Source organism: Prunus persica, chromosome G6, assembly GCF_000346465.2.
Source record: "Prunus persica cultivar Lovell chromosome G6, Prunus_persica_NCBIv2, whole genome shotgun sequence".
NCBI lineage: Eukaryota > Viridiplantae > Streptophyta > Magnoliopsida > Rosales > Rosaceae > Prunus > Prunus persica.
In genome coordinates this window covers 14,739,057-14,809,248 of record NC_034014.1, presented here as the reverse complement: position 1 = coordinate 14,809,248, position 70,192 = coordinate 14,739,057, and the positions used below count along the sequence as shown (strand labels likewise).

At 36.0% G+C, this 70,192-nt stretch overlaps 2 protein-coding genes across 15 annotated transcripts; one reads left to right on the top strand and one right to left on the bottom strand.

Moving 5' to 3' along the window:
• LOC18774570 (abscisic stress-ripening protein 3) lies at positions 34,178-35,327 on the top strand. Its single transcript, XM_020565228.1, is given in 3 exon segments — positions 34,178-34,506; positions 34,933-34,945; positions 34,948-35,327. Coding segments are annotated over 3 exon segments (423 nt in total). The 5' UTR covers positions 34,178-34,263; the 3' UTR covers positions 35,115-35,327.
• On the bottom strand, positions 38,884-56,291 carry LOC18775398 (TMV resistance protein N). 14 transcript variants are annotated; one of them, XR_002272055.1, is made up of 9 exons: positions 56,014-56,290; positions 54,711-55,671; positions 48,590-48,650; positions 47,392-47,913; positions 46,189-47,287; positions 45,802-46,077; positions 44,620-45,678; positions 43,770-44,530; positions 38,884-39,136 (listed from the first exon to the last, which is right to left on the bottom strand). XR_002272055.1 is itself a non-coding variant. In XM_020566111.1 (9 exons), the coding sequence occupies exons 5-9, from the start codon at positions 47,898-47,900 to the stop codon at positions 43,967-43,969; spliced, it is 3,507 nt and encodes a 1,168-aa protein (XP_020421700.1). In that variant the 5' UTR covers positions 47,901-47,913; positions 48,590-48,650; positions 54,711-54,793; positions 55,280-55,671; positions 56,014-56,290; the 3' UTR covers positions 43,580-43,966. The 14 variants fall into 14 exon arrangements, 11 of the variants coding, with proteins under 11 accessions (XP_020421700.1, XP_020421701.1, XP_020421694.1 ...); XR_002272054.1 differs by lacking the exon at positions 38,884-39,136 and adding an exon at positions 40,732-41,332; XR_002272056.1 differs by lacking the exon at positions 38,884-39,136 and adding an exon at positions 41,339-43,628.

The following is a 70,192-nucleotide window of genomic DNA, read 5'->3' as shown; positions in this document are numbered from 1 at the left end:
ACAATTAACTAGATAACTAATGTCATACATTATAACAATCAATCAATCCATATATCTTCACACCCAGCTCTAATATTTTCATTCCCAAACTCACCCACTAGGTCATCAAATGTGTCAACATTTGGTATCCCTCTAGTAAATGGCTCACACTCAATTCTAGAATCACCTAGCACATCATCACCAATAACATCATTATATTCTCTATTAGGCATTGATAACACTACCGACCAACCACGATACATTGGGTCGTCAACATAAAATACTTGTTTGACTTGAGAAGCCATAATAAATTGGTCATTCCTATGTCCAATTTTACTCAGATCTACAAGGGTAAATCCAAGTTTGTCGACACTAAGGCCCGAAGTGTTATCTACCCAATCACACCTCAAGACTTGGATTCTAAACTTATGGTAGTCAAGGTCCCAAATTTCTTGAATAACACCATAAAAACCCATATTGGAGACAATAGGGTTTTTATCCTTGGCACTAACAACTTGCATAGTATGTGCAAGTAAATAAACTCCACTATTTTGGACAGTTCGCACATCATCTTGTGTCTTGGTGTTAAATTTAACATCATTAATAAGATAGCTCCTATATGATGGCACCACCGCACATTAGTAGTCCATTCCCATGGTTCTCCGTGCCATATCCAAATCTTATAGCTTTGGTCAATTCCATTAAAGTATACGTGGTCCCTTATAATTCCAACTCCAAACAATCGAATATTCCCACATTTAACACATGGACAACAAATATGAGTTGTATTTATAAGATTTTCTACAGCAAAAATAAAAAAATCTTTCCACACCTAACTCATATGCCTTCGATCTTCTATCCGCATGCATCCATGACTTATCCATCCCACACACTATAAAATCATACATATAATAAAGTGAAAAGACCAGCAATGAACACTACTATATTGACAGAGAAGAGAACAAAGTGGGAAAAAAGGAAAAAAAAATAACAATAATTAGACGACGGTTTTTACAAAATAATCGTCGCGTAACATAGATTAAGATGACGGCATGTCTATTTACCGTCACCTTTAAGCAAACAACAAGATATTTGTTTTCTTTTTGAAGAACAGGTCTGGGTTATGGTCGCCTAACAACAACGGCGGTAGTACATAAAAACCGACGTATAATAAAAATTTAGACGACGGTTGGTTTGGTGGAAACCAACCGTCGTCATGGTTTACAAAAAACGAAAGCCTAATTATTCCATCCCCATTCCATGTCGAAGAACACTTAATAGAATGCAAACATCAAAACATAAAAAGAACCCATATATAGCTCCCAATCAAGAACCCATAGCTCCCAAAACATAAAAGAACCCATATTAAGAAACCAAAGTTAAGAGAATATACAAACTAACAGAATATTTAGAGAGATCTAAGAGATTATACAAACTAAGAGAGTGTTGAGAGAATATATACAAACTAATAAGAGAATATTGAGAGAGAGCTAAGAGAATATACTTACATGGATATTGAGAGAGAGCTGAGAGAAAATATCAAATACTTGAGAGAGCTCAGAGAATATACCCAATGCTTTGAGAGAGAGCGAAAACTTTAAGATAAATTTACGTTGAAGAGAGAGAGGGAAATACTTTATGGTTAAAGCGAAATTCTGAAAAATTTAAATCCCCGTCAAAAATTTCAAAGGACCGCGTTTATTAAAGACGACGATAAATACAACACAATAGTCGTTTTATTTCAAATTTACAACGACGGTTATGTTACAATTACGCTGTTGTATAACGTTTTGACGTCGCTCATACAAAAACCGACGTCTAAAATATTACATAATTAGCTTTAATGTGCGTTTCCTGGGATTCGAACGCGCGTATTGACCAAAAAGAGCGAAAGCAAACCGGCGTCGTTTCAATAAAAACCAAAACCCTAAACCCTAAATTTTACAATAATTATAAAAAAAAACACGAGTATGAGAAAAATGAACCGAAAATTGCTACGGACTCCTTAGAACAATGCCTTCTATATTAGTATGCTAAAATCTATATTAAAGAATTTTCAATTTTATGACCACCAATGGATCACATAACCTTAGGGTTATGTTATGGAAAGTATAATGACTATTGTGCTTTGTCTCTAAATCTTTTTCACTTTTGTTATCACTTGTAATTTTGAAATCTAAAATTAAAATTTTCAGGCTTGTAAGGGGTAGATATTGTCTCCATGAGTGCATAGAATTTTTCGGTTTATTTTTCGGATTTTTTTAATATATTATGAATATTAGTAATTAAACAGAAATAAAAATATTTTTCACATTAAATTTTATAAAGATTTAGGGGAGATAAAAATTTTCAATGAGTGCATAGTAGTTGTCAGTTTATTTTGTGGAATTTATTTTGAAATTATTATGAATATTAGGAAAAAAAATATAAAAGTCATACAAAAAAATAAATGAAAAATGCAGATAACCGACGTTGCATCAGTTTGCAATGACGTTAAATAACACATAACGTCGTCCTAGAAATCATTAGACGTCGCAATGTAATCACCAACGTGGTAAGGGAGTTACAACGTCAATCTTATTTCAATAACCGATGTGGGTATAGTTTACACTGTCGATTATTTGTAAATAAACGACGTTGTTTATAAATGCAATGTCATATTTTAACCTGTAACGGCCGTTGTATGTCTCTACAACTGTTTTCGTAGATTACAGTTTTATAAATTAACCGACGTGTATATCAACCTTAAATGACGTTTTTGAGATATGCCGTCGATGTTTTCTTTCCCTCTATAATAAGACGGAGGTTTTCTGTATATATGAGATGTGTAAATAAAAATAAGACGTCGGTTTGTTTGGAACAATTTAAATTTTTTATGATTTATTTTCATATATGAATATTTGTAATTAAATACAAATAAAAATATTTTTAATATTAAATTTTTTAAAGATTTATAGGACATAAAATTTTTCAACGAGTGCATAGTAGTTGTCAATTTATTTTATGGAATTTGTTTTGAAATTATTATGAATATTAGGAAAAAAATATAAAAGTCATAAAAAAATTAAATGACAAATGTAGATAACCGACGTTGCATTAGTTTACAACGACGTTAAATAACACATAATGTCGTCCTAGAAATCATTAGACGTCGCAATGTAATCACCAAAGTGGTTAGGGAGTTACAACGTCAATCTTATTTCAATAACCGACGGGGGTATAGTTCACACCGTCGATTATTTGTAAATAAACGACGTTGTTTATAAATACAAGGTCATATTTTAACCTGTAACAGACGTTGTATGTCTCTACAACTGTTTTCGTAGACAGTTTTATAAATTAACCAACGTGTATATCAACCTTAAATGACTTTTTTGAGATATGCCATTGATGTTTTCTTTCCTGCTATAATAAGACGGCAGTTTTCTATATATATGAGACGTGTAAATAAAAATCAGACATCGGTTTTTTGGAACAATTAAAATTTTTATGATTTATTTTCATTATGAATATTTGTAATTAAATACAAATAAAAATATTTTTACCATTAAATTTTTTAAAGATTTATAGGACATAAAATTTTTCAATGAGTGCATAGTAGTTGTCAGTTTATTTTATGCAATTTTTTTTGAAATTATTAAAAATATTAGGAAAAAAAATATAAAAGTCATACAAAAATTAAATGACAAATATAGATAACCGACGTTGCATTAGTTTACAACGACGTTAAATAACACATGACGTCGTCCTAGACATCATTAGATGTCTCAATGTAATCACCACCGTGGTTAGGTAGTTACAACGTCAACCTTTTCTCAATAACCGCCGTGGGTATAATTTACACCGTCGATTATTATGTTGATAACGACGTTGTTTATAAATGCAACATCACATTTAAACTTGTAACGGACGTTGTATGTCTCTACAACTGTTTTCATAGATTTCAGTTTTATAAATTAACCGACGTGTATATCAATCTTAAATGACGTTTTTGAGAAATGTTGTCAATGTTTTCTTTCCCACTATAGTAAGACGGCGATTTCTATATATATGAGACGTATAAATTAGAATGAGACGTCGGTTTTTGGGAATTAATTTAAATTATTAAGATTTATTTTCATTTTATTTTATTCCACAACATAAATATTTGATACAAAAAAAACACTAGAAACAAAAGTTTATTTCATTTGATTTTTTTGATGAGTGTTTAATTAATTACCAAAAATATGTTTATATACATTATCAAAAATTTAAAATATCACTTATATATTGTTCTGTAATTGCTTGTTCACGAATTCTGCCCATTCCAGCCTGACTTCGTCAATATGTTCTTGAGTATACACAATTGGTTCCTTTTTCTTGTCAAACTGCAAATAAAGAACAAAAATCGACGTGTTACAAGTAATAAAACAACGGTTTTGAAAGAAAACGTCGTGGTATTAAAATAAAGAAATTATATGTTAAATTTTACCTTCTTCTCAAATGCTAGGCCTGCATCATGAATTATATCTCTCATGAAACGCATCACGTAATAGCCACACTCTACATTTGTTAGTTGTCTAGGAGTGCCTTGTAGATTTTTCCATATGGGTGATTTACGTGATGATTGTTTGCCTGTGTGAGAGTTATACATTTTGATTGAACTGTTTCAAGAAAACAAAAAGTGTTAATAACAAAACTAAAAATCAGCATAAAAAAACATTAACCGTCGTGGTAAAAAAGTGAAGACGACGGTTTTGTAAAACAAATGACGTCATATTTTATTTCAAATGTCAGAAAATAAGAACCGTCGTTGTGTATCATTCTAACGTCGGTGACGAAGAAAAACGATGTATAACCAAAGTTGTTTTTAAATGAAAGTTGAACAGAAAAAATTAAAACGTCCTAAAATGAAAAACACAAACGACGTGGTGTTTTCAATTAAGACGACGGTTTCAAGAAAATACTGACGTTGTAAATGATTTCAAACGTCGGTTATAATATATCGTCGTCTTGTTTTCACTACAACGTCGGTATTTGAAAAAGCCGTTGTATCATTCAAATGCAGAAATAAAAAATCTTAGATTTTTATAAATAAACTTACGCATTCACTATATTTCTCATGTCCTCGTCAACAGAGCGGTTTGGCAATGAATCTATGTAATAGACAATCTCCTTAGTTGGTCTCACAATTATTAACACCCAATGACCCCTACACAAAATGATCCATATAAATTAAATATACCACAAAAAAAAATATTACAAGGACCAAGTATAGAAGGGGACTAACCCTGGATTATAAGGCACCAAGTAAAATTGATCCCCATCTGCATTTTTCAGGCGGTTTGAGAGATATTTTGAACGGTGAGATAATGTTCTAGATTAAGAGCTGACTTGTCCAGGGTCCACGAGGCCAACAAGGTTTACCATATTTGCCATTTTTAAATAGTCAAATAGGTACCTAATTAAATATATGAAATTCAATTAAATGAGATTTTAATTTAAAAGAAAGGAAATGTAAAAAAAACAAAAATGGATTTCTAGAATTACCTCATGTATATTGCAATCACTGTGGATCCAATCTCAACCATGGAAGCAAACTATAAAATGTCTTCACACAAGAGCCAGGTATCATGCTCAGTGCCAAAAATTTCCTCTAGCATGTGAATTGTAATGGTCTCGTTAGCAGGCTTCAACTTGGTCTCGACATATTGGCATAGGGCTAACAGAGGAGCTGGCATGTCAAGCTTTAAGAGATCATGTAACAAGGAATATAAATAAAGAAATAAAAGTTAGTTTGTATATGAAGTAAAATAGACGACCCCACCAAATAAACAAAACCGACATGGTATATAATACGGTTTCTAGAACATACTGACGAGGTAAAGTTTGTAGACGACAGTAAATACATAACCGTTGTGGTGTAAATGTTATATTGTTGCTACACAATAGAAAGGTCGTCTAGGTTAAAATAGACAACGGATGGTAAATTTAAACCCAATGTCTATTTAAAATTAAAAAAAAAAAAAATCAAATGTTAGAGATTTTACCTTTTCATCTTGACGGTTTTCAGCAGCATCAGCATCAGCATCATTCGTGAGATTGTCTTCCTCCAATTGGACATTAGAGCAGCTTGCTTTGTCAGACATTGGATTTTTTGGGCTTTGCTCCAATTGAGGAATTGGAGGTATTGTAGTAATTGGAGTCATTGGTGTAGTTAGAGTTTTACCGAGCAAGTTGGGATCAAAGTTAGGAATTAGTTGACTGAATTGTTCCAACAAAAATTCCCTCTGTACACTGACTGCCTCCAAAACACTTTGCTTTGCCCTGGCCTCCATCTTTTCGGTTTCCTCTCTCACTGCTTCCATAACACTTTCCTTCAATTTGTCAGCAAATTTTACTCTCTGTTGTCTCAGCAAATTGAAGAATTGAGTTGGGGAAACCCCAACTCCAACACTTCTAACCTCCCACCATGCTTAGGGGTTCCCAAAGCCAAGGTCAAAACATCGTTGCTCCGAGAGACAGTTAGAGTGTCCTCGGAGACTTGTTTTTTCAAATCATCCTAAAATTGAGAGAGAGAGAGAGAGAGAGAGAGAGAAGGTTAGTGAGTGAACAGATTGTAAAACTGATTGAATAAATTAATTAATATCATCCTAAAAGTGAGAGAGAGAAGGTTACGACGACGGTTTATTTAACAAACAGACGCAGAAAATTATTTAATACGTCGGTCCAAAACTACCGTCGTTTTGTGTATATTAAAGCATCGGTCAATGAAATAACCATTGTTTATTTGACATCAGAGATAAAAACCCCACCAAAATATTCATTGATCCAAAAATAGTGTACAAACCAATTGTAGAGAAATAGAGAGGGAGAGAGAGAGTGTGTGTGCGTGTGAATATGAAGAAAGTTCAAAATTAAATTTAAAAAACCTAACACAAACACAAAACCGTCGTTGTAATTTAATACAGACGTCGGTTTTATAAAAATACTGATGTTATATCTTTTTTAAAAGGCGGTAAATAAAAACCGTCGTGGGGTTTCATTTATAACAACGGTTAATAAAAAGATCGACGTCTGAAAAAAAAATTAAAGCTTTGTTTTATAGGTTTAGAACAGAGTCAGTGAGACTTACGATTAATTTTACCTTCTCTGCAACCTTTGGATCAGGGATGTTTCCCTGTTTATCTTCTCTTGCCTTCTTCCATAAGAGAGATTTATCGATTTCTTCACCAAGCATGGTTTCTTCCAATTGGTCCTCCAAACCAACGTACCCTTGTCGAGACAACCTATGGTTGTACTCGCATTTCTCCCTTCTCTGTGACTGCTTAGAATGTACGGCCTCAAAATCTTGGGATGACCTTGAAGCTACAAAGGCATCCCATTGAGATTTCTCTATGAAGTTATAAAGCTGAAGGGGCTCTTTTAACTTCTCCTTCTCATTTGCGAATGGAAGGATAAACTGCCTAGTTAAGGTAGACTTAAAATCCTTCCATTTTTTGGCTGCAGATGACAGCACCATCTTCTTGCCCCCTTCCCCAGCAACATAAGCCATTTGAACAGCTTCCCAAATCTACTCCTTCAGGTCCTTGAGCAATTGAGTCCATTTCTTGTCCACAAGAGGGACTCTGGTGCGTGCCAAAACACCAATGTAACTCTGCATCTCAATAGCAGCCTTGTCATGTGGTATGCCACTTTTATTGTACTCAGCCACAAGCTTAATCTTCTGGATTTTCCTCTTCACAACACGGCTCATTGTGCTGATGCCGCGAGTTGATTTTGTCACTTCATCAAACGTCGCAGAGCTTGGGTCTTTCTCAGAAGATGAAGTAAATCTCATTTTCTTTGCGGGATTGCTTGGAACAGATTTGGATTCACCCATTTGTGCCTTTGAAACTGCAATGTCCTTGCCTTGAACTTTTGACGCTTGAGCCTCCTTACTTTAAGATTTCGAAACCATGTTTAGAGGGCAATACAAACTGCAAGGAAAACAACGACGGTTAGGTAAAATACAGACGTAAAATGAAAGTTCAGACGATAGCAAACAAAATAACCATCGTGCTAATCCATAGAAAAGTGGATGTGCTAATACGACGTGGTCGTTACCTTACCACGACGGTAATTAAATAAAACCGTCGTCGTATTATAAGTTCATAAATAAAAAAACCACCCAGTTTTCTCTCTCCCACGTTATCATACGATGGTTTTCTGTTCAAACGTCGTATTTATTAACACACAACGTCGGTTAGTATGAACAGTCATGCTATTGAAATAGCAAGAATTTAATTACCGTCGTGGTGTGTCAACAAAAATGTCAAATTCGAGAAAAACCTGTCATCCTCACATGACCTGTGAGTGATAATAGTGATTGGTTTGGCAATTTCAAACCACCTTCTTTCTCAAACATGAGTGTGACTCGTTCTTTTATTATAAAAAAAAAATCAACTAATAAGGAAAGTAAAGAAACAAAAAAATGAGTGAGAAAGTTTTCAAACCTTTGGCTTGCAAAGAAAGTTTTCTTCAGAATCAAATTTTGGAGATGAAGACGAGGAAGAATGTAAAAGTTGAGAATCAGAAACGCAGCTTTTCGGAAATGAGAGGGAGACTGAGAGAAAACTGAAAATTTTAGAGAGAACGTAAAAGTTTAGGTCAGGTGACCAAAAAGTTTATATAGTGTCCCAATGATAAATACAACGACGGTAGTCATTAAAACCGCCCTAGTAAGTATTTATTACGACAGTAAAATAACATTAACTGACGTGGATAGTAAAAAAGTTTTTTGACTTTTTGTATTCCGAAAATGACGTGGTTACACGACAAAAGTTTACTTTTGACAACGTGAAATTACAAGTTACCACGTCATTTTTTTATATGGACCGACGTTGTTTTCTGAAACCTCGTGGCCTATATATTAATGATCGATGTTGTTTGTATGTTTAATACGTCTTTCGTGTTTCACTAACTGACATTGATTCCTTCTATTAAACGTCTTTAGGGTTTATATAACTGACGTGGATATGAAATTTTTTTTTATAAATTGAGTTTTTTTCCACGATTTCTTTCAGTTTCAGTTTTCAATTAGGGTTTCAGTTTCAGTCTCACCTTTTAGGAGGCAATTGTTTGGATGTTGGTGTGTGTGTATGTTTGTGTATCTGATTCACAAACATACACACATCACCAACGTTCAAAAAAATTTCTCTCTTAATGAATATCTATTGTTGCCGTCGTCAAAATTTTAGAAGGCAATTGTTTGGATGTTGATGTGTGTGTGCGTTTTTATATCTGAAGGACACAAACACACACACATCATCAACTTCCAAAAAATTGTCTGTCTAACTTCAAATCTGAGGCTGCCGTCGTCAAATTTTAGAGGCAAATTTTTGGATGTTGATGTGTTTGTGCCTTTGCGTATCTCAAAGACACAAAGACACAAACATCATCAATTTCTAAAATATTGTCTTTCTGTGGTCTGATTATGATGAGGAACAGAGTTCCATCTAGTAAGATTTCGAAACTCTTGGAATCTCAGGAAAAATCTGATTCTATTGACGGTTTTCTATATAAACCGACGTGGTTATTCTCAATTCTTGTCATTAATTTGATCTACCAACGTAGGACACAAAAATACCAGAAATAAATAATAATAATAAATTACAATTAAGACGATGGTTTAGATATAAGTTGAGACATATAGATTGAATAAATACGCTGTCTCAGAAAATTGATTATGTCGGTGGTTTTCTATATAAACCGTCGTGGTTATTCTCAATTATTGTCATCAAGTTGGTCTACCGTCGTAGGATACCAAAATCCAATAAATAAATAGTAAAAAAATTATATTAATAAGACGACGGTTTATATATAAGGGTGGACGTATAAAGTTAATAAATACAACGGTAATTTTAACTTTACGACGTGGTAAATTTTATTATACAAGTTAATTGAACAAACCAACGTGGTTAGTATTAAAGATACCGTCGTACTACGCTTGAAGAAATAAGTCGATAAATTTATCTTTACCGTCGTTGTACATGCATTTAATACGGCGGTAGTTTGTAATTTACCGCCGTGGATTGTTTTGAAAATATACGGCGCCAGATATGAAAACTTGGACGTGTTTATTACGGAATAAAAACGGCGGCTGTTTTTTAACACCGTCGTCTTTACTTTCTACGTCCATGGATTCATACCTTCTGCCGTTGTTTGTTTTCTCCGAGTTTACTCTGAGGAAAAACTTTTTCAATAAGACGTCGCTTTTTTAATTAGGTGTGTCGTGTTTTAAAAATAGCAATTGGAATCTCCATTTTTAGATGTTTAAGTTAATCATACACGGCGGTGTTATAAAACCGTCGTCATCGTCATTTTTTTCTGGTCGTCTTTTTCACTTTTTGTAGTAGTGTATACATGTATATACTTGTATATATGTATATTATATATATTATAAAATACATATATACATATAATTGGACTCCTGTGGTCCAAGAGATCGGGGCTGTTATAATATATACATGGGTATAATATATATACATATATATATTATAATAGATAATATATATGGGTATGTTATAATAATAATATACATGTATATACGTGTATATATGTATATTATAATATATATACATATAGTATAAATATATAATGTATATGTGTATATGGGTATATTATAATAATAATATACGTGTATATATCTATATGTATTTATATATTATATCTGTATATATGTGTTTATATATATATATATACACATGTATATGTGTATATTCATGTATATATGTACATTATAGTATATGTGTATGTAATAATAATAATAATAATAATAATAATAATAATAATAATAATAATAATAATAATAATAATAATAATAATAATAATAATAATAATAATATATGTTATTAGTATTACAATATAACATATGGATCTTATACATTGGTGAACATAGGACTAGTTAATCCTCCCTTTCTACATGGGCTTAGTAGTCCCCTCCTGAGGAGGTGTTTTTGGTGGGCCCAGTATTAGCAATCCCATTTAAGACTAGAATTAAATGAAACAAACATGGTACTAAATTTAGTCCAAGTCAGTCCAAGCCAAGCTTGTGTACCAAACAACCCCTAAGGATTTAGGATTCATAAATTATCCTCAAGATTAAAATCCTTTTATAAATGGTTTTTTCATTTATAAATAATTTTAAAAAGAAAACCAAAATTTTATGAATTTTTAATTTAAAAACTTTAAAAAATTTGTAGGGACCATTTGTGAAAGGTGTGTGAACCTGAGGGATGTTTTGTGATTTATATATATGCCACATCAACAAATTAAAGGATTTTTTCATTGAACCTAACGGCATGGACAATTTGTGATCGCAAAAACTAACCTTGAGGACCACGAGTGACAAAAAAAAAACATTAAGGATGCAATCTGATTGTTTCATAAATCTTAGGGACATTTTCTGATAATAAGCCTTTTCTTTTCTTTGATAATAATCAACTGAAGACACAAGGACGGACCCAGAATGACAGGACCCGCCCCGAAATTTCCCGAAGACCGAAGCGGACCCCGTCTTTATTCTGACATCATCCCGATGCCAGGCCTACTTACTAAGAAATCAAGACTTTCTACCAAAATTTTGGCAGAGTCTCCCCTGTAATTTAAGAAATCCCAACAAAAATTAATCAACCTGCAAAACACATAAAATAAAAAAAAATAATCTCAACCAGCAGCAAGCTTTCACAAATCTACAAGTCATACTAAAGTGGCCTCTAGCCTCACAAGTAAAATCTATCATGGGCAATACAGAGCATCTACTGAATTTAGATTACAAGAACAGTTGAGTAGAAGAAATTACTCAGTTCCTAACTAGAAAGATGCACAGTTTCAGCTTCGTACACCACTTGCACGCTTCCTGGAGCGACTACTGGCTAGGGGGGCGCAAAACGGAAAACATGTGAGTGGAAAAAAACCAGATTTGCAGTTAAAAATAATATAGTAACCCCACCATGTAAAAATAATGCTCAAGTCATGCAGGTTCACAATTCAATAGTTAATTACTCAAAACATGCTTCATTAACTCTTCTAAAAACACCAGTTATCTCCTTCAAAAAGAAACCTCACTCTCTCAATCTTACAACTCCTGTCAAACTACTAAACAAACTCTAATTCCTTACACACTCAACTATACATACATATAAATATACCTATATATATAAATATAACTATAAATAGCTATACGATATACTCATCACACCACTTAGGTACCGGGGAAAACAATCCAATTAGGGGACCGTTTGACTAGTCCGCAGGATTTCCAGGTGCTATCCTGCGTCTAGGGATGAGCTGTCCAACCGGGGGACGAAACTCCAAAGCTCCCACACCGGAACATCCAACCCCATGTGTAGCTCCCAAACTATGTCCTACGCGCGCAGACTGGATCATCACACACTGGAACATCCAACGCCATGGTGATGACCCTAAACATTATACAAACTCTTTCCATACGCCGGAACATCCAACGCCGCATATGGAAAGTGTCTCACACGACGGAACATCCAACGCCGGGAGTGAGACTAGTAACTGGGGAAGGTACTTACACTACTACAAAAAAGAAAAAAGACGACGGTAAATCACCGTCGTGTATTCAGTTTTTCAATAGTCGTGGAATCCACCGTCATCTTTTCCCTCATAAACCACGACGCTAAATCACCGTCGTTGTTAAAATATACAACGTCATCAACAAATACAAAACGATGTCTTTGTACTGCAAAAAGATCTAAAAAAACAGTCGAGGATGAGAATAGACGACCAACTCTCTAAAAAAACGGTCGTTAAAAAGGAAAAATATGACACATATGAACAGAACAAGGCCGCAAGATAGACATACAACGACGAAAATTAAAACAAGACGCCGTTAAATATCATTTTCACGACAATAAAAAATATGACGTCTTTAAATACATTAGAAGACGACGTTATTGATACCTACTACGTCGCCTATATAAAAACAACCGTCGTAAAATAAATTTTCCACTTCGATTTTTCTATAAAAGATGACGTGGAAATAGTTGTCAGTGTCATTATTTACGACGTATGTATTTATAGAGTAGACGTTGAACAACGAAACAACGTCGGTTACAAATATATGAGAGTCGTATTACAAAATTTATACGTCCTATTTTCAGAAACAAACAACGACGATAAATATTAGACGTTGTTAAATAAAACAACGTCGAAAACAAATAAAAACAGACGTGTTTAGTCTGCTAAAGTTCTAAAAAATAGTCGAGGATGAGAATAGACGACCAACTCAAACAAATCACCGTTGTTAAAAGGGAAAAATATGACACATATTAAAACAACAAGGCCGCAAGATAGACATACAACGACGACAACTAAAACACTACGCCGTTAAATATAATTTTTACGACAAGAAAAAATATGACGTCTTTAAATACATGAGAAGACGACGTTATTGAAATCTACTACGTCTCTTATTTACAAACAACCGTCGTGAAATAAATTTTCCACTTCGATTTTTCTAAAAAAGATGACGTGGAAATAGTTATCAGTGTCATTATTTACGACGTATGTATTTATATAGTTGACGTTGAAATGCGAAACAACGTCGGTGGCATTTATATAGTCGACGTTGTATTTATATGTATTCATTACTCACGACGCACTTATTAATATAGACGACGTTGAACTTCTAAACAACGTCGGTTCCAAATAAATGAGAGCCATATTACAGAACATATAGACGGCGTTGATTATGATGAGAGCCGTGTTACAAATAACGTCGTTTAATTGATATTAGACGGCGGTTATAATGAATTACCGTCGGAATTCATTTCGTTCCTCTTCGTTTATAAAAGAACTTGCGACGTGGAAAATGTATGATGACGTCGTATTTTTTAACGTTCAGATTATATATCTCGTTTTTTAGACGTCGGTATTATGGGATTGGAGTCGTGTTATTTTGAATTACGTGGCGGTTCTTAATCCTTCCCCGACGTGATATCCTGAATAATTGCTTCACAATAGCGTCGTGGTTCTTCATTGTTACGTTGCTTTAAGACGTCGGTAAATATGCTGAATAACTGGTTCACAATAACGTCGTGTTTTATTTGAACGTAGAAAGTGAAGAAATCACATTACAATATATTACAAAATTAATGTCATACACTGCCAATTACATAAGCATCATTCAATCCATATATCTTCACACCCATCTCGAATATTTTGACCACCTAACTCACCCACCAGTTCATCAAATGTGTCAACATTTGGCATCCCTCTAGTAAATGGCTCACACTCAATTATCACATCACCTAAGACTTCATCACCAATAACATCATTATATTCTCTATTAGGCATTGATAACACTACCGACCAACCACGATGCATCGGGTCATCAACAAAAAATATTTGTTTGACTTGAGAAGCCAAAACAAATTGGTCATTCCTATGTCCAATTTTACTCAAATCTACAAGGGTAAATCCAAGTTCGTCGACAACAAGACCAGAACTATCTATCCAATCACACCTAAAGATTGGGATTGTAAATTTTTGGTAGTCAAGGTCCCAAATTTCTTGAATGACACCATAGAAACTCATATTTGAGAGAACTGGGTTTTTATCCTTGGCACTAGCAACTTGCATGGTATGTGCAAGTAAATAAACTCCACTATTTTGAGTTGTCCGCACATCATCTTGTGCCTTGATATTGAATTTAATACCTTTAATAAGATAGCTCCTATATAATGGCACTGCCATGTTTGGACCAGCTGCTAGCCACCTTAAATTTTCTGATACGCCATGATTGTCTTCCTCAAGTTCACTTTGAACCTGCAAATTAATCATATCTTAATTCAATCTAACATAGAAATAAGAAGAAAATTAAAAGAGAAATATGTTATTCAACAACATATACCTTGAAGCGTAGCCATTGAATGAAAGTGCTATTGTGCTTATCCTGCAGCCACTTTGTTCTCTTTCTAAATTTTGGATAAGCAGTCTTGATGTGGATCATATGTTGCCTACATGACACGAAAAATTCAAGCATTACGGTCCCAAATATAGAAGATAAACATAAGAAATAATTTAAAATAGAAACTTACAGAATAAAACTCATACGTACTCGATATAAGGTAGGACTTCCTCCGTATTCTCCAAGACATATAGATGTGCTTGATTCAACAGGTCCTGATCAACTACGCTCACTGTGCAACCTGATAATGGCTTTGAAAGTCCCATCTTTTGGCTTGAAGGCACTCCAACTGTACTAACATCAGATAAATGCTGAGTACAAAACTCTACCGCTTCTTCAGCCATATACCGCTCAGCAATGCAACCTTCGGGACGAGTACGATTCTGAACATACCCCTTCAGCACTTTCATATATCTTTCAAACGAATACATCCACCTAAAATATACTGGCCCACATAGACGAACTTCTCTGACAAGATGTACTACTAGATGAACCATGATATCAAAGAATGAAGGGGGAAAGTACTTCTCAAGCAAACACAGAGTAACTACTACATCTTCTTCCAACTTATCTAGCTTGGAAACATCAACAGTCTTTGCACATATAGCATTGAAGAAGAAGCACAAACGAGTTATTGCATACCTTGCAGGCTTCTCCAAAACAGAACGAATTGCCACAGGGAGCAATTGTTGCATTAAGGTATGACAATCATGTGATTTAAGGCCAAGAAGTCTTGAATCTTGTAAAAATACAAGATTTTTAATATTTGAAGAATAACCTTCAGGGACCTTCATACCATAGAAAGAATTGCAAACCTTTCTCTTCTCTGCTCTTGACAAATTCCAAGGCCCAGGAGGCAAACGAGTACGTCTTTCTCCATACTCGGGTTGCAAATCAGTTTTGACCCCCATGTTCAATAAATCTAATTGAGCAGCAATCCCATCTTTATTTTTTCCAGGGATCTCCAGCAATGTACCAATGATACTATCGCAAACATTCTTCTCAATGTGCATAACATCTAGGGCATGCCTCACAGGAAGTTATTTCCAATACTCGAGATCAAAGAATATTGATTTCTTCTTCCAACAAACTCTGTCACCATTTTCAACCATAGGCAGCACTTCTTCTCCGATTAATGGCTCGGGAGGTATGCCATATTCAGGTTTCCCATTAAAAGCTGCACGTTGCCTCCTATATGGATGATTGATTGGTAACCATTTTCTATGCCCAATGTAACAAATTTTGTGGCCATTTTTCAACCTGTGACTAGGTGTATCATCACCGCATATTGGACAAGCTTTATATCCTTTAACAACACAACCAGATAAGTTTCCATAGGCGGGGAAATCATTAATTGTCCACATTAATGCAGCTCTGAGTGTAAAGTATTCTCCATTATGTGCATCATACACTCCTCTAATCCCATCCCACAAAGATTTTAAATCATCAATCAAAGGCTCCAAGTAGACGTCTATATCATTTCCGGGTTGTTTAGGACCGGAAATCAATAAGGTTAGCATCATGAACTTTCGTTTCATGCACAGCCATGGAAGGAGATTATATGTAACTAAGATAACCGGCCAACAACTATATCTGCTACTTAGAGAACTGTGGGGATTGAATCCATCAGATGAAAGAGCCAATCTCAAGTTTCTCGGCTCATTACCAAACTCAGGCCATTTATCATCAAGAAGTTTCCAAGACGGGGAATCCGCCGGATGAGACATCTGACCGTCAATTGATTTTCTAGCAGCATGCCAAGTCAAACTCTTAGCTGTCTCATGTGATTGAAACATCCTTTTAAACCTTGGAATTGGAGGAAAATACCACACCACCTTCGCTGGCACACCCTCTTTCAAGATTGAATCTTTGCCTTCCTTCCACCTTGAGATACCACAAGTAGGACAATTAGTTGAATCCTCATACTCCTTCCTATACAAGATGCAATCATTGGGGCATGCGTGCATTTTCTCATAACTCAGCCCCAATGCACACAAAGTCTTTTTAGCCTCATACATAGAGGTTGGTATTGTATTTCCTTCTGGAAGCAAATCGCCTTGAAGTATCAATAATTCTGTAAAACAGATATCACTCATCCCATGTTTTGCCTTCAAATTATACAACTTCACTAATGCCGATAACTTCGTGTACTTTCTACAACCAGGGTACACTGGTAGATCTCCATCCCCAATCACATTGGCAAACTCATACGGATCGGAACCAAAATCACCAAAATCATTATCATCCATATCAATTTCTTCAGACACAAAACTGTACCTACTATGGCCATCATCTTCTTCAACATTTCTACTAGCATTAGTAGTTGCTTCCCAAGGTTCTCCGTGAAATGTCCAATTCTTATAGCTTTGGTCAATTCCATTAAAGTATAAGTGATCCCTTATAATTCCAACCCCAAACAACTTCAAATTAACACATTTAACACATGGACAACGGATATGTATTGTAGTTAGAAGATTTTCTACAGCAAAGTTCAAAAATGCTTCCACCCCAAACTCATATGCCTTCGATCTTCTATCCGAGTGCATCCATGACTTATCCATCTCCAACACTATAACCTATTATCTATAATAAAGTGAAAATACAGGCAATAACCATCACTATAGCAGATTATACAAAGATCTAATAGCAAGTAATATACAACAGAGACGACGGGTTTTAAACAAAAACAGACGTATTTGGCATATATAGACGACGGATTTTCAACAGACGTCGTTTAATATAAGTAATACAAACGACGGTTTATGAAAAACCCGTCGTGTATAAGTAATACAACGACGGTTTTTTCATAAACCGTCGTGTAATCGTCGCGTTTTTGGCATATATAGACGACGGATTTTCAACAGACGTCGTTTAATATAAGTAATACAAACGACGGTTTATGAAAAAACCGTCGTGTATAAGTAATACAACGACGGTTTTTTCATAAACCGTCGTGTAATCGTCGTCGTATGCCTAAAAAGGCGTCGTGTCTCAGTTTATTTTCAAGAACCCAAAACCCATTAAGAACACAACATATATATGAAACCAAGCAAGAAACCAACATATACATGAAACCAAGCATGAAAACAATAAATCCATTCCCAATTCAACATAACATAGGGTGATTAAAAGATCCGACAAAATTAAATCCATTCCCAATTCAACATAACAGATAATGTAATCCATGAACCCATTAAACAAAAAATCCATGAACCCATACCTATAAGCACATTATTAACAGATTGCAAAGCATATACCTAAAACCCTTTAACAAAACAACCTAATATCATTCAATGAATTTACAAGGGGAAGATAGGGTTTGTACTTACAGGTTGGACGAGCTCACAGATTCGACGGAGCCTGAAGAGTGCAACTTTTAATTAGAGCAGAAGTGAGAGAGCGAAATGTTATGTTGCGCGAAATCTGAAAATTTTAGGGTTGAGGGTTAGAAGTATAAGAATAAGAGCAAATCTAAAAAATTTCGGGCGCGCGAAAATTTTTAGAGAGCGCGCTCTTTAAAACGTCGAGAGAAAAACCATGGCGAAAGTTCTACAAGAACCGACGTAAATGTAATATTCCACGACGGAAACACTGAACGTAACGCCGTTTATTTTGACGCTTCATTTTTCGGATTAATTTTAAATTTATTTTGAATATTTTGATATAAAGACGACTGAAAAACCATGTCGGGGTTAAGAAATTGAAAACGTTGTAAATTATAATAGACGACTTACATATTAAAATGACGTCGTTTAAAGTATAAACCATGTCGGATATTTTACTGCACGACGTAACATATGTATTCCACGACTTAACCGCCGTCGTTAAAAATTAATACCCTAAACCCTTAAAACTAAATTATATAATTTTAAAAATTAAGTTTATAAAAGGGTTTATGGTTTTACAGCCTAATATATACCCTAGACTACCCAAAAATTATACTTTAAAAATAAACCCCAATAAATAACAACCCTAATCTCTAAACCCTAGACTCTAAACCCTAAACCATAAAACTAGAAGTGATTTTATGACTCATCAAAACAATTTTGTTTTGGATGGTCATTTTAAATTTTTGTTATCCAAAATGAATTTTTTCAAGGTTTAGGGGGAAGAAAATATATCAATGACTTCATAGGAGTTGACTTTGCATTTTTCTGATTTATTTTAAATTTATTTTGAATATTTTGATATAAAAATAATAAAATATTCTTATCACAACAACAAACCACGTCGGTGTTAATAAATTGTAGACGTTGTAAATTTTAATAGACGACTAAGTTGTTAAAATGACGTCGTTTAAATGAGAAACCATGGCGGATATTTAACTATCCGACGTAAAATATATATTCCACGACGTAACCGCTGTCGTTACAAAGTACTACCCTGAACCCTTAAGAAATTGAAGACGTTGTAAACCATAAAAGACTCAATTGTTCAAAGAACGTCGTCTAAATATCCTTTTACGTCGGATTTTTTTAAAACGAAAGAACAAAAAACAACGGTTTTTGACTTTATTAGGTCGTTGGAAATGTATTACACGTCGGTTACGCAATTTGTATGTTTGTTTTTTTTTAAATTTAAGAAAACCTCAACAAATTTTTACATTATATATTATAGACAAAATTTGTACATTATACATAAATATCAAGTGTTCAATAATTCACCTATTCCAGGTGAAGGCAAACAAACTCTGCCCATTCATTCCGGACTTCATTAATTGCTTCTTGGGGGTATGGCGCTTCCTGTTTTCCCTTGGCATACTGCATAAACAATGACTATTAGGGTTTATAAATAAAAAGAAATTCAATCACAGACGACGATATTTTTCATAACTGACGTAGTATATCTATTCAACGAAGGTAATTTTACATGACCGTCGTTGATAATACAAAAAACGACGTAAAATGTATGAAGGTAATTTCTTCTTACCTTCTTCTCAAACGCCAAGGAAGGATCCATGATGATGTCCCTCATGAAGCGCATCACATAATACCCGCATTCGACACTGCTGGGTTGCTTTGGTGTGCCTGACAGAGTTTTCCAAATTACTGCCTTACGGCCTGATCTGGCTATGTGAGCATTATAAATTTTTATAGCACTGTTCACGATGTTTTTGGTCTCTTCATCGACCACACGATTTCCTGGCAGAGGATCCAGAAAATAGACGGTTTCCCTCTTTGCTCTCACAATCAGCAAGATCCAATGACGGCTGCACAAAATTAATATAAAAACGACGGTTATTTACAAAAACGACGTATTATAATATTTCACACGACGAAATAAAGTAGCAATCGACGACTATATATTTATCACGACGATAAATAACTACCGACGTGGTTAGTAGTTTCAAACGACTCAATAAAATAAAACACCGACGTGGTTAGTTTATACGCTGTCATTTATTGAAAATCATAAAAATAAAATCCTGTTAAGGAGACTAACCCTGGATTGTAAGGCATCATGAAAATCTGTTCACCGTCAGTCCTCTGAAGTCGAGCTGCTACCAGTCGTGATCTGTCAGCTATTGTGCCAGAGTTGGCACTAACTGTAGCAGGGTCGATAAAGCCTACCATGCTGCACATATTTGCTTGTTTCAAAACATCGTGTAAGTACCTAAATATATAAAATAATATAAACAAGTCAGCACAAAAAAACACACGACGGTTATGTATAACAAAACGACGTATTATAAAATTTCACACGACGTACTGAAATAGACAACGACGTTATAATATATTTATCACGACGGTACATACTAACGACGTGGTTAGTTAGTTAAGACGACGCAATAACGACAGTACATACTAACGACGTGGTTATTTTAGAATGACAAACCTCATATATACAGCAATGACCGTAGCTCCTATTTCTTCCATGCCTGCAAATTGTGTAATATCTTCAGGCAGGAGGAAGGTATCGCGTTCTAGACCAAACACCTCCTTATCAATTGTAAAGTTCAGCGTCTTATCCTGAGGCACGAGTGTCGTTTCCACATAACGACAAAGGGATTTTAAAGAAGATGGCGCCTCCATATTTGAATAATCAACAACTTCAAAAACCTGTTTAAAGAAATAAAAAAAATGACGTGGTAATTCAATAAAAACGACGGTTTAAGGAATAAAACGTCGTCTGAAAAGAATTTAAACGACGGTGAAAAAACCGTCGTGGTGAATAATTTATTACGTCTTAAAAAAATTCCGCCGTCTAAGTTGTAAACAAACGACGGTTTAAAGAAAAATATCGACGTCTGAAATTTTGAAAAACAAATAAAAAAGGCAAAGTTATGTGAACATACCTGGTCGTTATGCTTTTCTTCATCTTCTTTCTCCTTTTCATCTTGTTTTTCTTCTTTCTTCTCTTCATCTATTACGTCGGGAATGACTAACCCCGTCGCCTAAAAACCACAAAGTTTTAAAAATAACGACGTTTAATGGCGTGTAAAACAAGTAAACTAAATACGACGTGGTATTGAAATACAAACGACGGTTTATTTTTAAAATCGTCGTGGTATGTATTTCAAACGACGCTATATTAATAATAACGACGTCTAATAGTTTTTAAAAAAATAGAGAATTCAAAGTTCAGATATGTTACCTTTTCTTCCTGATGTTTCCCATTTTTGGCAGTATCATCCTCAAAATGTAGGGATCTCACATCACCTCCAGAGCAGCTTGCTTTGTCAGACATTGGATTTTTGGGACTTTGGCTAATTCTTGGTTTAAGCATGCTTGGATCAAAATTGGGAATTAATTGGGAAAGCTGACTCAGGAAATGCTCCCTCTCAGCCTCTACCAATTGTTTGGTTCTAGCCTCCATCCTTAAAGCCTCTTCCCTTGCCTTAGCTTCCATCTTTTTATTCTCTTCTTGAAGGAGAACTCTTAAATAAAGTTTCTTTTTTGGATGACAGATTTAAATAAAATAAGAATATAAAAACAACGACTGTTTTTGTATTACTGTCGTCGTTTTTCGTCGTCTTAAGTAAGACTAAGACGACGTAATATATTTGTTGAGCGACGTTGATTTGTTTTTTAAACGTCGTTAGGTATAATATAACCGTCGTTGAAAATTGTCTCTCTGATTGCAAATTTGCAACGACGTTAGGTATAATATTTGTAGATACACAAACGCACACACATCATCAACTTCCAAAAAATTGTCTCTCTGATTGCAAATCTGTGTCATCTGTTAAGATTATGATGTGGAACAGAGTTCCATCTGGTAAGATTTCGTAACCCTTGGGATCTCAGACAAATCTGATTATGTCAGCGGTTTTCTATATAAACCGTCATGGTTATTTCAATTCTTGTCATTAAGTAGATCTACCGACGTAGGATAAGAAAATCAAAGAAAAAAATTGTTAACAAAAATTCTTATTAAGACGACGGTTTAAATTAAAGGTACGACGTATAAAATGAATAAATACGACGTTAAATTTTATTGTACGATTTAAAGATAACGTCGTAGAACTATACGAGAATGACGTCGATATATTTATATTTTCCGTCGTTGTACATTAATTTAATACGGCGATATTTTGTATTTTAAAGCCGTGGATTTGTTTGTAATTATACGGCGTCTTATACGAAAACCTCGTCGTGTTATTTTATGAGTAAAAACGGCGGTTTTTATTGAAATCGTCGTCTTTACTTTCTACGTCGGTCGATTCATAACTTCTGCCGTTCTTTGTTGACATTGATTTTACACTGCGAAAATCTGTTTCAAATAGACGTCGGTTGTTTAATTAGGTACGTCGTTGTTTTTGAACAGCCATTTGAATCTCCATTTTTTAGTTGTCTAAGGTTGTATTACACGACGGTGTTTTTAGAACCGTCGTCTTTTTAAAAACCACGACGGTTTTCACTTAGACCGTCGTTGTTTTCTGGTCGTCTTTTTCACTTTTTGTAGTAGTGTTACGTAGTGTAATCACACAACTTCTCTCAAAACTCACATTCTTCCACATCACCCTCCAACAACCCAAGTATCTCGTCTATCCCCACAATCCATATAAAATGCACTCTCAAAAACCCAAAATGCCAAACTCACAATATATTGCCAAGTGCTATACAACCATCAAAATCAACTCATGAATATAATATATATAATCCATAAGCCATTAAAACATTATGCAAAATCTTTCATCAATTAAAACCATGCATATCATTGAAAACAAAGTCCACTCACAAGTATTCCCTCGCTGCCTGACCACGTGAGGGTCCTGCTTGCTGCGTACGTGCAGTCGAAATACCTATTTCGAGATACGAACCGTTAATTAATATAAAATTACGTCAAAGCGGAAATCACAAATTAAATGCTTAACTCCCCAAATTTACCATACGTGCACGTTGAAGAAGGTATCCTAAGGTCCGATTACAGGTTTAGGAATCGTTCACGATTTTACGGTTATCGCTAACCCGCAAACTTTGCATTATTGAATCGGAACATCCGGGGCTCCGATTCATAATTCGTGAAGTCCCATACGGTCCTAGAAATACCTAGAACAACATATTCTCATTCGGAAAAGATCTAATAGTCGGAACCTATCGAACCCGGATAACGCACAATATGCGAAAATCCGTTCGATAGTCAAATGACATCCGAATTGAGATCCGCGAATTCCTATGCGCTCGTGACAACCTAAGGATCTCATTGGGTTAATTTACAGCTTCACCAGCCTCGCCCACGGGCCGCCACACGCACCGGCAGTGCGTGGGTGTGTAGAGTAATTCCGGCGACGGAAAAACTCCACACCCGAGCTCACCCTTCCTACCCTAGCTCCTACTCGAGGTCAGGATCATTTCATTCAACTACGGGAAGGCCCAATTCGGGCGGCAACTGGCCGAAATTTCATTTTGAAATTCGGCCAAAACCTAGATTTTTAAAATCCAATCCTACCCAGCAAATCAATCCAAACCTATACAACCATCAGCTAGAACTCGAAAAATAGATGAGAAACCATACCTCACTCATCGGGTTTGGGCGGCGGAGGCGGCGGCGCGACGGCGGGAAAGCTCCGGTTCAAAACCGTTGAGCTCGCAGCCGGATTTCGTAGTTTCCGACGGGGAAAACGGGCAGGTCTTGATCGGGACGACGAGGCGAGTCGATCGGGACCGGTCTCGTGTCCTGCCGTGGCCGAAGCTGAGAGAATCGAGGAGAGAGAGAGTCGGCGTCGGGGAGAGAGAGAGTGTCGAGCGCGCGCGAGGAGAGAGAGAGAGCTGAGATGAAAAATCTGATTTTTACCACATTTTTTTGAATTATTTACAGTTTTGCCACTGATAGTGTTTTGCCCGTAACTTTTCCGTTACAATTCCGATTCAAGCCTACCGCATGTCTACGAATTCGTCTCAGAACCACCTACTCAAAAATACCATCCACGGTCCCAAAATCCTTCCAAAGAAGAAAGTGACCAATTTACCCCTACACCCCAAGGGTAAATTTATAATTTTATTTAAATCGATTTAAAATAAACATTTAATTTGGAGTCGGGGTGTTACACAGAATTTGAAAATGACATGGGCTAAATTTGCCTTACGTGTAAACTTATTGAAAACTCGATGGTATAACTGAATTTCATTGATAACAAAAAAATACACGGGGGACATAATGAGCCTTACCCCTCAAAAACCCCGTATCCGATACCGCTATTAAAATAACATATATTTAAAATAATATATATTCAAAATAGTCATTTTCCAAATTAGCTTAATTGTTACTAGAATTTCCCAAAAAATAATAGCCCAATACAAAGGTGGAGGAAAAAGACCTCTATGGAGTTGAGAAGAAGCAGCCTTGGAACTGGTGCAGCTGATCGATAAGAGTGGTGGGTTTTTTTTTGGTTGGTCTGCCAGCCTAGTGGGGATTAGTTAATAAGATTTGGCTAGGCTAGGGTATTATTTTAGTTTTTAAAATAATAAGTCTCCTGGGCTATAGCCCAGGTTAGCTTGTTAGTAGTACCTTCCCTATGAAGACATCGATTTCAGGCATTATATGGAGCTTACAAAATCTAAGTTAACTCCATTGATTTAACCCAAAACGATAAAACCTAAACCTTTTATTCCTTTTTTTTTCCTATTTTTAAAGTTTAAGTCAAATTCCTCTGTTTATTTTTCTTATAAATTTAATATATAAGAGTGTAGTGGACTCAATAACAGTGGAGTCATTTGAGTTGGAGTTCTCAACAAAGTTAGCAAAAATTTAGTTCTCTTTTAAGAATAACAGTTTTTATTAAACTTTTTCAACAATAGCGAAAAATAGGAGGGCGCTGCAAGGCCTAAGAAGGAAATCAAAGTGGCACCCCCATGTGTTACCGTTGAAAGATTTCATAAAAACTGTAGTTGTTCAAAAGAGGGTGAAAATCTTTACAAGTTTGGGTTAATTACTCAAATGGTCCTCAAATTTGTACCCGATTTACATTTTGGTTCCTAAACTAAATTATTCGTTCAAATGATCCATCAACTCTATGTTATTCGGTCCATTAGACCCACCGTCTAATTTTCTGTTAGATTTAACCAAATTTTAGGGAAAATACAACTTTTCATAATTAACAAATAAAAATAAGGTTAAAATAAATACAAAATTAGAAAAAATTGAAGAAAAAGAGAAAAAAAAAATCATGAAACCCAAACCCAGTGCCCCTCCCTTCGATTTCTTCTCCCCTATTCCCCCATAGACCTCTCCCTCCTTTTTCCCCCCTCTCCTCTCTGCTCTCCACCTCTTTCTCTAGCATCCCCTCTCTCTCAATTACCAAAGCATCAATTAAAAAGCATTGAAAAAAAGTTAACCAGCCCCCTCTACCCCATCCCTGACCAGCTACCACCCCTTCCACCCCACCACCATACCAACCATGAAGACCCACCCCCTCTCTTTCAACTCATTTGGCAAACTATTACCGTCAACAAGATCAAAACTACAACATCAAGAAAAAATTTAAACAATAATGGGGGTGAGGATTTTTGGGTTTCTTAATAATTTTTGGTGGATGAAAGGTGGTTGTTGGGTAGGGAAGAGGGTAGTGGGTGGTTCTCTCAACAACGAAGGGAAATCAAGGGGGAGGGGGGGAGGGTCTGGGTGGCTGTTGAATTGGAGTTCTGGGTTCATTGGGAGGGGGCCTGTGGAATGACACGACCTGACCCGAATTCCTCTGGGAGTCCTTGTCAAATCTTGCTTCCCTTCTGACATCCATAGGATGCCGAGCCCATTTACTAAAAGTAACCCTTTTTCCTGCTACAAAAGCATAAAGAGTCAAGATTTTTACCGAAATTTCAGCAGAGTTTCCCCTGCAAAAAGAACATTCCCAAAATTTTACACCTGTAAGAAAATACAAATAAAGTACCCAAGCGCTAGCACACACACAATTTAAAACACACACAGTTTACAAATTGCCTTTGGCCACAAATCCTACCCTACATGGCCGTAATCAGAGCATACTAAGAATTTCATCAGTTTACAAGTCGAAAATAGAAGAAAAGTTACAAAAAGGAAATCCTACGATGGCGATGGTCGTGCGGAAAAGGAGTTTCTGGTCTTGGTTGTTAAGCTCCTTAAGTCACAGCCTGGGGCGCAAAACCATAAAATATGTGAGTTGATGAAAAGTAAGTTTAAACATAAGTAAAGCAAACATAATAATCCCGCCTTTTCGAAAATATTAGCTCGAAAGCCATGCATGTAAAACCTTTTAACTCATGCTTGATTTAAAAACCTGTTTGATCTCAAAAATCCCTTTCATACAAATAAACGCACGCACATCCATAGCTATGTACTAGGGGGAAACGATTCAACGCGGGGATTGTTTTATAGACCACATGGCAGAATCTTCAATACTTATATGGCTACGGAATGAGCAGTCCAACCGGGGGACTATTGCTCCCCAAACAAGCACGGTAGAATCCTCAATACACGTGATGCTAAAATAAGTCATACGCGCGCTGACAGTCCATCAAAGCCTTTGGCACACCTAGTCAGGGGTGTCCGATTCCCGACACGCTTATGAAGAGTTACTGCATGTCAAAAAAATAAATATCCAGAGTAACAATAATGGGGGAGGTACACACTATGGTAAGCATATATACAATTCAAACCACCATCAATATATATACATACACACACATCACATGCACAAATCATTACTAAAATTCCTTTTTTACTTCCAAATAGTGCCACAAAACCCCTTATAATTCCCGCATGCAAACATGTATCAATTTCCAATATTCCTATATCCAAGTAAAAACAAATATAAATTTTAAAAAATCCCTTTTTATGCATGAAATTCATACTTTAAAAAAAATGCTTATTTAAACAAAGTCCACTCACAGAAAATTCAAACTGGTATGGTAGGGTAGGGGTCTCTCCTGCTGGCTAGTCGGACCCTGAGCACCTATTGAGGAAATATCGAGATATGTTAAAAATAGTAATTTGAACACGAACTTTAAATTAGAAAGAAAACCCTAATTTCTCATATTTAAATGCGTAGTTCTTGTAAGATGGTTTCGATAGGTTTAAGGTCAATGGTTTCGTCAACTTCCCTTTTTGGTCTGGCCCATAGGGCCACTACCTCTGATTTCCAAACCAAGAGTTCCCAAAGGTCCAACTCAAAATAAACAACATGTCCTAAGGGTTTTGTCTCGATTGAGTGGTCCGAGTACTCTCGATCGCACAATCGGACGGTTATCGATTACCCGACCCTAAACTCCTTGAATCAAAGTATCCGGGACTCCAATTCCCGATCCGCAAATTGGTACTATATCCTAGAGTTACGGGAAACAACATGGAATTGGATTAGATCCAACGGTCCGAGCATATCGAACCCGGATATCGCTTAATAGGTGTAAATCCGTTCGACTGTCAAACGATAACCAAATTTGAATTCGAGCATACCGTCGCTCTTGGGACAATATGGGAATCAAAACATAATACAATGGGCCACCATACCATGGCCCACGAGCTGCCACACGCACAGGCAGCGCGTGGATGGCTTGAGAAATTTTCTTCGACGGAAATTTTTGAAATCACCCAACAATATCTACACCTACTTGATCAAGGCAACTAGGGGAGCAACTTATAAAACTGGGCTGACCTCCATTTTTTCGGGAAGTGGCAAGAAAACGCTGCCAAAGTGGGACAAAACCTAGGTTTCTAATCGAACACTCACGACTTAAAATCGATCCAAACCAACTATCAAAACAGCTAGAACACGAAAAATGAATGAAGAGCATACCTTACTCGACTGATTCCGTTGCCGAAATGACTGAAAAAGCTGTCTGAAACGGCGGTATAGACGGAGAAAGAGAGAGGAGAGAGAAAGTCGGGGTAGAGAGAGAGAGAGAGAAGACGCGTGAGGGAGAGAGAGAAGATTAGATTTTTAAAACCCAATTTCAAAAAATTAATGGTTGTGCCACTATACTTCCATTGACCACAACTTCTTCGTTAAAACTCCGATTTAGGCCCACTGTGTGTCTACGAACTCATGAGAGCGAGGCATAAGTAACGGAGCAATTCAATTCCCATAATCCTTTCCAAATTAAAAGTGACCAATTTACCCTTACCGTTGAAGGTAAAAATGTTATTCCACAATTAAATTTTAATATAATAATTATTTTAGGTTGGGATGTTACATGGAAGAATTTTTTTTTCTCTTTGTCTGTAGTTGCTGGCTCGAGTGGAAGGTGGGGAGGAGTTGGGGTTCTGGGTTTATGGGGCCTAGGGTGGAGGGTGGTTGTGGGATGGGTTTGGGGGTTGGAGCTTGAGGGTTATGGTCATGAGAGAGAGAGAGAGAGAGAGAGAGAGAGAGAGCTTTTTATTTCATTTTTCAGTATTTATTTATTTTTAACGTACGAAATGACCAATTTTCCCTCATATTTAACAGCAACATTGACAAAATGTAACGGTTGGACCAATGGACCGAATAATATAGAGTTGATGGACCATTTGAATGAATAATTTAATTGAGGTTCCAAAATATAAATCGGGTATAAGTTTGAGGACCATTTGAATAATTAACCCTTACAAGTTTTGTTAGAAACCACTTCCACTTGACAAAAATTTAGATTTGGTCCTAAAACAAAACAAGGAACAAAGCAAAATAAAAAATAACACAATAAGGTCAAAAAATTAAGAACAAGCAGTCGAACAAACAATAGTACGTCAAATCCCAAAAAAATATAAAGTAGAATCAGCAAAAGAAATTGAAACGCAGCAGCTGTGGGATTTGAAAGTGAGGAATCATAGGTCAGCCCTAATCACATCGATCTTTTTATCTTTTTACTGTGGTGAACTTCATCACCAACATCATCATCTGCTCCTTTGGAAAAACCATAGCTTTTGCAGCAGAGAGATTTTTGGTGAGAACTACCACTTCCACTTGGACCTCCATTGTCATCGTCACGTTGTTGACCTTCTGCATCTGCTGAATATGATTGGTTCATCATGATTTGGTTGAGTTCTTCCAGTCCTTGCCCTTGCACCAAACGCAACCCACCCTTCTTTACACCCGAGCAATATCTTCTTCTGTCTGTGGTCCCTACATGAGTTTCGAATAAAATCTTCATCTAACTGCATTGCCGATCATGTGAAGGAGCCTCACGCCACGTGCGCTGACGTCACTCCTTCCGATTGGTGCAAATCACGCAACGTGCGCTGACGTCATTCCTTCCGATCGGCATGTTTCGTGTCGATCGTGCAAAGGAGTCTCGCGCAACGTGAGCTGACGTCACTCCTTCTGATCGTGTGGAGACTTGCGCGACATGCTCTGACGTCACTCCTTCTGATCGGCATGTTTTGTGCTGATCGTGTGAAGGAGCCTCAAGCGACTTGCGCTGACGTCACTCCTTTCAATGGGAATGTTCCGTGCCGATTGTCCAAAGGAGTCTCACGCGACTTGCGCTGACGTCACTCCTTCCGATCGGCATGTTCCGTGGCGATAGTGAGAAGGAGCCTCGCACGACCTGCGTTGACGTCACTCCTTCCGATCAGCATGTTCCGTGCCGATCGTGCGAAGGAGTCTCGCACGACATGTGCTCACGTTACTCCTTCCGATCGGCAAGAGTGTCCAACTTTATGATATTTACTATTAGGGGAAAATTTTAGAAATGCCATTTGTACTTATATATTAATTTCAATTTTCCACTCAAATAAAATTTTAAGAGAGATGTTATTTTGATTTTTCAAAATTCCTAAGTTAGAATATGTGGCATGTACAACACACATGATAAATTTGAAAATTTTGAGATGTGATTTTTCTTAAATGTTTGTTTTACGATGATAAATTGTAGATGCGACATTGAAAAAGTTTTCCACTTCCTTAAAAAAAAATCAAACCATTTTTAACCTAAGGTTATATTTGAGCATGTGACAGGAGGGAGTGAAGAGCCGAGGAAGAGAAGTTGGGCACCAGCACACTTATAAATACTAGAAAAGTATATAGATCCAAATTCCTATTGAGAAGTTGAGTTTAATCCTCAGATTTGGTGACTTTGATCCAAGTCCTTTAACTTTTGTGCCACATGAATTACGTTCTTTTTTAAATATCTTTTGATGTAATATTTTTATTATTTTATTTTTAAAATCATTTTTTGTTCCAATGTTGCCCCTTATGACTTGAATCGGGTAATAATCATTTATGTCATATTTTCTATTGCATATGTATATATGTTGTTTCATATTTTCGACAATGTGTAATAGTATTTATGTACCTTTTTTTTATAGGTAAAATACAATTTTATTTTGTCTATTTTTGTATTTGACTTATAAGTAGTCTTCTAATTTTTGTTCATAACTTATAGGTAACATGATTTATCACTAAGTATTTTTCATTGCTAATAATAACACTATTTACCTGTATGTCAGGTACATAATTTAATATGGGTGCTTGTCTGATCGATTGGTATAATATGTTGGTCTTTACTTTTTATTGATTAAATTGTATTTTATCCATATATTAGGAATATTATCCATGAAATAATTCAAAATTTAAATTATGGAATTCAATTACAAGGAAATAATACATTAAATTTAGATTTTCAATGTGTTTTCCTTATTTACCTCAAAGCGTAAAATCGACACAATAAAAAATAATAATAAATGTCAAAGGACCTGTTAATGTGCAAAATGGTAAACTGATTTAGTATGTAATTGTTGGTTTAGTGTTATACTTAGCTCATAGGCTAAGCTGTCTATAATACTCAAAACAGGTTTGTTAAGTCTCATAGGACTTGACTGGACAGGTGTCATAATCTTACCCATAGTGTAGTTGGATGGTTGAGATTGAAGCTAGGATTTGTCTAGCTCTCTCTCTCTCTTTTAACTGTAATATGAGCTGAGTGATACAGCTGGAGATACACAACAACAGAATACGAAAGTTTTACAGAGTATTATTATTCCCTTCACTCTCTTCTTCAGCATACTCAGTTTTCCTCCATTTTTATCAGTAGCTTATTAAACACTAACATGGCCTCAGAGCCAGGTTGGGTCTGAATTTCTGGGCGTTGTGACTGTGAGGTTGGGTTTGAATCTCTGAGCAAAAGCTTGTTGTGTGATTCTTGAGCTCAAATCAGTAATCTAGACTAACATGTCTGGATCTGGAGGAGGAGAACTCAGGGCACCCATTTTTAATGGTGAAAATTTTGATTTCTGGCAAATCAAAATGAAAACCATCTTCCGTTCGCACGAGCTGTGGGATCTTGTGGAGAATGGGTACAAAACTCCGACGAAGGAGGCGGAGGAGCTCACGGAGGCAGAGAGGAAGCTGATGCGTGAGAACTTGGTGAAGGAGGCTAGAGCTCTGGGTATCATCCAAGGGGCTGTATCAGATCAAATTTTTCCACGAATTGCAACTCAGGAATCTGCAAAGGCTGCGTGGGATATTCTGAAACAAGAATTTGTGGGTGATAAGCAGGTAAGATCTGTGAAACTTCAGGGTCTTAGGCGTGATTTTGAATATACTCGGATGAGTGATAATGAATCTTTGTCTGGATATATTGCTAAGTTGTTTGATCTGATCAACCAAATGAGGAGCTATGGTGAGGATCTGAGCAATCAACGAATTGTTCAGAAACTACTTATTAGTCTGCCTAAGTCCTATGATAGTATTGCAGCTGTGATAGAGAATACAAAAGATTTAGACAATATTGATGCTCAGGATGTTGTTGCCATTTTAAAAGGATATGAACAGAGGCTTGATAGGCATGGTGACAATAGTGCAGAGAAGGCTTTTGCTAGCTTCAACGTTGGATCACAGGCAACACGGTCTAATGGTCACACCAGTAAGTCTCAGAAGAATGCCAAACCACAGGGGCAGCAATGGGGCAACAAGGGTGATGGAGGTAATAAGTCTAATTCCTCTGTGAAAAATGAGACAGACAACACTGGAAATAAATGCAAATTCTGTGATAAATTGCACTATGGAGAGTGTTGGTTTAAGAACAAGGTCAAGTGTCACAAGTGTAACAAAATTGGGCATATTGCAAAATATTGTCATACAAACAAGGCTGTGCAGCAGGTGAACTTTGCTAATCAGGTTGAAGAAACCGGAAACTTATTCTTTGCTAATCATTCTGGAGAAGTAAAGAAGATGTGAAATCAGCCTTTCTGAATGGAGTGCTTCAAGAGGAGGTGTATGTAGAGCAGCCCGATGGTTTTATTGTGCAAGGTGAAGAGGATAAAGTGTATAAATTGCACAAAGCCTTGTATGGCTTGAAACAGGCTCCTAGAGCCTGGTATGGAGAAATAGACTCTTATCTCGTGCAATGTGGTTTTAAAAGGAGCACAAGTGAGGCAACATTATATGTTAAAGGCAGGGAAACCTCGGATCTGGTCATAGTATCTATCTATGTGGATGATATAGTTTATACAGGGAATTCTCAAGAACTAATGCAAGATTTCAAGACTGATATGATGCAGAGGTATGAGATGACAGATTTGGGTTTGCTACATCACTTTCTAGGAATGGGAATTATCCAAAGTGAAGACTACATTTTCATACACCAGAAGAAATATGCTTCCACACTTTTGAAAAGGTTTGGTCTGCAGGATTGTAAACCGGTTGGTATTCCTCTTGTACCAGCTGACAAATTGAAGAGAGATGATGAAAGTGGAGCTTCAAATGAAGCTGAATACAGAAAACTAGTGGGAAGTCTACTCTACCTCACTGCAACTAGACCGGATATAATGTATGCTGCTTGTCTGTTGGCTAGATTTATGCATTCCCCCACAAATAAACATTATGGAACTGCCAAGAGGGTACTAAGGTATGTTCAGGGTACACTTGACTTTGGTTTGGAATATAAGAAAGGAGAAGGATCGGTTTTGGTAGGCTTCTGTGACAGTGACTGGTCTGGATCAGAAGATGATATGAAGAGTACATCGGGATATGCTTTTACATTCGGTAGTGGAGTATTCTCTTGGGCATCTGTGAAGCAACAATGTGTTGCTCTATCCACAGCTGAAGCAGAATATGTGAGTGCATCAGAGGCAACTGCACAAGCTACTTGGTTACGGTTTGTGTTAGAAGATTTTGGTGAAATGCAGACTGTGGCAACACCCCTAAACTGTGATAACACCTCAGCCATTGCTATCACCAAGAATCCGATCTTTCATCAGAAAACCAAACACATAAACCGGAGGTATCACTACATCAAAGAAGCTCTACAACAGGGTGTAATCAACTTGATTTATTGTCCTACAAAGGAGCAAGTAGCTGACATCTTCACTAAGGCTTTGGCAAGGGAACAATTCTCTTATCTCAGAGAATTGCTTGGGGTGAAATCAGTTCACAATTTGAAGGGGAGTGTTAATGTGCAAAATGGTAAACTGATTTAGTATGTAATTGTTGGTTTAGTGTTATACTTAGCTCATAGGCTAAGCTGTCTATAATACTCAAAACAGGTTTGTTAAGTCTCATAGGACTTGACTGGACAGGTGTCATAATCTTACCCATAGTGTAGTTGGATGGTTGAGATTGAAGCTAGGATTTGTCTAGCTCTCTCTCTCTCTTTTAACTGTAATATGAGCTGAGTGATACAGCTGGAGATACACAACAACAGAATACGAAAGTTTTACAGAGTATTATTATTCCCTTCACTCTCTTCTTCAGCATACTCAGTTTTCCTCCATTTTTATCAGTAGCTTATTAAACACTAACAGGACCTACATCTAAAACCAAAAAAGCAAAGACTAAACCAAATAACAGCTAATTGTTTTGGACCTAGATCTAAGAAGCCCTATAAATACCCACCACCATGCATCTAACTGCCTACACCATCACAAAACCTCTTCTTCTCATAATAATCTTGCTTTCCATCGTCCCATTTTCCATATAATTCCCGAAATACCCCGTCATGTCTGAAGAGAGGCACCACCGTGGCCTCTTCCACCACAAGAAGGATGAAGACAGACCCATTGAAACCTCAGACTACCCTCAGTCTGGTTACTCTGATGAAGGACGTCCCGGCGGCGTTGGTGGCTATGGCGTCACTGCCACTCATGAATCTGAAATTGACTACAAGAAGGAGGAGAAGCACCACAAGCATCTTGAGCACCTAGGCGAGGCCGGGGTTGCTGCTGGTGGTGTTTTTGCCCTGGTATGAAACCACCTTTTATATATCAATCTTCTAATTTTATTCATGATCTTAGCTATAGTTATTTATTATTTATAAATTCAGTACTTGTGCAGTGTGATCGTTCTTAAAAGTGAAGGATCACAACCACAAATTCTTACATTTTCAAGGCATCTATCAATAACTAATTATTATGCCTCGGAAGCAGATCATTGTATACAACGGTTGTATGTAAGGATTATGTTATGTGAGGCCACCAAATGTTTGTTAATTTCCAGGTCTTTTCTGAGACTAATGTAATTAAGATCTGTCCCAAAAATAATTTCACAAAATTATAAAGATATTTTCATTTAACAATGGTCCAGCTGAGACATATAATACAATTAAAATACCAGACCCTAATTAATTAACTCTTATTTAATTTAATAATGATCATGATCTGATGTGCAGCATGAGAAGCACAAGGAAAGAAAGACCCAGAGCATGCCCACAGGCACAAGATAGAGGAGGAGATTGCTGCAGCAGCTGCAGTTGGGTCTGGTGGGTTTGCCTTCCATGAGCATCATGAGAAGAAAGAGACAAAGGAAGAAGTGGAAGAGTCTCATGGAAAGAAGCACCACCATCTCATCTAAATCTACAAATAAATACTATATTTTATAGTTATCCATTGTGTTTTTACTTATCTGCGATGAGTGATGTTTGATCTCAACGATGTTATAATTGTTGAGTGCTAATGTGTGTTTGTTATAAGAGTGCGCCATCTGGTTTCCTTTTAGCACGCTATGTATCTATCTGTTTCTCATTGTTAATAATAAATAATATCGTTTACTTGGTGTTAATTTCTATATTATTGTTCTTTATTTTTCTATCACAGAAAATAAATTTTTTTTTTTTTTTTGTGCTATGTGTTAACTTCTTAATTTCCATCATGGGGTCATGGTTCATTTTGTCAATCCCATCTTTAGTATAAATTGACTTAGCAAGTATCTGGTCCTATTAGAGAACAGTCTACATTGGCTTTTCAATGGTGAGACCATCATATTCATAATAATGCCATTTAATATAAATATAAACTAATTAATTAATTTTTATGCAAGAGATATTGGGAGATGGGGAAACGTAGGATCTCGAATGCATAAAAATTAATTAACTTTTTCCCAATATCTCTGGTATAAAAATTAATTAATATGGTTGTGTGTTAAATGCATATTTTTGTTGGGATGAATTTCTGCTTCTATTTGTTGTTGTTGGAGCATCCACAATGGGCTCCCTAAACCACCTCATTAGAAATTTTTTAGGGAAAAATTGGAAAAATACAACTCCAACTATGCTCTCTATTCACCTCCTAAAATAGAGAGATCTCTAGGAGGAGCTCCTAAATTTGAAGAAAAAGAGGACTCCTAGTGACTCCCTATAATTTAATGCTCCTTTATTTATTCAGTATTTTAAACCTTTAATTAATGCTAACTATTTTTATATTATTTTTTAATAGAGATGGACCAATTAAAAAAGAGTTATAGCATGATTGGAGTTTAAATTTTATGGAGAGCTCCTAAGATAACTTTTATATATTTTTAATTAAAATTTAACTAAAAAATAGAGAGTATGATTACGAATACTCTTAATTGAGAAAGCAAAGGAAAAAGGCTTTCCTTGAGTTCTGAATTTTGCTATTCATCTCTCTCTCTGTAGCCATTGTCTCTTTGAGACTCTAGCCTGCCTCCGAAACTAGTTATTTTAGGTGAATCATTTAAGAAAATGGCTGATATTTGTCTAGATATGGGATTTTTATATTAGCTTTGGAAATGTATAAACTAGCATAGCATGAATTGCTTTGTTGAGGCTAATTGACATATAGGTAATAAGTTTGTTTGCTAGTCGGTCACAATTACATATAGCATAGCATTGATATGATTGTGCTTATATCTTTATAGATGTTTTGGTTGTAGCAAGATGGAAGTGGAGATTGTCTAAATGACATCGAAGATGAAGAGATTGGGACGTAGGTTATGCATAACAAGAACATGGTCAACAAGAATAAGAAATGGAGGCATTGAGAAATAATATAACCGCAAGTTTAATGAGTTTATTCACAGAGAAATTGTATATGATTATGTGTTTATAATTAGTTTAATTTTTGTTATTGATCATATTATTGACATTATATTAATTATGAATGAAATATGTTGGGTTTAACTTCCAAATATTAACTTTCAATATGGTACTTTATTTATTTCTTGATTGAAATAATTTTGAAGCTGTGATGGTTAAGAAACATAAACAAAAGAATTGTATAACGATGAAAAGTGAAAGTGCTTTTTATTTTACCAAACAGTTAAATAAATAAAGAATCATTTTAACATCATGTCTTTTTTAGTCATTATACACATCTCACAATACATTTACATAAAAATTTACCAGACACTCATAAACTAATTTATGTACTAACATCACTTTTATTATAAAGTTTACCAAACACCAAATTGCTTTCCTTCATAACTGATTTCTCATGCAGCAAATTTAAAAGAGATTATTTTCACAGCACAACAATGCCAAACTGACCCTAATACTCCTAACCACTTGAACTAAAAGTCCCTTGCAAATACAAAATAATTAGTTTAAGTTTGAGGCTTCATCTCAATTAATTGAATATGATATTTTTTTTCTTTTGCTCTGGTATTAGAGTTCATATAATTCATATTATAATAAATATTTTATTTATTAATTTTTATATCATATAGTATAAATCCATCTTCTAGTCTCTTTCATGTGTGTAACGGGTTCCGGGGCATTCAATTAGTACAAACCTCTCCATTTAACAATGATGAAAGGAGTAGTAACAAATTAACAATGATGAAAGGAGTAGTTTAACTAATAGAGTGAGCACACTTGGAGGAAATTACAAGTGAATAATGAGGGGTTGACTCTAATAACCCTACCTTTTTCCTCCAAATAATAATTTTGAGTGAATATGTAAGTGAAGTTTTAACTCTCTTTAACATTCTTATCACGAATCATTCATTACAAAAATCATCATTATAGTCCAAAATTATACTATAATTTTGAGGGATTTATATATATTATTGCGTACATCTTCAGTTTTGTGCAAATGTTAAATCGATCTAGTTTTCAATGACCAAATGTGGTATTAATTTCCACACCGCTGATTTTTTGGTTAAAATCTTATCCGAAAGAGAAAGTTTACCTATTTGATAGCTGTTTTTATACAATCTTCATTCAGGTGAAGAACGGTAAATCAACTTTTATTTTTCTTTCTGATATCAACTGGGGAGGGGTGGGAAGAGACTACTGTCATCCGTTGACAAGAAATAGAAATATATGCAGTTTTCAAGGTGTAATAAGTAAGTGAAAAGGTCTTTGTTGAAGAAATGTCTTCCATACCGGCCGAGAGAGAGAGAGAGAGAGAGCACCAAACAATCCAGACCGTCCACCAAGGTTCGCATAACTAGCCATGCATGTGATCTGGCAAGAGCGAGACAGCTCCACTTCGGGAGAGAGAGAGATCCAAACGAATCCAGACCGTCCACCAAGGCATGGATAGGTAGCCATGCATGTGTCAAAAGCAAGAGAGCCCACTTTAGGTGGATATTTTACGCAGTGGTGGATTAAGACTTTCGTTCATCTGGAGGCTTAGAAAAAAAAATTTAATCAATATATAGCCAAACAAAAAATATTAGGCTTAAAGTGAACTTTGTGGCTGAGTTCTCCACAAAATTACAGAATGAGTGGACTTAGTGAGATCTCTATTCTTTTTTTATAATATAGAATTTTTCTTTTTTAATATAAATTTTGGGCTTAAAGTGTTTGTAGTGGTTGGGCAATATCAGGGCTCAACTTAAGAATGACCTAAAAAAAATTAAAAAATGTGAGTTTAGGTAGGATTATATGGCTGGAACTTTTTTGTAAGTGTGGACAAGTGCCCGCAGTAGTTCTTCATTGGATCCGCCAATGATTTTAGGTACGAGCTTGTGATAGAGAAGAGCCACAAATTAAAGCCAGAAAGAGAGTTTGGGATACCCAACGCAACGCTTATATAAGCCACCTCATCACCATGCACACCAACACAACCCCCTTACCTCATAATCTTCCTTCATCCTCGCATTTTTTTCAAAATACCCCTCAACATGGCCAACCAATAGCAGCACCGTCGCCACCTCTTCAACCAGGACAGAGACTAAGACAAATCCTCATCTTTCTCTTAGTCTGGTTATGGAGATCAAGGCTGAACTGATGGTTACATCGGTGGGGGCGATGGTGGTTATAGGGACAATTACTCTAGTGAAAGACGTACTGAAATATCGGTGGATACGAACATGGACAGATCCAGGAATTTTCCTTATAGGGGTCAATCTAAATGGGTAAAAAAATTCTATAAAAAAATAAACCCATAAAAATGAAATAATAATTCATAATTCATAATTAATTGAAACACCACATTACAATTGTCCACAACAACTTCTCATATTCTGAAAACGTTGCATTATTGTATCATTATCAATACAAGCAAACACATCTTTCTCAATATAAACAAGTAAGCTATCACTCAACTATTGATCTCTCATTCAGTTGCGAAATGGACCCTTCACAACATTCATAACAGAAAATGCTCTCTCTCCATTTGAGCAGTTGCAACCTGTAAAGTTAAGGCTAATGTCAGAAGCAAATAGACATAACTAAATGTTCTATGCAACCATTACTTCACCAATTTCTTGCAAGGCCATCGATCCTTTTCAATTGAGAAAAATCGCTCCTCATATGCATATGATGAATATAAATCCCAAGTTGATCTTCAAGTGCCAAGAGGTCTTAGGAAGTAAATTCTTAAGGATAAAATTCAACAAAACGAAGTAGTTTTTGTTTGTCAAAAGCTATGAATGAATCATTCAAACTTAAACATGTCAAACAAAGAAGCAACTCAGTATTTACCTCATTGAAGCGATGATTTGATTTCATAAGTTGCCACTTAATTATTTAAATAAAGATGTCCACACGATAATGATGAATTTGTGTTATTCTAGGAGCTCTACAATGTGATCTCTATGGAACTACATATGCATCATCCATGTTTGAAACCTCTATATCATGTTTGCCACAAAAGAAAGATACTTGATCAAACAAGGCTTCAAATCCATTATCTCTCATGTTTTGTGGTTCGTCCTTGCAATATTTAACTAAAGACATTACATTCTCAATATCTTGGTCTTTTCTTTGTAATGCTTGTGACAAATCATTTATGGCTCTCAATAAAGATCTCATAAAAAAAAGGTGAAATACAAAATCAAAATATTGTATTTCTCTCAATGACTATTTGTTTCACCTATATTATCAGTGGAGTCGTCCTCAATAATCAATTAAAGCACTTTCACTATAGAGTTTAACATGGAAATGATACTAAGTAATGTACCATAATATGAGTTCCAACGTGTATTACCGGCACGCTTGAGACAAGTTTCTTGATTTAAGCCTCGCACTGTTGGAAGATTATCATTTTCAAGAGTTTCCATTATATCTTTTTGTAGTTGATCTCTAAGCATGTCATGTCGTCTACACGATATTCCAACAATATTAACCAAGCTATTGCAAGATGTGAAGAAAGTGACAACATCAACATTTCCCTTTGCCACGGCCACAAGATGTGCGAAACAATTATATTCATTAATGTACAAAACAATCGGCACAAAGATTTTCTCTCAAAATCTATGTTTTAAGACCATTGAACTAACCATTCATATTATTAGCTCCATCATATCATTGTCCTCTTAGCATGGAAACGCTCAATTCTTCTATTGAAAACAATATGTCAATAACTTCCTTTAGTGAGTTTGATTTAGTGTCGCAAACATGTTAAATACCCACAAACCTTTCAATTACATCTCTTTTGTCCACATAACGAAACACCGTCACCATTTTATTTTATTTTACTAATACACCACACGATTCATCCACTTATAAAGAGAAGAAGGCATCATCCATATCCTTAATGATGTTCCAAATAGTTTCAGTTGCACAAGAATTCACAAGAATTTTTTGAATTGTTGGAGTTATTAGCTTCAGATTTCCTCGAGCATTTTCCAACACAATGACCTTAACTTTCTCATTATGATCAGCAAGAAATTGCAAGAGTTCTACATAATTCCCCCTATTGTTTGAAGTGTCATCACGGCCACAAAAAGGAAGACTCTTGCTTCAACAAAAATCTCACGCAATCAAGAGAAACTATCAAGCAAATACGATAATCAATACGAGTTTGGTCTGATTGCTTTATCAAAACTATTTGGATGTGTTGCTTCTAATTCATAAGATCAACACAATATTGTCTAGATTGATTATGAACATTACCAATACCTCCAACATGTTGCCTAATTTTATCTTTTTTCTTCTACTTTCTAAAACACATTTCTGTGAAGACGTCACTACACCCTTGACCAATTTTGAAATTGAATTGAAGAGATAACAATAAAGGCAAAATGCAGTATCTTTACTAATATTGTACTCCAAACTAGTCAAACTTATTAAACTACTTGACATTAAAGCGTTGATCATACTCTGAAAGATCAGTTTGTGAAAATGTGTGATTCTTAGGTTAATATGGACCCTTTTGTAGATATGCTCATCTAAGTTCGACTCGAATGTTAGGATCATAATCCAACATTTGAGGACGAAGTCCAAGGTCTGTAGGAAGATTAGCTGAGACATCTTGCAACTCACTCTCTTTCGGATTACCTACCACATCTCTTGAAATACCCACATCTCTCGAACTCGAACTACCCACATTATCCAAACTAGAAGTAGTTGATGAGAACTTTCTCTTAAAGTATCGTTCCATAAACTGCATTTGGTAAAAATAATCAATAAAGCATGAACCAATCTAACAATTGAATGGACAAAAATTAATCCAATTTGCCAATAAGATACAAGCATACAAACTAACAAACACAATCTATTAAAAAAATTACAATATGTTTTATTTATGAGTGATTGGAATAACAACACAAGATTTACAACACAGCAAAATGTGAATTGCAACAGACATCCTGCTTATTTGTATTTTTCAATGGAAAAAACAAACAAAATGTAGCAAGAGATTTGTTCTCCTCTCTCCTACCTAATAGAGAACAAATTGAAACATGTTGAATGCCACCACTCTGATGCGGACATCATTAGTTAGTTTCCTAATTTATTAGTTTCTTAGATTCTCTAGTTTACATGATTTTACTAGGATTTTAGTTTCCAGATTTTAGTAGGATTTGATTTAAGTTTCCTAGTTTATTTGAATTAGTTCCTTGGTGGATTAGGATTTCTGTTCTAGTAAGGGATTTTTATCTTATTGTCTCTAGGTTTTAGTTTGCTATAAATACCCCCTATGTAGTTCTTTAAAATTCAGTTGTTGAGATATAAAGAAAAGTTTATTTTCTAGAGATTGGAGACTACTTGGTATGAAGCCAAACCCCAAGAGTGATTCCAGACCTATCCCTTTTGTTCTATTTTCTGTTTTCCAGTGTTTTCGCTTCTGCTAACTACCTAAATACTAAACTCACCCATATCCTACATCAAATTTGGCATCAGAACCTGGTTTTCGTTTTCCTTGGGTTCAAAATTTTCGAGTGTTTCTTGTTCTTCATGTCGTGTGTCAAGTGATGGCTCCAACTATGCCTAGAAATACAGACGAGCCAAAGACAGACTTTAAACGTCTTGTTCAGATGATGGAAAACCTATCAAAGTAAGTGGCAGATTCGAACACTAGATCCAGACTCATGGAACGTCGCCTTGCAGACTTAGAAGCAGCTAACCAACATGATGAAGCAAGTGTGAATGGAGAAGAGAGGAATCATGATCGACAACGTCATGATAGAAGGAATGATCAAGACGCAGAGAGACAATTTTCATCGTGGTTATGAGCAAGACCTTGATGAAAGGGTGATGAGATCAGTGAAAATTGACGCTCCTAATTTTGATGGTGAACTAAATCCTAAAGCACTCCAGACTGGTTAGCTACCATGGATCGCTATTTTGAGTGGCATGACATGTCTAAAGCTTGAAGGGTGAGATTTGCTAAGATAAAATTGGTGGGTCAAGCTGGATTGTTTTGGACAAATGTTGAAACACAACTAGAGAGAGCTGGTGAAGAACCAATCATCCATTGGGGTGACATGAAAGAAAGGCTGAAGTAGAAATATCTACCATTATCCTATCAATAGAGTTTATTGGACGATTGGCAAACTCTTCGTCAAGACAAAGTTGCTAAATATATTGCAAAATTCGAGGAATTCATGCTGCGATGTGACATAAGGAAAGATCGACGGATGACTCTTTCTCGGTTTAGATCAGGACTTCATCCAGAGCTTGGAAGAGAATTAATTCCTCACAACGTGAATACTTTAGAGAGGGTTTTTCAGATGGTACAAGAATTAGAGAAGTATTTAAAGTCGTCCAATGTAGACAATCAAACTGATTCTCCAACATCTATGACTAATTTAGTAAAAATTGCCAAAGGAAAAGGAGTGCTAGTTGGTACACGTGGTGGTGGAACGCAAAGATGTTACAGATGCCAAGGTTTTGGACACTTTGCTGTCCAATGCCCAACGAAGGAGGCAACAAGAAATCTGTGTGCACGCATTAACGAACAAGCTGACAATCAAGGCGAATTCGAGGAAGATATTTATGAACCCCAACAACCCGATGAAGATTGTGGAATCGACTTTGAAGTCCCTCATCCAACATTAGCAGTAGTAAGGTGCCTCACACAATTAAATGCAATGTATTAGAAAAGAACCTTGTAAAACTGGTGCGGCCAAACAGATCCTTATAACAAAGTGATGAATTGTAATCAAACAATAATAAGAGATGAATCTAATGAGAAATGCTGGGAGACAGATGGCGGTAACTTACTACTATCAATTGTGAGACATTTGATAGAGTGCTGGGAGCGTTTTTCGCATCTCAAGTCTTATGTGCAGACATTTAAGGACTTTTTTTTTTAAACAAAGTTAATAAAAATTTAGCTCCTCTTTTAAGAATAACAGTTTTTATTGAACTTTTCAACAATAGCGAAAAATAAGAGGACGTAAGGCCTAAGTAGGAAATCAAAGTGGTTACCTTCCAAATAAAAAAATTCAGATTTGCTCCTAAAACAAAACAAGGAACAGAAAAAAAAAAAAAATACAGCAACATAAGGCCAGTAGAATGAGGCACAAGCAGTGGAACAAACAACAGTACATCAAATCCAAAAACAATAAAAAGTAGAATCAGCAAGAGAAGCAACTCACATTGAAATGCAGCAGATGTGACGCCTCTAGCTTCAAAAGCGAGGAATAATCATAGGTTAGCCCCAATCACATCAATATTCTTTCTTTTTCTGGGTCTAGCTTCATCACCAACATCATCATAATCATCATTTAGTTCATCTTGATCTGCTCCTCTGGAATGAGCATAGTTTTTGCAACAGAGAGATTTTTGGTGAGGACTACCACTTTGGATCTGCCCCATCATCGACGTCGCGCTGTTGACCTTGTGTATCTGCTGAATTGGAAGGAGAAGTAGTAGTGCTGGTGATGATGGATTTGTCCATCATGATTTGGTTGAGTTCTTCCACATCTTGCTCCAGCACCAAACGCAAACCACACTTCTTCACACTCGAGCAATATTTTCTGGGTGACCATTCTGAATATTGGCTATAATAAGTTTCTAACAAAACCTTTATCTGACCACATTTCCTCTTCAGTTTTTCACGGGATACATAAATTACCCAGAGGTGATCTGACACAACATTGCCTCTTTTAAAAGTATCACTACGCGCAAGGAATTCTCCTCCTGCGGAACAATCAATTCGAAAACAAGGAAATTCAGAAAGGTCATCAGCTGGATTTGTCTGATTTTCTCTAAACACAGCACAAAAAGCAATCCCTATCCACGTGCTACATGAATCCGGAGGTAGCTCCACAGTTAATGAGTCACCCACACTTTGATTACTGAACCACTCTGGAATTTTCTTTCCAGGAATTACAATTTTTAATTGGCCAACAAACCCCTGTGACCACATATAGGTTAGTAAGTCATTATTGAGAGAGAGAGAGAGAGAGAGAGAGAGAGAGAGAGAGAGAGAGAGAGAGAGAGAACCTGAAGGAATCTCCGTAGCATTCGAAGTGTTAAACTATCACAGCCTTCATTGTTGACCAATCCAAAACAATTGGCAGAACGCAAAGTAAAAGTATACATTTCTATTTCTCCGTTTCTGCTCCACTTTAGCAGACCTGATAGCATTTTTAAGGAAGTGCAATTGTCTGTGTTTATATCTAGTGTGCTATTTGATGGAAGATGGGGCAATTGTTGAAGCCTTTGGCACATGTTCACGCGAAATAACCTAAGCTTAGAAAGACATCTAATGCTCGCAGGAAGGCTAACAAAATTGTTTCCACTAAGCTTTAATTCTACTAAAGAGGACAAGCAGCCAATATCACCCGGAATATCCCCTTCACAAAGACCACAATCACTCAGATCCAATCTCGTCAAAGACAATAAACCATCTAGCGAATCCAACACAAAACCATTTCTTTGATATTTGAGCTGTGATCCACATCCACCAAAATCTAGATATTTGAGGTTTTTCAAACGAACAATGGACCATGGCACCTGTCTTATAGCAGTTCCACCTAGAAAAAGCCACTCTATACACTCCATCTCCCCCAAGCTTTCTGGGAGTTTGTCAATGTTTGAGCATCCATTCGCATTGAGCCATTCAAGAGACTTCAAATTACAAATTGCACTTGGAAGACCCAAAAGATTTTTGCAATCCCTTATATTCAGAGAAGTAAGGCCAACCAAACGTCCAATCGATGAAGGTAATTTCTCAATGGACGTCTCATTTAAATTAAGTGATGACAAATTCTTCATTTGTCCAGAAAATTCTGGAATCGTTTTCACTTTTGAGCAACTCTCAAGACTGAAATATGCAAGAGAATCCATTTCTACTTCCCTTGGAAGACTCTTAACATTTTTGCATCCATTCAGATTTAAATATTTAAGCCATTTGAGAAATGCAATTGACGGATGAATCTCAACTAAATTCTCACATCTTTCAAATTTCAACTGCTCAAGTTTCGGAATGCCAGTGAAATCTGGGGTTGCGGTCAAGTTTTCGGAGTAACAAAGGTCCATTTTTTTCAAGTTGGGCAAGTCCTGTTTGATCAATAATAATAAAAAAATTGGCAGAATATACAATCAGCTACCAAAAAACTTAAAACTTATTTTTTTAAAATTTAAAAATTAATTAGTAAAATGGAATATGGTCAATAATCTTACCTTTCTCCCATCCCATAGCCGAACAAGTTTGTTGTCACGCATCTCAAGTGAAATAAGGAAATTCGGTTGAAAACCTGGTGGGAGAAATCTGGAAGGATAACCACTCCATTTGATAATTCTTAAGGAATTAGGAAGTCTTCTCGGGCTTGAAGAAATGATCACATTATAAAATTCAAGATACTTCAGGTTATACATCCTGGAGAAGGCTTCACAATTCCAATCTGCCTTTTCAAGTCTCCCCATGCGTAAGGCAATGCCTTGAATTTTGTTTGTTGCCTGTAATTAGGAATAGTAAAGGAAAAGTTAATTCCACATTTAAGTCTAATATTGTGCTTAAAAGAAATCATATTTCTTCTAAAACGTTGTATCATCTACATAATTTCTTACCGTATTGTTTATGAATACATGAGAGATATCATCATGATTGCACAATCGACTGCGTCTACCAGGCTCTTCAGGACACTCTCGATGAACAATTTCAAATGCCATTTCTTGTATCAAATCATGCATCCCAACAATGTTGTCTGAAATATTAGTTAAGAGTGATTTCTGAACAAGAGCATCTATCCCAATACAACCGCATAGGCCACATCTGTCTAGTATTTCAATTACTTGCTTCTTATCTTTCCCCTTATGGAAAAATGCAACATCAAGAAATATATTCTTGTTCATCTCATCTAGTCCATCATAACTTAGTTTGAGCAAATCGAAAACTTTTGGCTCAAGATTTTTCCGTAGCTTCTCCAATTCACTTTTCCATTCATCTTGATCTCTCTTATACACCAAGCATCCCAAAAGTTTAAGAGCTAGTGGAAGGCCTCTGGCATAGTTTACAAAACTCTTAGACAATTCCCAAAAACCTTCGTCTGGAATTTTTTTTTTGAAGGCATTCTGACTGAAGAGCTCAAGAGCATCATCATCACCTAATGCCTCTACCTTATATGATATATGTATATCATGCTTGACTAGCAAACGTTCATCTCTAGTTGTAATGATGATTATACTCCCCTTCCCAAACCAATCCTTTTCTCCAACCAATTTTTCTAGTTGGCATGAATCATTCACATCATCAAGAATGAGAAGAACCTTTTTATTGCATAAGCAATTCTTAATGAAATAGGTTCCTGACTGTTCATCCCAAACATGAGTAATTTGTTGCTTCAAGATCGGAAAAAGGAGCTTTCTTTGTAGATCAACAAGATTACCCCGTTCAGAAACCTCTCTAATATTAGCAAGAAAGCAGCTAACTTCAAAATGAATACCAACGCTATCATGAACTAGCTTGGCAATGGTTGTCTTGCCAATGCCCCCCATCCCCCATATCCCTATAAAGCGAACATCATCTGCATCAGGAGCTAGAAGCAAATCTACTTGTTTACTCACAAACTTAAGTCCCACCAACTCCGTGGAATCTAACAATTTCAATGTGTGATGCACTTTCCTCCACACCCATTCAACAATCTTTTCAATAAGCTTTCTTTCACACCTACAATACAAGGAAGAAAAGTAAAAAAATATAAGCCATAAACATAACAAGGTAAATGTTACATCCAAACCTTGTTAAGACATAGGTTGTTCACTCATGCTTACTCATTCTTTGAATCTAACCCAGATAAATTGGCCACTTCTGTTAAAGCAGCTCTCCATCGCTTCACCTTTTCTATGTCTTTCCTAAACCTTTCCTCATACTCAGTGAACGCGCACCCAAAATTACCCCTCTGTGTTCTTACATCGGCCGGATCCACATTATAAAACACTGGCAGAATTGTGCCCTTGGATTTCATGCATTGTAGAATCTTTGTAAGTTCATCCAAGCACCAGGAAGAAGAAGCATAGTTTGGCGAGAGAACAATGATTGCAAGCCTTGATTCTTCAATTGCATTGAAGAGCTCTGAAGAAATGGTTGTCCCTCTTTCAAGCTTTGGATCATCCTTGAATGTTTTAATTCCCCTGTGCTGCAATTCGTGGTATAAATGGGATACAAAGCTATTTCTAGTGTCTACACCCCTGAAACTCAAAAACACATCGTGGTTCTGTTGAGGACCCAACTGAGCAGCTGAAGAAAGAAAGGCAGAGGCTCTTTGGGTGCTCAATGCCATTGGCAATCTGCTGCTGCAGCAAACACTACTCAATGAAACAAGAACTTTGCTAGCTAAATATTCAAAAATGCAGACACTCAACTGAATAGATACAAAGATGATGATAAATGGCTTGAAAAAAGAAAAAAAAATTGAAATTTGAAGAGGTCTTTTTTTGGTGTAAATAAAAATCTAAGAAACCAGATTAAGAATACGAAGTTGGGACAACTAGGGAAATCTAGAGAGTCGAACAAGTTAATTTGGATCATCTTAGCAAAACATGTCAATTTGGACTCAGATTATCTTTCTGAGCCCGTTGTTGTATATTTTATATCGGACTTTGTAGAATCAATATGCATTAGTTTGATAAGAACAGAACTCTTATCAACAACTATGCAATAATACAAAACTCAATAGATAATAATAACAAATATGAATACAAAGAAGGAAATAGATGATTTTTTATCAAACAAAAGATATTAAATATCTAACAAAGAACATTACCCTGTCCTTCCAATTCAGCAGAGAGAAACAGAGGAATTCAACATATAAGCAATTATGTTATTCACATATTAGCACAGCTCAGAAGAAACAAAAATACCAATTACAACACTTAAAACAAAAATATAATGACATTTCAAATAATGGGTTGGCTTCAATAAGCCTACACCAGTGAACTAAAAACTGCATATACTTCATGTTAATGTTACCTGAACAAAGCAATTATGGAAATGGAGACGAATCAAGGCAGCTGCTTTAGCTTAATGTTACCTGAACAAAAAAAATTTATAAAGCCGGAGAATTGGTAAGACAACAACCACAAGACCAGCAAGCTAACCAGAAACTCGCCCAAAAATAAATACAACTCACGATCAGCCAAGAAACCAAGAAGAAGCAAAGCAAACAGCCTTAGAAAAGGGAGAGAGAAGTTGGAAACCGTGTAGTGTGTGAGCACACGGTTTCTCTCTTCGGTCAATGAGTGATTTGTTTTGCTTTTCAATGAAGAGAGAGCCTAGTTGTGCTTTTTAATGTCATGTGTCATTTTTAAATTTTTTTTTTTTTTTTTGCTGCTGGACTTTTGCCCTCTAAAATTAAATTTAAAAACCAAAAAACACCAAAGACGCTGGAAACCCAATCTTCTTCCCTACCTTGCCCTCCCGATGGAATTTTTGTGAGTCTTTTAAAATACAAAATTTATTTTATGTTTCCAGATTTTAAGTGGAACCAATTATAAAAAGCCTTAGGGCTAGTTGGATGATATGTGGAGCAATATTGGAGCAGCATGTTTCGAGCAACCTTTCTTCATTTCTCTCTCCACATTCTTTGAGTGTGTGTATCTTTGTGTTCCAATTTTTTTTTAGCTTTTATCAAGGGAAAGATTCGAGTTGTTCATCCGACCTAAATATTGCGAGTGTACACTTATGAGGGTCATAGGTTGCAGGGTAACCTTGCTACACCGAGACATTGTCTTCAAAGGGCGAAATTTACTCTTAAAAACAGTGAATGAAACGCCTCAACCTAAAGCTATTATTCTACTTAAGTATGAAGGGAGAATGATCTTCTATTCCCCAAAAGATAAGTATTTAACAGTACTTTTATTAATTTTATTTAATTTACTATGTAAATGAAAATTATAATTTTACTAATAATTATTTTATGTGATGTTGTGCAGAAAAAGTAGCATCCATCATCAAATTTTTCCAACAATCTTAAGAGTAGATTTGGGTGCTACTCAAATTATTCATATAACTAAAACTCCATTTCAGTAGCTACTATGTTTTATAAAATTTTAGTGGAAGCTTAAGAGTCTTAGACTCTGACAAATAATGAAAAGTGAAAGAGGCGAAATTCCAAAAGAACCTTTGAGAGGGGTGTCACGAGAATGATTGACATTGTCAGATAAGTGTTTCCATTTGTTTGATTTGAGAATTGGGTTATCAAGGCAGCGTGTCTCATGCATAATATTACAGTAAATTTAGGTTTTAGCCACAAAAAAACTTTCATTTTTGGAAAAAGCCAAATTTTTTCGGAAAAAGACAGAAAAACTCCTCAACTTTCAAATCAAATACATACAAATGTAAAATATTCCTTTGGAAGTCCAAAAATAATAAGGGCATTTTTGTCCATTTTGGCTTCTTTTCAAAATATTTCTCTCTCCTTTAATGTCCCTAATATTATTTTGTTGACGTATCTGGTGACAAAATTGCATATACATATTACTAATTTATTGATTTAGTTTTCCAGCAGTACATTACTTTGATTTGCATATAGAACTTAGGGCCTTAATAATATATGTTACTACTTATTGTCGATTTGGTATCTCACCATATTTGTTTAAAGCATATTTATTTCATGTCATTTGTAATATGATGTTGAGAGCTCTTCAATTCTTCCTATTATTTACTTTGGTTTTACAAGATTCTATTGTTTTCTAATTTTGTTGATACATTGAAGGAATTGATGGATTTTACTAGGTTTCTCTCTATCAATTCATTCAGGCCCATTAAACACTAACGTTTGGCAGTGGACTTGTTTTGATAGAGAGGGAACTACAGCAAAGTCTTGACAAAATCTACATTGAGTCAATTGTCATGAAGTGTGTATAGGAAAGACTCAAAATGATAATAATTATATCATTGTAAATGGCGTTTAATTTTGAATTTTAGTGTAAGGATTTCGACCCTTAAATACTTTTGAAGCATTATTGGCCTATCAAGTACATGAATCATGTAGTATTTTGCAGCTAATGTTGGACACTAATTATCTATTTAAGCTAATTCAAATAGTTTTGAACTCTTGGCAAAATTTGTGAAATTTGTATGTTTTTTAATACTACAATGTCTTAATATATTTTGAGACTTTCCCTAATTTGTGGGGGTTGGGAATTTCATTAACTTGTAGGGGTTGTTGTTTGAGCAAATTTCTCACAGGAGAATATTCACGAGAGATTCTTCCACCCTTTGAGCGGAGTCAACGGACTACACCCGGAAGTGTTGGCCAAAGGCCCTCCGATGCCTAAGTCAGTAAAATGATCTTGAAAAAGATGCGAAAATAATGGAAATGATGAAGGTCTTCTCTTACTGAGAGATCTGGGTAGCTGGAGTTGTGTGTGAAGGTGGCCGAAGCCGTGTGAAGGAGAGAGAGAGAGTGGCGTGAGGAGAAAGAGAAGTTCTCTAGTGTTTCAGAATTACCTTATATGTGTTGTGTACCCATGTATTTATAGATTCCTTGTAGGCTAGGGTTTGAAAAATAATCTTTATTTAATTAGGATTATTCTTAATCAAAAATAGGAGCTTGGAATTAATCTAGGAGATTTAGTGGAAATATCATCCTTGATTGAGGGAGATATTTCCATCTTAAATCAAATCATTATCTCCCTAATTAAATGAGATTTAATTGGGATAATTATTTGACTAAGGGAATTTCTCTTTTCTACGTGTCACCGTTCATTGGTCACCGAAATATTTGCTCCCGTAAATGCCCCTCAGCTTATGCATGCGCTTATGAGGCATGGAGGAGATAATAAATATTTATCAAGCTTTCCAACTGCATCTTGGCATCCTTTGAAGGTTGAGCTCCTTTTGTGAGTTGGGCTCCTGACTAAAGGAGGCTTTTGACTCATTATTAGAGTTGGGCCCAACTGCGGGATTGGCCGGGCAATTATGCTATGTTGAGACCAGCTTGACTGGGTAGCTATTGAGCTGGCCGACTAGTACAATGTCTTGCTATAGTATGTCTCGAACTGCTAATATCCTTTACTCACATATTCAAAGTTTTATCATATATGAGTTCTTGTGACCAACTGACTTTTGTCTTTTGCTTGCAGTTGACAAGATCAATAAAAGGTTTAATCTCGAGCCAGTCATGGCCTAAGTTAGTCAAGCCATAAGAGCAGGAAGGTGGTCTGCTCCTAGCTAGAGATGTTGAAAGATGGATACATCATGGTCTCGACTAGGATGAGTCCTTAACTAGCATTTCTAGAAATAGAAAGTATATTCCCTTTTAGTGATGGAAAGGTTGAGTTGTTTTTTTTCGGGATAAGTATTCTGCTTGAGGTGAGCAAGATACTTTCATGAACACATATATGGCCAAGGACCAGATAGCTAGTGAGATAGTGGCTGATGAGCCTACAATCGAGGAGGATGAAGCAAAGAAGGGCGCAATTGATAAGGCAAAGGCTAGTGTTGTGGAGCAGATAGTCAAAGCTGATGATCAGGTAGCCAAGGCTGATGAGCAGGTAGCCGAAGCTAATGAACAGGCAGTCGATGAGACAGGAGTCAAAGAGAAATGCAGCTAATGAGACTGGAGCTGAAGAGGACTATAGTTATGTTAACTCGCAATTTTACGGGCCAATTAGTAGTATAGCATGACAAGTACGACGTCGTACCCATGAGGACTGAGAAGTTCAGATTAATTATGTACTTAGATTACCCAATTCTAGAAAAAAGAATTTAAGCCTAAAACAGATTTTAAAGTGAGATTGAGTTTGAAAACAAATGAAGCAAAATCAAATTGGAATTTCAAGTGAGAGTGCTTGTGATTGTGAAAACAAATGAACAAAATGAAATTGCAAACCAAAGCAAGTAAACAAGTGTAACAAAGAGTGGTCTTAAGGGTTAGGAAACATATTTGAAGACTAGGCAATTCGATTCACCATAACAATCCAATTATAGGTTATAAGGAATCAAGTGACAAGTCTAATTCAAATTCAAAGATTGTTTCTCTCTAATGTATAATCTAGCCATGGTGTCTGGTTTAAACCATGTATTCCTAATTCCCTAATTAGATCCTTGTTGTCGAACCTAAATTAAGCATTAGAAATCCATTAAGCATAGGAGAACATTTTAAACAACCAAGCATGTATCTAATCCTTGTTGTCGAATGTCCATACATACTCTTCTTATTCATAGTTCAATTCGAATTAAAACATATGGTGTCTACTCTTAACTCCAGCCAAGATAGCTAACATACAAGTTTAAATGGTGATCAAACATTCAAACAAGCATATCAACTGATAAGCGTAATGAATAAGAACCAGAATCTTGAATCAAACTTAAAACTTGAAACTTATAAACCTAGAATATTCATGTTATGTTACATTGAAACCCTAGATATGGATTTCGCTACTCATAATATCAAAATAACATGAACAGAATTAAGAAAACATAACGAATACAATAGGAGTAGAAAACCCTTTTATGAAGTTCTTGTGGTGTCCAACGCTTCTCCAAGAGCTTCTCCACGTGTAATGCTTCTCCAAGAGATTCCCCACATCTAGAAGGATGTATGAAGGTTAAGGAGGTGATTTGGGATAAGTTTGGGTGAGTGGTGATGACTAAGAAAGAGGAAATTCGTAAGGAAATGGAAGAAAGGCTTGCTGGGACAGTTTTGGCAATTTGGAGCTATTTAGAGCTTTGAGTTGATTGCTGAGTGTTTGGGGTTGTGGGAGTGTTTGAGGGTGATTTATGAATGTGTTTGAGGAATGATGGGAGTGTGGATGATGGAATGAAGGATGGATGAGTTGTGTGAGTGTGAATCCCAAGATGTGGTTGATTTATGGTGTGGAATGGAAGTGGTATTTATAGGGAGAATGAAAGGAGAATTCTAAATTGATTTATGCCTCCACCAACAACACTCACTTTACCAATCTCACCTAGCACACTAATGTAATAGAATTCTGAATTGATTTGGTTGTTGCACTTCACCAACAAATCCCACTAGAAACACTAGCTCATGCATAGCTCATCATGACCAAGCAACAACCAGCTCATCCTTAGGTCAGTATGACTAGAAACTTCATGGGCTCACGACTTGGGCTTCCATTAAGCAACTAATGACATTGGGTCATCCATCTTGAAGTTTAGAATGTCATCTTTCCAACCACATGTCATTTAGGCCAATCCAAGGTCATATGAAGATGTTAAGGCCAAAACGAATTACTAACTCAGTCTGCACATTTTTGCACCATTTTGCATCTAGTCTTATCCAAAGCCACCATTGCTATCTAAAGCTCAAATAACTAAATGATAAACACAAAACATATTAAAAGCACAAGTTTAACTAAAAAACATAACCAAATCATAAGCTAGAATGGTTCAAAATTGATATACAATTATGAACTGATCAAAGACATCAACAAGAGGGAGCCTCCTGCTGAAGTCTCAACGTAGATGAAGACTATTTCTTCTTTGTAGCTTTGTAGCTTTAAGTATTGGTCTAGGTCGACCATTTCATCTGATCTACTGAACTTGGGCATGTCAGCTGCTCACTAATATAATTGAACTTCTCGATCTATTAATTGCTTGTTCTTTGTTGAGTTTTAGGTCTGCTGACCGTTTCTTTGTCCCTACTGGCGCTCTTGGCTGGGCAACTATATGACTTATCTGGCCTCTTGATTGGGCAACTGCGTGAGTTGTCTCTTGAGTGGACCTATTGGCCTTTTGGTTGGGCAACTGTGTGAGCTGTCTCTTGTATAGACCTGTTGGCCTCTTGGTTAGGCATATCCCTTAGGATGCTTGAATGTTTACTCACCACTTACTTAAAACGCTTTGGACGTTGGTCTACGTCTCTTTTAGGATGTTTTGAGGATCTCGAAAATATAACACCTAAATCTCAAGGGTTATATTCCCATAATTCCCAAAATATGTTAAGTCCTTTTATTAGATCATTATACAAAATTTGAAAGAAAAACCAACCCTAGAGGTTATGGAATAATATTAATAACTTCCAAAGTTATTTTACAAACCATAATTTAAAATAAAAACCAACTCATCCAGAATTCATTATACAAAGGAAGGAGAAACACAATCAACTTTAAAGAATAGAACTCACAACATGTTGAAGTTGATGTGGATCATAATCAAGATGTTGACAAGTTGGGAAGTCGTGACAAGATATCAACCCAAGGATATGATCTACATAAAACCATTTCCATATAAGTATAGGATCCAAAACAGTTGGCATGTTCACACAACTTTCAGAAACATCTTTCGGAGTTCCTGTATATGTTTGTCTAATGACTAATCCTTATAGGCCAACAACCCCTACCAGCAATAAAAATATAACCAACTCACCTGGTATGGTAGTGAGAGTGTTTATTTATTGGCTACACTACTTCAACTAGACCTCACGTTTAGGGTATTGGAAAAGTCGATCTATGTAGCCCCTCCAGAGGTTAGGGGATCGAAACCTAGGGAAGTTGTTGTGCCCCTTTCACCCTCAAGTCATCAAGGATAATGCTCGCAGGCGTATACCCTCCAAAACTTTGGAAATATCCAAAGCCAAGAATTCATAAAAACCACACAAACATGGCATCCAAAAACAATGTAGCTTTTGCATATGACAATATTTACTATGTCATATTTACACGAAAATACAAGTTCGGGAATGAGTCCCCCTACCTGGAATCCAAAACTTATGTCTAACTTGCCTCTTACGCCTTTGAGCTCAACTGTCCTTGCCTGGGCAACTAATTCCTAGTCCAACGTTCAAACATGTTACCAAAAATCCTTATTTGTATTTTAGTCCTAGTATTTATCTTTAATTGCACCTTGGTCCTCATACTTGTCCATAATTTCACTTTCATCTTTGTACTTTCCTTTATTTTTAATTTGGCCCTTAAACCTATTTTTAATTGCACTTTGCTGCTTCAACTTTGTCCAAATTATAATTCAATCCTCAAACTATTCAATAATTATCAATAAGTCCTTGAAGTCTCCAGTAATCGCAATATGGTCCATATATGCTCTTAAATGTTAAAAAAAATGTCCCAACAATCCTTGATGTTCCATCCCTGGTCCAAAAACGATCAGTTTAAGGTACAGTAAGGTTAAAGTCCAAATAGTCATTTATTATTCATACATCTGGACTAGAGGAAATAGGTATAATCGGGTTCAGTAATAACAGCCAAAGAAAACGGTGAATATATGTCCATAAGATTATTATGTTTGATTAAAATTCAAATGAGCAGAGTGACGGCAATGGGTCCAATTTTAAGAATAACTTGAAAATTTTCCTAATTTAAGAAAATTGAATTAATTGAATTTACCAATTTTAAATTCGGTAGAATAACAGTTTATGAAAAGGAATATGAAATTAAAAATGACTAAAAGACAAGGTAAGGGAAATAAATTACCTCGGTAAAATACTGTGATGAATAGTACCCCCGGGATGAAAGTTGCACAAAACTATGAATAGTGACCACGAGGATCGATTTTGGAGTGAATAGTGATTTTAGACGACTAGTGACAAGTGATCAGCAGGTATGAATAGTGGCCTAGAAGGGTGAATAGTATCCAGGATGAATAGTAACTCCCAGAAATGTGGTGGTTATGGTGGAGGAGAAGGAACGGAAGAGAGGGAGGAAGGTTTTGGAGAGTTTTTGTGTGAAGAAAATGGGAGGAGGAAAGGAGTATTTATAGAATTCTTCAACGGTTCGGATTAGTTAGAATATTTAAATCAAAGGTCTAGATTAAAAGATGTGGTTTCGATCAAGTGTGGGAGGTGCATGGTAGCCCAAACATGGGTGATCTAGATGCATTCCCAATTACTTATCTAATAGCCCAGATCAAATCAGAAGTCTTTGATTTGATCCACGGTTGTGATCTAATCCTAGAATAGATAAACAATCTAGATTAAACAAACTCACAAAATAGTATTATAGGTTCTGACACCTAATTTAAGTCTAAAGTCTTCATAGCTGTCCAACCAATCACGCACTGCCAAGTGGCTGTGTGATGTGTTCCAATCAATAGGAAAGCACCATGTGTCAATCTTATTTTATTTTTCCTATTTTCCAACTTCGAAAATTCACCAAAAATACTTCCGACTTCCAACAAATTCTCTGAAAAATACCACAAGCTCTTATCAACCTCTACTATTTTTCTATGAAGTCAAAACACCAAAATTCTCACTTCAAATTTATCGAAAATAATTTATTCTCTAATATAATAACAATATTTAATTGCAGAAAATGCCCACATACCTTAAATATGACCGTGCAATTAATATAGTGAGGGTAATAGTATTCTGAAATTTTTCAGGGGCTCACATATGACCTCACCTAAGGGCCATAAATAAGATCCTCACTATAGAATGACTCTAGTGACATTCAGCCTTCGTTGCTATGTTCAGCTTCTACTTGATGCCTCTTGGATGCTTTACTTTTGTAGACTGCAAAATACTAGAACACAACATACATGAAACCTAAATTTGTTTAATGATATAGAATTGAATTTTAGTTCTCAAATCAAAGAGCAAGTGGCTGCTAGTACATCTATAAGTACATCTTGAATGGTACATTGACTTATAACTTTCTTTTATCTCAAATAACATACCCATCTACTTTAAGATTATTGATGATTTTGTTTTTCTTTGACTGCAGTACACTTGGACTGAAGATCACTAGGCCTCTTTATTGAAATTTTTGGCTCTTTGAAGCCTTAAATTTTAATTCATGTTGTTTTTGTAACATTATTTGTTAATTTATTATGTATTTTTCCTGTTTGTTTGTAACTTTAAAACTAAGTTATTTACTTTGCATGAATTAGACTATCGGATTTTTATCTTTTACATGGATAATTTGGATAAATTGTATTTTTATTACATATTTAGTTTTTTTTTTTAATAACGACCTACCGAACCAACTCAAACCGAATATTAGATTAACCCGGACGGTTAAATGTCCTATTATTTAGTTAATGAAAGAGAAATTGACATATATACCGAAAAATTTTGTTTGGTTAATGGAAGAGCCCTCTACCGATCCAATCCCTTAGTTGGGGGCCCATTTCATGAAAGCATCTCCAATTGATATGTCAAATTGCATATAGACATGAAACGGAAAAATATTGAAGCTTAAAGTTGCTCCAACCGAGTAGTCAAATCCTACATGGATTTGAAGGCTCAAAGAGATATATAAAAAATAACATATCAAAAAGTTTGATGTCAAATATTTTTTTAGTCATGTACCCCACTATCATTTACTCTCTTTAAAAACGTTATGCATCATATGTGTAATAACCCAAACTGAAATTAATATTTAATTATTAATTTATTCAATTAAAAGATAATTTTACCCCGGAATATGTTAATGGTTTAAAGTTGACTTCTAATTCAGAAAGGAATTTGGGGATTTCAGTTGTACCGTTGTGTAGAATACATCAAGTTGTAACGAGAGATACGATCAAAATTCAAGTAAGGGCAAAGTAGTAATTTTTTGAAACAGATTTTTAAAACCAGAATTTCTCTCTCTCTCTCTCTCTCTCTCTCTCTCCTCCCACGAGCAGACCCCCCTCCCCCTCATTTTTTTCTCTCTAGCTGATGGCTCCAACAGTCACCACAGCCATCACTGGCCGCCACCTGGGGCGATTCTGGTCCCAAAAGGACTATAGCCTCTTCCTCTTCCAGCCCCAGTCCTTTGCCGCCACGAGCCGCCGCAAATACCGCAGGAAAATCAAGAAATTTGGCCGGATTTTTCAAAAAAATTCCAGCCGCTCTTTCTCCCACTTTTGGCCACCATTTTCGTCTATCCAGGTATGCTTTCTCAACCTCTCGAGGCGTTCTAGTTGCTGGTTGTGTTGGATAGGAGAAATTTCTGCATTTAGGGGGTTAAATAAGTGATTGAAAATCTGCCAGTTTTCAGTCTCTGATTCTGACCACTTCCGTTGACTTTTTGGGGTAGGTCCAAGAACAAAAGTTGCTCCACTCTATGTGGTGATTATGTATATATAAGTCTTGACCGGTGGTTTGGAGATTTTTCGATTGCCGAAATCGCTTTGGACACCCACTCGCTGTAGGAGCGTGGGCCACTTTTTGGGCTGTCCTTGAGTCCTTAAATCATCCTCATGTCATCCCAAGCACGATGGTATGCTCAGATATGAATTTGGATATCGTTTGATCGTCGATAGGATATCGCATATTAGGCATTTCCGGGTTTGACATGTTTGGACAGTTGGATCGATTTTATTTTAATATATGTTGGTTTATGTATTCCTAGGATCGGTTAGAAATTCGCGGATTGTGAATCAGAGGCCCGGATGTTCCGATTCAATTACTTAAAGTTTGTGTTAAGCGATAACCATCCAATAGTGCCATCGCAAGTGATCCAACAGTTCGATTCGAACCAAACTTGCGGTACGTGTATCCTAAATCTGGTTGAACCTATAGGAACTTTTGGATCGGGAATCGGAGGTCGTGGGCCCCACAAGCCCAATTGACCAAGTTTGGGCAATCTAACCCCTCGGATGATCGTGAGTCTTTCGAGGTAGTTTTACCTTTCGAGAAGTACTAAAATGACCCTGTGAACGAGTCTTGATCGGTAGGCAAGTTATTTTGATTATGTTGAGATTAGAAAATTTTTTTATAGTGTTTTATGAAAATTCCTGGATATTATATTGATAACTGAAATTATGGAATGGGCGAGCTTGGAATATCAAATTGGTGGGTTGTGAATGTGAGCCTTGGGCTGTGTTATGATTATTAGTAAATCAATGGACATTTGTTATTAAGAATACGTGGTTCTTTTAGTATGAAATTTCTTGCTTAATGAGTTTAGATTGGGAAGTGATTCGATAATGGATTTTCTTTAAAGGTTAATACTTTTCATTGATTAAATTACCATGCAATCTACTATGGATTTATATGCATTATTGGAGGTGACAAAATCTCTAGGGATAATAGTTATTTAATTATTTAGTTATTATTTATTTATCTATTACTATTAAGATTATTATTATAGTATTGAAATGGAATGATTTGTTAATTGGATTTCGGCATGATTAATAAAATTTACTAAATATCTAATTACATGTCTATAAATATATAGATGCTGGTCGATTTGACGTTGAGTAAATAGCTGGAAAGTATGATTTTTATCAATGAAAGATATAGTTTTTTCAATAGTTTTTATTGCATAATCAGATCTAAATTTGAAAGATCCTTTATAGTAGATATCAGTGAGGGGTACTCTGGGTATATCCCAGTTGCATAACTCCTTTTCTACGTCTCGCATGGTTATTTCTTGAGAGTTTTTCACCCTTAGGGTTCTATGGCTAGAACTGCTACTAGCGCCTGCATCTCCAAAAGAATGGGTAGACAAGATTCTCCTAAGGCTTGCCATTTTAATAGTCTGGGTTTTATGCTTTCCTTCTGTTCTCCTCCTAATTCAAGGTTGCAAGTCCCTGCCTAAGTCTGTTCAACACCTTACGCCTTTCTGGCAACATCCAACGAGCCTATCCGACAGCTAGACAACTCGATGACTAGTGAGTAAAGGAAACTTGACAGAAAACCTTCAAACTAACAACTCTTCTTGGGACTTTAGGCTCTGATACGGTTAGATCTAGAGGGTGCCAAATCAATTCTAGTTCTTCTAGCACTGGAGAATTGTATTTCTACCTCTCCATCAGTGAATTGCGAGATCCTGTTGGCTCCTGATTTTCAAGGGGCTTATTTGGGGCTACTTCATCCAAAATCCATTTTTCTGGTAGAGTTATATCACTCCACTTTATCATTTTTCGGACTGCCACGTTTGACTTTTCAAGGTTGATTTGGAACAAGGTAGTTTCACCTTTACTGTCTAAGTCTTTAGCTTTGGGACAGGCAGTGTTCATAACCTTATATGAAACCCTGTAAATAATTGCTAGATTTTGGGATCCTGGGTCCATATCATAACCCTGAGTTTGAATATTCAATGTTAAGGCTTTTAAGACATTTATATCAGAAAGTGCAACAGAAAAGTTTGAAAAATAGTTAAAATGTATCGGGCCTTCCCCTAAGGTTGACTTGACTATTCTTAACAAAGAATCTGTGAACTTTCTATGTCTTCCATCTCTTACACATAGCAAGATTGAACTGGGAAATCCTGTTCTGGTAAGTGGTTTCACAGTTACTTGCACCAAGCCTATGTGCAAATAGTTATATTTTCTATCCAGATGATGAAAATATAACCCTAATATATACACTCAGTGGTTCAGAAATGATGAATTATGGACTCTAGTTCTCAACAGTATATGGTGTAAATTCATAGGTAGTTGAGAACTGATTTTTGTAAGGTTGAGAAAAGATTTGAAAAATGGATTTGTGGAATAAAGAAAAGTTTGTGATAAGTTTTGGATATGGTTTTCAAACTCACCACAGGAGTACCCCCCCCCCCCCCCCCAGTTGCCTTCAAACTATTTTGTTGTTTTTGATAATGCCGCACGAGTTTCGAGGACGCCTGAACCGTGTGATGCAAGGATTTCGGCTCGGGTTGACTATGTGTCTCCGAGGCCTGCGGGCCTTGGAATGCGGCTTGGTTAACTTTGTGTTTCCGAGGCCTGCGAGGAATGTGGCTTGGTTAACTTTGTGTTTCTAAGGCCTGCGAGGATGGAACTGACAGGATACTTGAAATTGACGGAATATTATCGGAATTGATGGTATATTGTGGGAATTAAATAGAAAATCATGGAATTGACGGAATCTCATCGGAATTGATGGCATATTAGAGGAATTAACGGAATATAAATGGGGGTACACCTAGGGGGAAGAGTATTTGGGTATAAGATGTTTAACAAGTATTAATAATATTATCTTGGTATTTTTGGAGTAAAAGTTAATACCTATTTTATAATTAAGAGACAAGGATGGAGAATTTCCTAAATTTTAAGGATTTTATACAGTTCACCATTATTTTCTTAAGCAATGAGTTTGTTTTACAGGTAAAAGAGGAAAATATATATATTCCAGTTAAGTTGTTGATATATATATATATATTTATTTATATAATGAGCCTTATGTGAGTTTCAAAGGAAAGTGATTGAAAAGCTGTTTAGTTAAGTTATATGAGGCTACTCACTGAACTTCCTCTAATTCATACTAGGTGCAGCCGCAAGACCAAGTGATTGAAAAGCTGTTCAGTTAAGTTATTTTGAAATTTGTTAACGTACTTATGTTGTTTTAAAGGTTGGGATCAATTTCAGTTGGCAGAACGATTTATCTTATTTAAAGAGACCTGATGTCATGATAAGGTCGCAAAGTTTGTTTCACGCCAATGAGATTCTGAAATTTATATGTTTATTATTTCAAAATATATATTAGTAACTAAGGTCTTTCTTTTATGCTCGAAATCTTGTTGACGTTGTTAGTGATTAATTGAGAAGTTCAAAATTTGAGGAAGTTTATAAATTCTTTATTATCATTCTCACTTGTGAGCCTAATATGATATTATTTGCATTAAGTGGCGGCTGTGGTGTATATATCAGCCCAGCTTATTTGTACACCTCATTTTCTGCTTAACCTGTCATGTATGTTATCATGTCAGTATCTTTGGACTTTGGTATGTGACATGTTTGGTTGTATGAATTTCATTTCTGTACATGCTGAATAAATGGGGATATTTAAATTTGCTTGTTGTATAGGTGAAAATTTTGGGAAACGAATGAATTACATGGGAGACTGCCCAATTTTCGTCCGAAGTCAAACTTGAAGAAAAAGAATTAGGAAACTTAGAAGGGTATTTTGGTCAAGAGTGCCCAGCACCTGCCAGGTGTCGAACACGCACAAGGTTCAGCTCAGATTCCAAAGTGGAATTTGGGTCAGGTCCTGTCAATATGGGCTCCATTTGCTTTTAAAAATACAATAAAATAATATGATATTTGACATTTTTGAGGGAGTTAAATTTTTTCCGAAGTGTCAAATTGTCACATAAACCGTCAAATTCAAATTTAACATTTTGCATTTGACATCTCCCTTGGAGAGACTCCTTTCTTCTATGTGACGCTTTCTTTGAGAGAATGTTTTTTACTGCTTTTCCATCTGTTCCCCTGTTTGAATAGAATTGGCTGGTAAGTTAGTGTACCAGGTAAAGGCTTGTCCAGAGATGGAATTTCCAAAAAGCCTGAGCTTTAGTAGAGGATTATTCTCTATGGCTATGCACTGGACAGAGAATCTGCCTATATGTTCAATTGATGACGCATGGGTGTCTTCAACGTTGAACAAAGTGAAATTTGGTACCTTAAAACCTGGGGATAGAGGCATCTGATCAATATAAGCTGGATATAGCTTCCTGTAGGTGGGCCTTTCTCCTCTTCTGGCCTCAGGCTTTATCATTTCTCTGATCATTCTCTGTAGTGCTCCCATGTCATTCAAAACGTTAACAGGATATAGGTTTCGACCTAGTTCTGGCTGATTGTGCTCACCCCTCTGTTCCATTCTGTATGGTCTGGGCATGATTTCCTCTCTATGTTCCTCCTCCTCTTCGAGATCTGGATGATTTCTCCAGTTCGCCCCCAACTTGTTCCTGTCATTGTTGGCAAAAAGGTTGATCCCCCTCTGCCTCTCTTGCCTCTTACCAGCGAAGGAAATGGATTGAGGTCCATCCTTCTAGGTATGTAGGGAAACACGGTTGGTTGCTTAGGCAGAAGTGCTACTGGCTGATCACGTGGGACCTCTGGTCGTGGAATAGGTGGAGGTTCTGGCTGGTTCTGGGGGGCCTGAACTGGTGCAGGGCCTGCTGGAGGAATTGGAGCTTCCTGTTCTTGGACTCGAAAGGCTCTTCCCTTTTGTCCAGCCTGGATTTCTCCCTGTCCTGGCATTCTAGCTATCTATGCAATGAGAGGATTCTCTTGGCATGGCCATGCCAATCCTGATGGAGGTCCAAAAGGGAGTTCTAGCTGCTGGACCACAATATCTAGGTTTGGAATTCTCGCAATAGCAACCTCACGATCCTTCCTGAACTGCCTGTTGACTTGCCACTGCATCATGGCTGTCATGTTGTTTAGAGTATTTGGCTCCTTTGTGCTGCTACCTTTTGTCGGAGTACAGCATCCTGTATCTAGTTCATCCTTCTGGAACTGGACCTAGAACGACTACTCCTGGTACTGTCATGGGATGAATGCCTAACATGCCTCTTATTCATGTCCTTCCTGGAGAGCTGCTTTGTCTCTTTCCATGGCAAAGCACTGTGATTGTAGGGTAAAGTTCCCCATTAACTTAAGAACCATTTGTGGTTAAAAAATCAACTTTCTTTTGTGTATGAATGTGCCACAGCTAGCGATTAATACCTTAGCAGACTTCTAAAAAATAGATAACTTGCCCTCCAAGTTACTGATTCTAAACAAGCAATCGAGAATTTGGGTGAGGAATATCTCCCAAGTAAGTTCTTTTCTTACCTCAGACTGGTGATGACTTCACAATTTTTCACAGTACAAAACTGATAGTTCTGGCCAGAATAAATGTTAAAAAGAGAGCAGTTATGCCTATTACAAAACTTAAAAGAGAACTACCAAGTCCAAAAAAGACAACAGAACATTGGACTTTGATCTCTGCCTGGGTAGCTGCCTCTGAACTGGGCTAGATTGGATGTGTTTATGCTGGATTGAACCGTCAGCACCTTCAACCGATAGGTTTCATTTGGAAATCGATACCAATATTTGAATTTGGCAGAGCTTCAACCTGTTTCAAGCCCTAGAAGGCTTGTTGGATGGGCGAAATTGAAGCCTCTTTAGTCTGGAAGGGGCAGAATTGGCTGGATTGACGATTTCTGAGCTGGAGCTGCACTATAGTACATGTTTTGCTTGATCAGGACCTCTTCATAAATTTGTTGAGGTTTTCATATTGTAAAAACCCGGATTCTTCTTCACCTGGCTTATGCTGACCAAATTTGTAACGAGAGAGAACATGTTCTCTTTGTGAATTGTTTCTTTGAATTGAAAGAATGACCTAAGTTCTGGCTGCTTTTGCTTGGGGGTTAAATGATTTTTTCAAGACTGAATGGCTTGATTGCTTCAGAGTCTGAAGATTTTTGTAGATTTGAATGATTTTGTCAATATAACTTGAGAGTTTTTGTTTTGATTGATATTTTGGCTGTGTTTCACCCTATTCACCTCTTCTTACATTATAGAGAATCTGAATGAGGTTTTTAATATCTAGGGGCATAAAAATAAAATAAAAATTCTAGTGCTGAGAAGTTATTCATGTAGCAAACAAAGAACCATCAATAGTCAGTTCCTGTGATGGTCTTTTTGCTTTTTTCTGAAAAAATACCAAATCTCTTGTTCTATGTTTGTTCTTTTACAAAAACACAACCTGTCATGATGGTCCGTTTGCTTTTTCTTGAAAATGTAACTTGCTTATCTCTTGAAATAATAACCACCTTTGGTGCAGAGCCTCTCTACCCTTGAAGAGGGGATTTGATCTTCTTTTCCTGGTTTTTAAAATGGAGAAGGTTTTTCAACAAAAAAAACCTATCTTCATTAACTCATTATCACTTCCTCTGTCTTAATTGAGAATTTTGACTTTTTCAATGTTAGAAAGTCACGTGGGGTTCCTTTTGAGAAAAAAAACTGCAGATTTGCACTTTTGGGGTTGAGATCAGATGGTGAGAGTTTTTAGAAGCTTGGCCTTTTGATCCAAAGCTGAGTGTGTCAGATTTAATTGCCAATAATGGTAATTAATTTTTAGACCATGGTAATATTTGCAACCTGCCCAAAACATGGTATGGGCCTTTTCAGCATTTTGGGTTGATTTCCAATTCCAATAGATACAAAGCCCAATTGATTTTTTTGTTATGGGCCTTTTAACAAAATGGCTTGGCGTGCAAAATTTTAGCCCAAACAGTTAGTTTACTTTTTCCCTGATCCCATCCCTTGGTGCCTTTGTAGAAGTGTTTCCTTAGTATTTAGCTTTGTAGTGCAGGTAGGGGATTAAATACAATGCAAATTATATAAATGAAGAGATGATTGCTGATCTCAATCCTCAGCTGCTAGTGTTAATACAAGGAAATGGTGGTGGCAATCAGGGCGTTGATGTTTAATGAAGTTGGTTGGATTTTTGTGATGAATTATTGAACTTAAAACTAATTAGCTGTTTATTGCTGTTTTCTCACATAAGGATTAGGATATCATATTATTAGCTTTCTTTTGTAGACAAGTAGAGTAATTTAGGACAACGTTGTCAATGATGTTGGGTATGGAGCATACAAAAAAGCATGGTCAAAGGACAAATAGAAGACAGAAGCGGCAGAAGCTTAGTAATGGCGATTGGGCAGTGCTTCCTCCCGCTGTCCTTGACTGATTGTATATCCGTTAGCAAAGCTTGCAAAGCCGTACGTGGTGCCCCATGTCTCATGATGTTTGGCCAAAAAGATAGAGAGCTAAAGACTTGTGTTAGCCAAAAATGAAACCCTAAATTCTTTTTTCTTTACCGTGGTCAGGTAATATTCTTTTTATAAATTCAGTTATATACCTAATTTTAGACATAGTCTTATAAAGAAATATTATATTATTTAAAAATTATAAACATAAAAAAATAATAATAATAATAATAAAATCCTCTATTTTTTCAATTTAATAGCTTTTTTTAGTTTATTTGTGTATGTAAAATACCTATATTGCCATTGTACTACGAATTTGAGAGAAAAAAAATCAGGTCTAACAACTGTTCATTTTGATATTAATATTAAATTGCCAAAAAAAAAATTAAATTCATTTTCTCCTTTTTCACTGGTGCTTTCTCAGTGTTAGAGCAAGAGGAGCTTCATTTGAAGCTCAGTCTCAGATCCAACTATATTCTTCATCTCTGATCTACAATTTTCAATATTTCACTTTCTATTTTTTGTTCTAAAATCGTGCTTCTATTCATTTTTTTTTTTCCAGATTGTTCGGAACCTCAAATAAACCTCGATCAGATGCTCCTAGCTCTACTCCTCATCTTCGAGCTCCGATTTTCAAATTTTTTGCTTCGAATTCTCGTTATGAAATCTTTCTTGTACTTAGATCGTTCAGATTTTTAGTTCATTGCGAGTAAGTGAGATTTTTGCCCTTTGATAGCGACACATCATCTTCAACTGTGAAGGAAGATGGGGATTTCGCCGCATTGTCATCGTCGTTGTTGTCGTTGTCGTCGTCGTTTAGTTTGGACTTTAAAATTTTGATTTTTTGCTTCAATTATGTGTTTTTCTTTGGATTTTAGTTGATTTGATGAATGTATTTTAAGCTTTGATGATCGATTTATCTTTTGTTACTATTTCAATTATGGATCTCATTTTTGTTAATAATAATATACTTCAATGAAGAAGTCCTAAGAAGATAGTTCTATGACAGAGTATTAACAATGTATTTCTATGACAGAGTATTAACAATGTACTTCTATGACATAGTAGTATTAACAAGATAGTTTTATGACATAATAGTATTAACAACGAACTTCTATGAAGAGCCCCTGTTTGGTTTTCGCGAATTTTTTTTAAATAAATTGTTCGGGTTTAAAAATTAATAATAAAAATAAAAATAAAATTCTGGGCCAGGCTTGTTTTGGGGTTTTTTTTTTTTTGTTGTTGAGTTTTTTGTATTGGCTTGTTTTAAGTTAATAAGTGGCAATCATGTAATTTATAGGAACTTCAATACTCATTTCTTATGTAGCAAATGAGTTTTGGGTGTGTTTTTAAAGTGCATTTCATTTGTTTTTTTAAAATAATTTTAGCCCCTATTTTGGGTATAATAGTGAAGCTCCCTTTTTTTTTTCTTATATAAGATCATGTCTAATGCAAGGGCAAGGGACAAGGGACTAGGTGCTGTTTTAGCCCCTTAAAATGGTACTATTCACAGAATATAGACTCTCAAATTTTTTGTGGTTCAAGTGATTGTGAGGGGCTAGGGGCCTAAAACTCAAAATTTGTTATGTTAGTTTATTATTATTTTATTTGTGATAAAAAAATCAAAGCATAAGAAAAGCAACTATTTTTGGAAACAATTTTGAGCCATAATTGGTAACGACAATTTTTAGCAAAATAAAAAAAGACACTTATTTTTTCATTTTCATTGAATTTTGTAGAAATATAACAAGAATAAATAAGTAAAAAGGTTTAGAGTATATTTAAAAATATATATATATATATATATATATATACAGTCCCCTTCTATTGAGGGATTCCTCAAATAAAATTATTTGAGGGACGCCCTTTAGGGTACCCTACAATTTTTTTCCCAATGATCCAAACCATCTATTTTTTAGATCTTCATTCATAAATCATCCTAACAAAAAATTAGACAAATCGGAAACCGTTTCGACATCCAATTGTGTCTTACAAAATCAATGAACACGGTACTTTAAGAAAATGGTAAAATTTCAATAACTTAATTGAGTGGTCAAATGATATCGGATTCAAGTGATTTTTTGTAGGGATGATCTTTGAATGAGTATCTACAAAATAGATGGTTTGGATTAGTGAAATACAATCCGGAGTGGGGCCTACAAGGGGTGTCCCTCAAATAAGCTTATTTGAGGGATCCCTCAATGGAAGCTCTCTGTATATATATATATATATATATATATATATATATATATAAGGTACAAACAAGGTTCAACTAGCCGTTGAAACGTAAAAAAAACAAAAAGAACAACACAACAAGTTGCCGTTGAAAAAGTAGCTTTTGGAGCACCATGTGGCAAAGTCTCATAGGCCATTGCATTTAGAAAAGCTGGGCCCCTTTTTTTTTTTTTCCCAAAAGCTTACTATGGGGCCCTCTCTTGCCTAGGTCAGCACTTGGGCTAAACTAGCCCCTTGTCTTGCCTTAGGCCAAACACATGCATTATAAAGTGTTTTATTTCATTTGAGGCCAGATCTGGACCTAGCCTAAGCTAGATATGTCCCGTTAGAGATGCTCTAATGTCTTTGTTTCTAAGACTGAAACCCTAAATTCCTGTAGGTAATCATGAACTTAAAGTATTTGTTCTTTGTAGTCGAGTGCTTCTCATTCTGCTTATTTGTTTCTTTTGTTGTGTCATAATCCTGACAATTGGGGATTAAATGGATGCAGGAAATATATCCATAACAATAATGTTATTTAAACACACAAGATTAGTCACATTAGCTCACTACCTTATGTTGCAGTTGATGTAATCATGTCATGCCAATTAATGAATATTGTCATGTAAATTCTATTTTTATTTATTAATTTTTCTTTTCAATAATCATTAAAAACAAAACCAAAAAGTGAAATAGAAAATAAATAAATAAATAAAATTGCGTCCCTTGTCTGTAGCCTCACACTTTATATGCTCTTCATCTCCAACACTCCCTTCCAGTGGCAGATGGATTAAGGGACAAGAGGGGTTGCACGGCTCCATGAAATGGCCGAAAATATGCCTGTAGAGGTCTGCATGAGCTAGGCAATTTTTTTTTTTTTTCCAAATTGCCTGGCCAAAACGATGTCATTTTGGTCCAAGTGGTTTCAAAAAAATTTCATGACCTGGCATCAAAACGGCGTCATTTTGAGCTAGACTTAAAATAAATAAAAACTAACCCAAACTGCCCTCTCTCTACTCGACTTCCACAACCCAAAAACCTTAATTGATTCCCAATCCCAAATTAGTTTCACCTCTCGTCCCTTAATTAAACCTCAACCCAAACCTCACCACCACCACTCTGCCAGCGCCACCCATGTTGGTAGAATTTGTATTTTTGATGAAATTGATACATGTTCTTCCATCATTTCAATTTTGGTTGCTGGTCTGCTATAGATTTATTAATCAATAACTTGATCTACCAAATGATTATAAGCTCCCAAAAAGTCAGATAATTGATCTTTGCTAAAGAGGATAGAGAGAAATTAGTGCAAGATGTGCGTGAGATATATTGAAATAGACATTGCTGCACCTGAGATCTTCAAAAACCCTTCTTCTTCCGGGTATTAGACAGAGGGTTTCTAGGGTAAGTTGGGGTTGATGGTAGAGTATTAGTGTGTTTTTTTTATTCAAAAAATTTAAAAATTTAATATTATTTAAAGGGTTATTTGCAGTAATGATCCCTCAACTATACTTGGAGTTACATTTGGGTCACTCAACTCAAATATTAGTTGCAGAGGTCACTCAATTGAGTGTTGGGTGGCAATCTTGTTCTTGTTGTGTCATTTAGTGTTTGTGCCAAATATTAGTTAACTCCAACCTGTCATGTTGGAGTTGACCCACATGTGTTCTAATCTAAAAACTTGAAATTAAGTTAATTTTTTATCCTAAACAAAGTTATAAACTAAAATGAGTTTATTCATAATCAGCTCACATGTGTTTGACCTTAACTTGGTCCATTAATTATTCATGTTAGAGGGTCATGTCCTATTCATGTTTGTGTCAAGTAATAGTAAAACCCCAACCCTCATATCGGGTTTGAGTTGTTTCAACAATTGCAACCCAACATGCCTTTGGCCACATAGGTCTGAATTTGTCTCTTTTCAACCACTTTGGCCAGCTCCGCCGTATTTATAGTTCTCGTAGCTATTAGGCAACCCTAACCATGTACCATGATGATCTGGTAACTGGATGGAGGTGTCTGCCTGCACTCA

Coding starts and splice junctions, on each gene's coding strand:
- LOC18775398 (XM_020566112.1), bottom strand. CDS start 47,900: ATGGCATTGAGCACCCAAAGAGCCTCTGCCTTTCTTTCTTCAGCTGCT. Junction 47,288..47,391: donor GGGTTAGATTCAAAGAATGA/GTAAGCATGAGT, acceptor CTTGTATTGTAG/GTGTGAAAGAAAGCTTATTG. Junction 46,078..46,188: donor ATGTATTCATAAACAATACG/GTAAGAAATTAT, acceptor TCCTAATTACAG/GCAACAAACAAAATTCAAGG.